We start from the raw sequence: 61,742 nt of genomic DNA, 5'->3' as shown, positions 1-61,742 counted from the left end.
TCTGTTATCACTAAAATTGATGTGTGGTATGGATACCATTGAAGTTACACTGGTCCTGTCCTGGTTGGAGCGATACCTGTCCTTGGTGTCTAGCACTGCTCTTTATTAGTAGATTATCAGAACTTCTCTATTATGCAAACAAATAAACAAACAACAATGTTATATTGCTTGGGTACTATTACATTAGCCACTATGTGAGGTATATTTGTGTGAATTAAAAGTACCTGGGACCGCAGGCAATAGCTGCATTAGAAGTTTGCATAGATGCATTGCCATCTATCTTGTTTTTAGCAAATATTAAAATATCACAAAGGTATTCATATGGTAGCTGATTTGGAGAGATATCAGTTCACTAGCCTTAGACTACAACCTGGCAGAAGTCCAGAAATTAGAAATAGTGGTTTGAGGAGTAAAATAAAGAATGGTTATCACTGCATGGAGGAAACAAGCACAACTTGGGTAAGTAAAGCATCATAAATTATGTTGGAATTTAGCCAGCACATAATTTTTTTTCTCACTGAAAAAGAGAAATGCTGTGATTGGGATTTCTGTGTCTCAGCAGAAAAGGAGAATTGCAGGAGTTCAGGGCACTGAGCAGCAGTGCTGTAACATGGCCTTGGCTCAGCAGCAGAGAAGCCTTTACCACCAGAGTTCCTATGGACTTCCTTGCTAGTCTGGATTTATTACTATTGCTGTGAGATGCCAAAGCCCCAACCATACTAGAGTTTGTATCTAAGCAATGAGCCATTCTGTTGATGAATTTGCTGTTGCCGTATAGCTAATTGCTTGGGTATGTTTTGGCTGTGACAGGTGGGTTTCTGTTAGTCAGTATCCATATAGCTCACACCACAGATCATGTAGGCTGCCATGTCATGTCAGATTTGCGTTGTGATCATGACAAGCAGACAGGTTGAGCATCAGAGAAAGGAAAGAAAAGAATTATATGCCCTATACAAATGGAAAATCTATTTTCTTTTGTGATTGAGAAAACATAGAGCAGATCTTTTATAGATGTGGGATGAAATAATTTTTAAAAATGATAACTTTGTTAAGAGGGACATGGTTTTCATCCTAGAGATTTTTACAGAATACATAAAAATTAATCACAAATTGTTAAAGTGTCTTTCTCTGTTTCTAATTAAGCCTGTGTTAGACACAGAATAATGTTTAGTGGATTGCAGGTCAGAAAATTTTTGTAGCTCAGACACATTGATCCAGATATGCTCTTTTAGTACTGCTTGAACAAGTGTATGTTGTATACTGCTGTACACTGCAAACAATGTACTGCCTTATAATTTTTCTACAGTTTGTGGGGGACCAAAAAAAAAAAAAAGAAAAAAGGGCTGTTAGTTAGGGTCCCGCTTAGCCTGGGCCTGAGCACCTGAGCAATAACGTGTATATGTGCAAGAAAGTCAGCAAGGTAAAGCACAGCAGTTCCTTAGTGATTTCACACTTCCACATCTACCTGTTGTGAGACTGTAGAACTCTTTTTTAGTCATGCTATTATGGCATCCTGTTTCAGGAGACCTGCATGACCTATATTGTCTTGTATGACAATGTCTGTCTTTTTTTTTTTTTTTTTTTTTTGGTCCCCTCAGTCCTCTTTGAAAACGTGATATATAGACCGAGGTGTCAGTCTACATAAAAATGATACCTGAATTCTAACTTGTATCTCCAACTATATAAGCTACTACAAGTGTAAAAGTGTCCTTCAGATTTGGTGATCTCTAATGTGAACTAAAGAGATGAGTTAAAACACAGGGAGAAGTGCTCAGTAATTGTGGAACAATGGTATAATTGGATTACCTGCCAGTTCCCAGCAAAGTCAATGGTTCAGGGCCAGGTGCCTGAACACTGGGATGGCCAATGACCTGCAAATGTGGTTTAAATGGATACTGGCAGTATTCCACTAAAGTAATATTAATAGTGGACTTCTGAGGCAAGGAAGGTAACTCAAATTAAAGATGTTCTGTTTGGAAGACCATCCCTAACAAGATTTCAGATTTGTAGTGGTTAAAGAGTTACTCCAGCAAGAGACAGACCTTGCTATTCTTTGGCTTATGATTAATCTTTCTTAATTTTTAAGTCTACGTTTTGAAAAATGAGGTACCTGTAAGTAGGGAGTTCAGATGATGGAAACATAACCTTATATGGTCATTTATGCCATTAGTTTTTAAAGCAGCTTTTAAAGCTTTTTTCGAAGTTAGCTCTGGTTGCTGTATTACTCATTTTTCTTTGAAGCCCACACTGTGGACAATTGAACTGAGATTACCAGATGCTCTAGTTCATAGCATTTCACAATAATTTTAAACACAAATTTGGGATTTAAAACATGCTTTTGGTCTCACTTGTACATCATGTGATTTGATTTACCTTTTTATGATTTTAGAAGTGAGCAAAATGTATTTGAACAGCTCTAAGTTATGCTTTTGATGAACAAAAGTGAAGTGTTAACAGCAAACATTTGGTTTTAAAGAGAAACAAAAGGAAGTATCTCTTCTTCCCACTTAATATCCTTAAGTAAAGCCTATGATGAAAATATATGAAGGACACAGGATCTCATTAGCAATTTTTTCCTTTGTCTATCAGGGTTTTTTTTTAAAGAATATATAAAAATCCTACCTAATACTTAGAGATGTAGGAGATAAGGGTTTAAAGGGGAACTGTAGATTACTATGAATACAGGTATAAGCACAGTGGGGACACCAAGAGCAGCTCTGATCAGGCCTGTGACAGTTACAGTCTCTGAGTGCCTAAAGTCTAAGGCCTCACATATTTTTAAAAGTTGCCATGTTACAAATTTAACTCAGACATCGGTGAGTTGCTCACAGGATAGAGGTGCCTTCTGCAGAAGCACTTTCCCTTTCAAAGGGCAGGGAAAAGAGCCTCAGAAACCATTTTGCATCTGTTTACGTTTGGTGGTCTTAGACATTTGAAGATTTTGTTTTCTGTTATTTCCCACCTTCCTTTCCAGAGAAGGTGAAACTTTCAAAATACGTGTACAATTAATTCAGGGCTATTTCTTAACCTTGCATTGCGTTTGGAAAGGTAAAGGAGGGAACCCACGTTACTGTTTAGATACCAGATCAGTCACCGAGTGAGCAGAAAGACTTGGGCTGTGTAAAAACTGCAGTTAAATCAATTACCTACAACAATGTCTTCATCATCTTATTGATAATTCAGACTTATTCATAATTCATAGTCTTCCAGGTAGAGAGGTTTTTCCTATTATGTAAATGTTATTAAAAATCAATATTAAAATTTAATATTCTTGGCCAATTCTAACTTGTAGGATGAAATGTCAAGGCATGTGGGAAACTACACTCTGTGGGTATAGGCAAGTGACTGGAAGATGTGTGAAAAAACAGGACTTCACTGTCTGCTAAAGACATCTGGGAGATTTACATATCTACAAAAGACCTTCTAGTAATTTATAATCACCATGTTACAGTGAGATTAAGAGTCTTTTGATGTAATGCAGGAGTGTGTTACACTAAGTATCTTAAAAAACTCATTCCTACTTTAGTTTTAAATTAATATTGAAGACTTTTCTCAAGTCATTTGTCCTTTTGCAGCTCTGTGGTGTATTCCCTACAGCCAGCTTGCATGGGGAAGAAGGTGCTGCACAGTACAAACATGGTACCTTCCTAAATCCACCCATTTCTGTCTCTGTAAAACTGCTCGGGGTTAGTTGAAAATGGTGTTAATAATATGGTATCTGAGCAATAAATGGTTTCTAAGTGCATATGGTGATTTAGGAAGTATTGCAATAAGCTGAACATAGTTGTTTAGGTTAGAGAAAAAGTGGGCTAATTGAAAATATACCATAGCAGTGGGGTTCTAAGTCAAACTTATCTTATTTCACATGCATTGCAGGGAGAGTGAACCATGTTTAAAAACCTCCACACAGTGGAAAGTCATCCAGAGAGAAGACATTATGTTTAGAAGAGCTTTTGTTCCTGGTGAGCTACACATGGTAATTTGCATCTGGTATACAATAGTATCAGCATACTGAATCGCAGGAAGAGCAGCTATTGGGGGGGTCAGGATCTGTTTTTAAGGTTTATTTGTGCTCAATATTTAGCAAAAAGAAAAGAAATATAATTAGAAGACCATGAACCAGGCTGAGTTGTTTCTTCCAAAGAGAAACAATGAGAGGAGGATGTCTGCTGAAATAGCACCTCGGTCCAGACAGCTGGGAGATGTCCACGGAAGGAAATCTGTTCAGCAGCCCATAATCGCCCCGAGTTCCAGGTAGATGTTAAGCTTTTGTTCTACCAATTTCCTTTTGGTAACTGTTTTCTGCTTTGCAATCAAGAGCCAGAATAAATTCGACTTATGCTTTTCCTTACATAGTGACAAAAGAGTCTAAGGCCAAGTGTTGGTGGACACTGGTTGCTCTTCAGGGAACAAAAACTGTTAGTGGAGCAGCATGCAGGTAGAGGCAGAATGCTTCACCTCCACAATGTTTCAGAGTTCAAAGGGCTTGGGATATGTTATTTCCTAGTTCAGTTTGATGCAAAGTAGTAGCTTGCAAAAGAAAGCCTACAGGGGCACCTACGAGCCAGTGCACCTTTGTCAGGTTCCAGTTGAAGAGAAAACTGTTTAATTCTGGGAGTAGCCATATATCTTGGAGATTCCTTTGCAATTACTGTGGCTGGACAGAATCCAGTTTCTAAGGAGCTTTTCTTTCACCAATATCTGACTGTCTATCAGTGGATGTAATAAAAAGGGATGCTGAGCAGTAATTCACAATGGCTGAAATGTATGGTCAGATGATTCCCCTACAAGAAAGCTACTTAAGAGTATTCAGATCATATGTTTGCAATTTAAAGATCTATGTTATTTAATGATCTATTTAATTGAGGGCTATTCTTCTCTAGCCTTTTCATAAGGCCTCTGGGTTCTTGCTAGTTGTCTTATTGACAGATAACTATAAGTAGCCCTTGACATTTGTAGCACTTTGACAAATCATGGAGGAAAATGAGACAACAGTCTACCAATGCCTTATGGCTTTTGTAATTTTGAATAGATGTCCAAGGTGTCAGAAATGCATTGAAGTAATTTGGTCTCTTTAAGAAAAATGTTCCATGTATTCAAGGGCATCAAAACCAGGCAGTGTTTCTAAAATTATTTATTTTATATATTGAGTACAATTTTGGGGTCAAAATGTTCACAGGTACCCTTTTATTCATCCTGGTTTGTACATCTGCAGGTTTTTTTCCCCAGTATCTTTGGGAATGTTTTAATACTTACAGACCACATTTTCAAAGCTGTGTGTGGAAAGTGGTAGCATTTATCTTACTTGCTGAATATGCTAAAATCCAGTGATATTTAACTACTTTGATAGTGTAAATTCTAGTCTATATCCTCTTAACTACCAACTTGTTTTCCTAGCAAAAAAAGAGAGAATAAAATAATAGGTGTGTTAATTGCCAGTTAAAATAGTACAGTAGGCTATGGTAAACCTCTCACTTCCTCCTGTTTGCTGTGCATGAAGTCTCTGTTTTAATAATACCATGTGATAGAGGATCTTTTCACTACAGCAAACCAACATACAACAGTAAGATTTCTGTAAAACATGAGATTTTGATATCACCTTGGTTTTCAGTTGAACAAAACAATGCCTGGAGAAATTAAAAAGGAAAAGAGACAGAAAAGAATCTGCCCAAGTCGAGCATTGGCATGGCCATAGATCCTTGAAAATTCCTGGAGAGATCTCTCAGAGTAAGTATTGAAGTCACTCAGTTCCTGACCTGCTATTCCACCCTGTCCCAGAGAAGTCCTTCCTCCAAAAGTCCTTGGAAGACAGTGCTGTGTTTTGAAGACGGATAGCCCAGAAAAGCAGGGGAAGGGTTCTGTGACTCTTCTACCAAAAATACAGTAAACATCCCCGGTTCCTGTCTCCTTTCCCCTAGGCAGCACTTTCCTTTTGCTGCTAACACGCACCATGAAGTGCAGCCCAGGTCACTGGGGCTTAGCCAGAGACAGACAAGCCTGTCACACAGTTACCCCTACTGAAAAGACATCTGCATCTGGGTTTTCCATGAAGTAATGTTTGAGTGCTAAAACAACACTGTGAAGGCGTACAGTGTCAAGGTTTGTGCAAAGTTTCAAAATCAAAGGGTTGAGTTTCCCTTACTCTTGTGCTACCTTACCAGTAGGTGCAGTATGTTACCAGAGACTTCACCAGGTTTTGAAGACTGGTGTTTGTAGAGAGCTGTTTGAGAAAGGGGACTATTAATTGCTACTGCACTGAGATCATAAATAGGGGATATGTATAATGTTTAAGTGCTAAGATTGTATTTTAGCATTGTTATTCACGAACAGGCTCACATACATCAAAGCAAAGCCTGGACTTATTTATGGTGCTGTTAGAAATCTTTCTCTGTATGACATATGTAGTAACATTAATAATGATACCATTATTAGTAGAAATAGCTTATATTATGGTAATGTCTAGGCACTGCAAGGACCGAGCCTCTCCATGAAAGATCTCTGTAAAATAGAGAAGCAAGGAGACAATCTTGACCCAGAGAATGACAATTTAGGCATTAGTCTACATGTGGATGGGTCAGCAAAAGGTGTGGGAGGAGATAACAGTAAAACAAACCTGGTCGGCACTGTAAGCTGCTGTTGTAGTTCACCATCCTAACTGTTACCATTTTGTACTGCCCATAGGCATCGTGGCAGCAGAGAACTAGGGAATCTTACACCACTTTACAATTCAGCAAGGAAAGGGTGAGGTTCCAGCAGTGAAGGACACAGAAGAAATCACTGCAGTTGGTGTACGACATACGGATTTTAAGTAGACTGTTCTAGGCCAAGTCTTTCCCTGAAGGGAACTCTTGAATGTTGCTGAAACTGTTTAAGCCTGCTAAGCAATCCTTTTGGGTGAGTAAAGTGCTATATTCAGGGCTTTAAAATGTGGCTGAACTGTGCAAACCTCTCTCATAGAGGAGTGAACGTTCAAGGTTTGTACTACAACTTCTGTATACTATTTATTTGTAAAGCATGAAACAGGAAGCATTTCTGAGCCTGGTAGGAGAGGCATAATAAGCTTCCAGCCTGTTTTCTTTGCACATACCGGATTTCACGGAAGGAAAATACAGGTGCGTGGGCTCAGAGGAGTGCAGGAGTCATCTGAGAAGTGTGCTTGAAAATACCTTGCAGTTTGTGTAACAAGTAAGTTGAACTGCAGAAGAGAGGCAGCAAAGAATTGATTAATCCTGAAATGTAAAATGCATGAAAAATCTGGGCTGCAGTTCTGATTTTCAGGAAATATATATTGCTGAGTCAGATTCTCTAGGATTTTACACATTGAAAGGTTTTACTCCTTCCCCACCTTTCTCCCAGGTTATGCATACAAATTTTTCTTCTTAGTTTTTCTTCAGCTTTTAGATGTAGATTTATAATACTGTGAAGTAAATGCATTTACATGCCATACCATAATATGATAATATTTGCCTGTACAGAGTTTCATAATGCAACCCTCTGTCGAAAAAAGTAACTGAGGAATTCCAGCAGTAACTTTTCCTTGTTCTGTCTTGGAAAGAAGAGAAAGATTTCTTTGTACTCTTGATTCTGTTTACTCCAGTGCTTTCCTGTCAGCTTGAAAGGATCAGAACAAGTCTGTCCTAATAGAACTGGTTTTGAAAGATTAGCATTTAAACACTGTAATCTTCCCTGTACCACAATGCTGAATGGATTCAGGAAAGCACTTAACCACACGCTTTAAATTGAAGTTTAAGTGAAGTTGCACAGAATGAAGCTTACATTTGTGTTTGTTTAAAATATGTTTGAGGACCATTAAGTGCATGCATCCTTTCAGGAAACCTTTATTAGACACCAGAGAAAATTGATTATGTCTAGATTTGATGTAACCTTAATATGCACAGGGATTGCTGTCCATTAGTTTTTGTTTTTAATGACCAGAATAGAAAATTAAAACCAAATGAAATATTTAGAAAACTATTATTATGACTCCATCAAGCTGATTATGCAACTAAAAGGATTTAATCATAGTGAAAAGAATATGCTCTGTAAATTTTAGAGTCTGTATATGTTTCAGTTTTCAGCTGTTGACTAACAAGTGTGGAAGCTGGTAGTTCTGTTCAATTTTGCTTCTCTGCTAACTTAAGTCTATAATCAGACAAACACTTAAAAAAAGGTAGATCTCCAGCTTCCTCTTACAGTTGGATTAAAGTTACAGTTGGACTGAAGGAGGGCAGCAAATTGAGCAGACTGATTTAATAAAAGACATCATCCTTTTCACATATCTCTAGTACTTTTTCAGTGAGGAAAGAGCTTATGTATCTATTAAATATACTTGCAAAGGAGGAGAGTAGATCCTTAGCAGGCAATGTAACACTGTTTTTCCTTCGTTTGCAAGAGACACAGTCAGTTTTACTGCTTCGAATTTTTCAAACTGTCTTTTGAGTAGTTGCTTTAAAATGTTAACCTTAGTGAAACTAAAACTTTTTTTAACTTGGCATGGTAGCAGAGGAATTTTTTTGAAGTATTGAGAGGGAGTCTGAATATCACCTCTTAAGTGCTTGAGTTCTTATACTCTGGTCCTTCTATAATTAATGGAGAGGCTCTTTCAGACAGTGATTTAAAACCTACCTCCAGAAATAAGAATTTTACAATATAACCTAAAAAAAAAAAAAAAAAGAAAAGAAAAAAGGAAAAGGTAATATTCAGGAAACTCTGCTAAAGAAACAGACAAAGCAAAATGCCAGTGCATGGATATCAAATTTATTGACATGGATTTTTCTGACACAAGGCATATATGAATGTGGGACGCTCATTTAGTATTTCCCAAATGAGATTAAAAAGGTAAAAATTAAAAGTGATTTTTCTAGTAGTGTGTGCATAGGAGAGCTGGTTAAAATTGTAAAAGGTTCTTCTTTAGTATTTTGAACTTCAAAGATGAATGTTTCCTGAAATGTCACACTTCCATTACATATGGCTTATAACCTTTAAATGTGGTTACAGTAAAAAAAAATGTATTTCAGATTCAACACATTAATCCGTGATGAGAGATGTGCAGAGCTGTCACTTTCACCAGGCATTTGTATATGGTCACTGGGGCTTCCACAGGTCTATTCTTCTGAGACACTTTGCCTTTTAGCAGGTAAACACAGCTTTTTTCATAGCAAAACTGAGAAAAATCTGTTCTCAAAGCAAAGCAGCTCTATGCAATCTGTAGTACTACCCTCTTGTTTCTGTAAAACTTTCAAGAGCTAAGAAACCCATTTTCACAATGCTTCCATAACACTGTGCTTTTATTTGCCTTTTTTTTTGTTTTTAAACACCTCTGGTAAATATTGTCAATGAAGCTGCATATTATCACCCAAGTGCCATCTGGAACAGTCTTTCAACCTGACTATTTAAAAATGAGGTGATTAATAATGCTGCATAATATATGGTTCCTGTATTTTCTATTTTGGTTTGCAGATTCATTCATAATATGTGCTAGCCTGCATACCTCCAACCTTATTCAGTATTTTGGAAGAGTGGCTTTTCTGATTAGTTTATTATTTATTTGCTAAACATTATAAGTGCAATGGGTCATTAAGTAACATGCCACTGAAGCTGTATTGTTTTGGGGAGATAGAAGCATTTCCAGAAATATTTTTTAAAAGAACAAAGGCAAATTGTTCAGAGGTGGAAAGTCAATGGCAGTTGGATCCCTCTGCCCCTATGACTCTTATTCCATAAATTATGACAGAGAGTCATTTCTGAGGGAGGAAGGAAGGCGAATGCAGAAACATCTGTGCTAAATGTCTAGTAACTTTGGCACCTGAGCAGTGAAGTCTCATAATATCAGATAGGCTTAGGCTAGTGGCTGGTGGGATGGGGGCGAGAATAGGAAGAGCAAAAGTGAGAGAACTCCTGGGTCGACATAAAGACATTTTAGTAAGTGAAGGAGTAACCTCAGTGATGCAAAGGCAATCACTCACCATCTCCCACCAGCAGAGCAATGGCCCACCAGTCTCTGAGCAGCAGCCACCTTGGCAAGACAACCCCCTGCTTCTTCCTCTGCTGCCAGTTTTACTGCTGAGCACGGCGCTAGGTGGTATGGGCTGTCCCTTTGGCCAGTCCTCACTGTGTCCCCTCTCAACCTCTTGCCTGCCCCCAGCCTGCTCCCAGGGGGACAGAGTGGGAAACGGAGAAGGCCTTGACAGGGCACAAGCAGTGTTCAGCAATAGCCAGAACACTGGTGCATTATCGAGCCTGTTTTAGTCACACATCCAAACCTCAGCACTACACAGGCTGCAATGAAAAGTCAACCCAGTCCCAGCCAAAGCCAGTACAAAAATGATCCAGGTGAAACTGTGAAAGAGAGACTCACAAAGGCTGCTATTACAAGGAAAAATACGTAAGGACAGTATTTCATTTCAACTGTTTATTTCAACAATTTATGCTTAGTTTAAGTCTCTTGGATTTTGGGGGTAATATTGTCTTGTTAGGAGAGATGATAACTGATCTCAAATGACTAGTGGTTTATTGAACGTGACCTAATTATAATGAGGTGAATGGGAAATATTTTCTGACAGGCTGAGAAAAGCTCTGTGGGAAAGAGCTATGCAACGTTGTCTTAACCGTGGCAGGAGGGGGTGAATGGAAGTTAACTCTTGAGAGACTGCTCCAGGCACTTAGATAATTGGATGATAGGAGCTATACTGGAACCCAGATAGAATAATTCGGACATGTTTGAAGTCATTAAAAGGACTAAATCCACTTCAGAGCAGCAGCATGATTCTGAGTATGGAGCCCTACAGTGAGTGAGCTTATGTCTCTCAAAGACAAACAGATAAATCAATGCCCACAGCACTCTTCTCAAATGGATTTGAGTTTTCAGCAGTTAAAATTCTCCCCATAGAAATTAATGGTTACCTAGTACCTCAGCAACTGCCCAAGACTATGCTGCTTTTTTGAACACAAGGTTCTGTGGGCTGCACAGTTTAGTATTTATTTCAAATTGCCTGAAATATGCCAGTAAACAGTGGTGGAGAATGTAATCTTGTACTTCAAGTCCCACAGATGATATACATTTCCTACTCATTGTATGATAATAAAAATGATGACAAATGGCCCCAAAGACCTGTAAACTGGACCAAGAGAACAGTGAAAAGCAGTGGCTGTGCTGGGTTGTGTTTGCTGCCAAGTCTGTGTGCTGTTTCAGGATATAACACAGTAGAAGAGCTGCAGGAACGGGGCATAAGTGAGTTTCAGTAAAAGTGTTGCTTGATTTTTCTGGCATCTATTGTTTATCAGTTAGAGTTGAAAAACTTATGATCACGCAAAGGAATTACAGTCTTAGTCTTAAGCTCTCAACAACTCTCATTTTAGAAGCTTTTCAATTGATTTGAAGAGTGTGGCCTGGGAGAAATAATACAATACATAAGACACAGCATCATTTTGGAGTCATTTAGGGGAGAGAATATAGAGAAATTGGTTGTAAATGCCCCCCCCCCCTTTTTTTAAAGAATACAGAGTTCAAAATACCTAGACTATTAACCTGTAAAATTGCTAGTACCATAAACATCACTAACATGGCAAACAAATTATTTTTTTTCTTTTTGTTCTGATTTTATAATAATGATATAGATACAAAGATAGAAGCCAATTGCACAGAATAACTGCAGATTCTGGAAAGAATTTTGATAAGTGTTAATACTTTGAAAAACAAGAGCTGAAATTGCTGGAAAAAATGAATATGCACTGTAATTTCTCAAAAAAGTGTGTTTAATTTATCAGTTATGGACAATTTAAAGCACCCATATGCCTATATGTGAATGCATTTCTAGAGCCTATGGTGTTACCATTATCATTATTATAATTTTATTGTGATGGTTTAATTTCAGTGTCACAAAACTTTGGTTTCAATTGTTACACATGTAAGGTCATATTAAATTAAATGGTAATTTGAAAATTGTTTCTGATAATTTCAATTATGGATACAGAAAAAGTAAGGCTGGAAGAAGTGCTTGCTAATACAGAATTTTGAAAGCATTCTTATTGTGACTTACAACATTTTCTCTTTTTCAATTTTTTTTATATGCTATTCACAGACTGGAAAAAATATTTTCTTTAGCTAAGGGAAACAGCTTGTTTCTTAAGGTATTAAGTGAATTAAACTTGTTTGCTATATCAACTTTGTTGTACCATAAGCCCCCAGAAGAAGTTGCTTTCCCCTGCTTTCCATCCCACTGCAGGACAAGGGCAGTGGTGCTATGGTTAGGAGAGAAGAGTCCTGCCCAGTCAAATGGTTGCTGATAAGCAAAAATCTTTAATGGTTGAATTCTGCTAATCTTCCCTCTTGGGATCTACTAATTTGGGTCTCTCTCCTCTACAAACACAAGTTGACAAGAAACCGTGAGGAGTACAATTAAGTTTGAGGACACAGCTCCTTTTTCATAATTACCCGAAATCTGCCAAAGGATTAAAACCTGTCCTGACAGGCAGTGTGGCTGTGTAAGCATTGCGTTTGTAGGAAAACAGGCTAACCCTAACCCCTCCACAGGTCTCCTTCCTTAACTGCCTACTGCCAATCAAAACCTTGTTTCCTCTGTGATTTTTTTTTTTTTTATTATTATTATCCCCCTCCCACCCCCAAGTCTTTAAGTCTTTGCCAGGTCTGAAGCCAGGTGCAATAGCTCACTCTTTTACAAAGTAAAAATAAAAATCACTGTTCTCCCACAAAGTGCTGATTGAAGATAAAATGGCTCAGTACTATATTTGGTTGATAGTTTACATTTTGTTTGAGTTTTAGATGGCTTGTGGCATGTACGGAATGAAATGTGATCCTATGTTATTTTAGTGAACTGACTTAAAATGTATCATTTTAGTCTCACGAAGAGATAGGAAGCTCAGTGTGTTTTATAAACTGGACATGATTTCTATTCAAACAGAATGAAAGCTCTAATATTTCAGTTAGCATTCAGAACAATATTTTTGTCTTTTCTTGCTTTACTTTGTGTTTTTTTCTTACCATAGATCTATAAATATTTTTCTGCTCGGAACAGAAAAGTTGTTTCTGGTAATGTGTTAGAATATATTTGCTTCCCCTAGTGTGTAAAATGAGTTCTTCCTTATCCTGTATTAGAAGTATTACAACCTCTGCTCTGCAAAACGCACATTCTGTGAGAAGTTAATAACAGTAGGAAATTAAGCTAAGAAGCAGGTGCCAAATAACCTAACTGTACTTTTCACAGTTATGAGTAATCTACACTTCTCTTTCCTAATGCCTTGACTAAAAAGGCTTATTTAGCATGTGTGCTTCAAACTGTAATATAGTGCTTCATTTCCCTCATAATTTCTGAAGCTGGGAGCTAAAATAATGTTTTTCTGGGCCTTAGCACATTGCTTGATCTTGCAAAGTCTATTTCATGGTCTGCTAGATCCTAATGGAGATTGTTGGTAATGAGATAACATTTATTTGTATAAAAGTAAATTTACTGCCAACTGCCTAAAACTTATGAGCAATTGAAGTAACAGGTTGTTTTAAGTTTTTAGTTTATTTTATCAGTATGTAAGAAAATATAAAGGGGTCACCATTTCAACTCCCTAAAAAAACCCGCAAATACTGTATGTTTATATGCCATGGTATCAAGACATATTGTCTTTGCAAACTTTTCGATGAAGCTGTATATTAATGTTTCTGTTGGAGATGTATTTATGTTTGGAGCTTCTGCTTCCCAAGCCATTAAAATCATTTGACAGTAAATGTTACACCTCATTCAGTAAAATCAGATCTTAGTGCATCTGTTAATGTAATCAACCTTAAAGCTTAACCATATGCAAAAAGATGGGGAACTTCTATAGATGCTCTTGACAGGCTTTGAGAATGACCTTGATATTAGCTAATAGCATTTCTAGCAGAGAATCTGCAGTAGGCTTTTTGCCTAGAGCCACATTGTAAATTATTGCTGCATTGCAGATTACAGTTTAATTGTTCAAGGGAAGTGGGGGAAAAACTACCATTCTGAATTCCCGAGTAGGATATACGGTACATCAGTGAAGGCCAAGCTGAAAAGTCTAGTATGACAGTACAGATGCTGTACAAACCAAAGAGAATCAAAAGATTGTTCTTCCCCCAAAGAGCTCATTGTGCAGTGTATACCATCTATGCTTTAACTTATGTGATGTGTCCTTCTAGTAAGCACATGGAGCTTTATTTTCAAATGGTGGTAATGTGGATGCCCCATTTCAGATGTTTTGAGGACATTTTGTTTAGACATTGCCAGTTTTTGGGTGGTGAGTGGTTTCTAATCAGATTTCTGATTTGGGATCATCAAAATCACATTCCTTTTGCAAACATGAAACAAGTTATAAACTAGACATTCAAAAATCTTTATATCAGCCTGTGTATGCATTTACAGTAGGGGAAAAAAGTATATTGGGAAAGATCTATCTGTTGTTCACAAGGTTAGTAATTGGATTATATATTGATTTTAGGTTCAATTCTGTATCTATAGAACAGAGTGATAATGTAATGAGTTCAAAGGTTTCATGAGTTCATTTGAAATAGTGAAGCCATGGCTTAATTTTGTAGGTCATATCAAATCTGTGCCAATAATTCTTTAGGTGATGGCACATTATGTGTGCACCTACTGCTTTTAAAGGCGTAGAGACTCTTAAAAATGTCTGTTAGCTCTGCTTTTTTAAAACCTTCATAACCAGAGTGCTGGACACACTGATGATTAAGATTTCAAGTGAAGTGGCCTGAGGCAAAAGGGAACATTGTATCTAACTTTCAGAAACCTTTCCAAGTTATCTAAAATAATAACTTCTTCACTTTTTATCTTTTTTTTAAAGATTCAGGATCTTAGGGCTTTCTGAGGCTATGAAGTTGGCAGTCTTTACAGCACAGGAAGGTTTACTTAGAGATTTAAGTTTTACAATCAAAGCATATTACATTGTTTAAAATATGTGCGTTACCTTTTCATGTGAATTTATACAATGCACAAGCAATGTGGAAAATAGTGTTTTTAAAAAGTTGCAAACAGTAAGATGATGGAGCAAAAAAATGGCAAGCTTTGCCAACATTATGGGAGGTGAGTTTTTAGGTTTTGCAGTTCTTTGTAAATGGTGTTAGGTTGAAGTTATACAATTTTTCTTTTTTTTTTTTCTCCCTGGAGAGAGCATTTGTTTGGGGTTGTTGTGTGGATTTTTTTCCCTGCTTGGTTATTTAAGTTAAGAGAGAGAAATTGTGCTTTCATTTATTCTGCTGTGAATCTGGAATAACTAAATTGCATTCATATACAGTTAGTCCAGAACTAGATGGGATAGCAAACCAGAACCTAGCTACAGTATTCATTGATGAACAGGATGGACATGAGACTTTAAAGAGGGAGATTTTAATTCATGTCCAAATACTTCTATTAAGTTCAGGTTTATGCTTTAGGAAAAGATTTAAAATACAGGTTCAGGAAATAAGTTTAAGGGAAAAAAATTCCCTTTGATCTATACATATGCTACTGGGGGACATACCTACCTTTTGCTCTTTCCCTGCCTTTGTAGCTGTGAAAAGCCAACTTAACACTCAAGAAAGTTTCCAGAGAGCAGCTGAGCCTGCAGGTTGAACTGTTCACTGTTGTACCCTCAGCTCTGTATTCCTGCTATCATCCTTGTTTAGGTACTGGCAAACCTGCAGTTGTTTGGTCAGCCAGTTCATGCAGCTAAACTGAAAACTCATGAGGAAAAACAAGCTTTTCAGCTCCAGGGTTTCTGAATCAGCTCCGTGAACCAGTTCACTTCGCAGTTGCATTCTAGTTTGCTCTTCATCACTGGGGAAAAAGATAGGGAGGGGTCAGATGGGACTGGGGTGAGACACAGTTCCCGCACTCCTGGAGTCAGCCTGAGTGAGCGCAGACGGTTAACTGGGAGTTATAATTAGGTCTCTGCTGGCCAGTTAGTTTAATGTTCTCTGTGATTGAGGAGATGCTAGTCATTCCTAAAATAAAAAGCAGTGTGTGCCTCTGTGCCCAGAATGGCTCTCTGCCTGTCCTGGGATGGCAGCGTGGGTCTTGAAACAAGAAGTGGTTGGCACTCTGCCTTTTCCCCAGAATGGCTTCTTCCACTGAGGCTAGGATTTTACCCTGCATTAGGAAAAGCACAATTAAAGCTGCAAACCAGCTAAGTAGTTCACTTTTCTTGACTGTAGGTTAATGCCAGAGCAGATTTATTTTGTGTTATTTTCTGTTTTTCTTCTGAATTTACAAAAGGACTGGAACCATTTGTTTTCCAGGCACTTCAGTCAACCAAATTAAAGCACAGAAAACTGGTGAATAAACACTATAATCAGTGTAGAAAGAAAACAACTAGTAATCACCAAATACCTAATTCAGTAACTATGCAGAGCCAATCATTAATAATAATACCACTGCACATGTGGTATGGTTGCCCTTCAGCACTTTTAAAACACAGTACCAAAAAGCCTCGCAGCTCATCCTAGGGGTCAGACAACTGGCTATTTCAAGTCAGTAAGGCAGGAGCATAGTAAAGGTGCTGAAGTAGCTGCTTATTTTTTCAGAGTAGGGCTGACCTTAGGGCATTAGCTGCCACATTGCATTTGGAGGCCAGAGGCAGTCTCTCAGCTAGGCAGGCAGCAGATCTGACAGGGCTTAGGTCAAAAATTGCACCTTGGAAAACTGCAGGTCACTCCTACCTGCTATGAAACATCCATTGAATGTGTTCATGGTCACTTGCTCTACTTAGACTTTATATAAATTCCCTCTGAGTTGCTGTCTTGTCCTGTTTCATTCTTAAGATGAATATATGCCCTGTCTTGAGGCTTGTAGCAAGCTGACCAAACATTGACTGAAGAAGATAATGTGGACAGAAGTTAATAAGTAATATGAAGAAGAGATGTCACTGTGCTTACCAAAAACATGCATGATAGAGTAAGCATATGGGATCATCACTGGAGGAAATACCACATGTACTGTCTAAGAGGTATAGCAGTACCACTGACATCATGAAATCATTTAGGCTGCATCATTTCCTGAGTTGAAACCCAGCCAAGCACTGTAACAGCCCACTCTCTCATCCATGCTTGTGGTTTTTGGAACAATAAATGACATTTCAGATTTTGAGTTTGTTTTTCACTAGAGCCATCATCACCATGCTAGCCAGCTCCAAATAGCAGCACAAACCTATCAATATCAGTAGAGACTGTACAGATGCAATTTGATATGCCTAAAGGTGAATGCTTCCCAGAGGTTAGTTGTGAGGTGCTCTCCACTCCAATATCAGCCAATGCCCTAGTGTGGATCTAGGGTACTACACTGAATATTATTGAATTTTGAACTTCAGCTGGATAAATTACTCTTTACTTTCTGTGGAAGGTTGCTATTTATTATTGAATGATTCCTGTATTCAACATCTGAAGCATTGCTTTGCAGAAGTACTGCTTTACAGTAACAGGCAAACTAACTTCTGTACAATCTATAAAACTATTCTTAATTTTCCTGGATGAAAGGTATTATAAAAATGTAACTGATTAATCATTTCTCAACTTATATCTGGATTTTTCTGTATTTTAAGCAAGTGGCTTAAATATTTAGAGTGTAAAATTAATAGGTCAGATCTTACTGAAAAGTTAGACTAACAGTTCTAGAAACAAAGAAGTTGCTGTTGTTTAAAGTGTTAGTATATATTATCTATCTGAAATAGGTGCTTTTCAAAGTCACAGAAGTTCATATTTTAATTGATATGGGAGAAAAAGAACTGTATCTGAAAAGAATATGTTCTAGGAAATGCAGTACTTTACTCTGACCATTATACCTTTTACTAAAATACTGCATAACTCAAGCTTCTTTAAAAAAATTACACAATTTTTAAAGTAATTTAGTCAGGTTAGGTTGATTTTTGAGCTCAAGGAAAACACATCAGTGCTGAGAGGCAGATGGAATTACAGAGCTGTACTGGAATAGAGCTAGTATGGTAAAATATTAATAAGAATGTTTTTAATCTACTGTGCATTGCAAGAACGCTTAGCTTGAGAGAAAGCTGTCACAAAGATGTGATGTAGTACAAGTGGTAGCTGGAATTGAGAACATTAAACAAAATTATATGCAAAACAGAACTGAAATGACAATTCTACGATGGTATCTATGTGTGAAACACACAGATCAAAACAACAGATCTGGGACTGCTGTAATTATTGTGCTGAGCTATAATTGTAGACTCTTCATTCAGCTGAGTGTTCCAGGGTACCACATATAATGAAGTTTAGATGCTCTTACTTAATTTAGAACTGCATGCTCATATAGGTCGATTCTTCTTGGCAATGCTGCCAAGTCTTGTTGAATCTTAAAAGGGAGCAGCAGGCTTTAGGAAGGTGAGGTGTTAGATGTGAGGAACTTCAGTGGCTCCTGATGGATTTAGAGGTTTTTTTGAAGTGTAGAAGGAAGGTAGAATGATACCGTGTCTCATGATTCATGGGGATATGAGTAGATGAGGTATGCACGACCCTCAGTGGTGTAGCGAAATATGAATTGTGTGCATCTGAGGACAGCATCTGACCGAGATGCAGCTAGACAAGATGTCCCTCCATTGCTACTCGGATTTAGTGCTTGGCTGTAATTCCCTATGGTACCTAGCATGGACTTGGAAGCATTTGATAAATTGGGAATATTTGGGTCTTTTTTGATTCTTGTACTATTAAACTTTGACAGGTTAAACTCTACTCTGTTCCATTCCACTGTCTCCACTACTACCTTATCCTTTTTTTTTTTTAATGATAATTCCTAGATTTGTCAACTGATTTTGAGGCCTTCCCACTCAGGAGACTGCACTTCTGTCCAGATACTCTATAGCTTGCAGAGTTGGGCTGTGTTTTAATGAAATAATAAATTCCAATTTAGTGCTCCTGGTACTGAAAAATTTCTATGGGCACATGGCAAAAATGCTGACCCTGTTTAAAACCCTTTGCAAGTTCTGGTAAGTTTTTCAATTATTGACAAGTTAACTTTGTACTAGTCCATTTATGCTGAGCAGGTACTATTTGTCTTTTGTAGCCAGAGTAATGTTCCGTAAAAGTGTAAGCCAGCCTGAATTTCAGAATTTCTGCTTTGGCTAACTTGAAAAATGCAACCGTCTGAATCCAGGTTCAGATCCACACACTTCTGCATAATGACAATGACTACAAGAGAACACTTCCAGCACTGTGTCTGTCAAGGACTGTAAACAATGCTGCAAACAACGGATACATTGGAAGCTGAAATTGCCATCTCATAATTTTATGACAATCATTTTGACATAAAATTATGACATAATTTTATAAGCAACTGTCACTTGCCCCTCAAGTAATATGGCAAGTGATAGAACTAAATTTAAAGTGTTTTGAAGCAGAAACGCCAAAGTAGTGATGGAGAGGAAAAAAAGGTGTTTAGGAATGGTTGCAAATGCACTTTGCAAAGGTCACCGGTACATCTTGGTTTAAAAGTAACTTGCTTTTGTTGAGCACAAGGAGGAGTGCAGTTGTGACTAGTGTTTAAGTGAGATCTCAGTTTACCTTTGAAAACTATAGCTGCAGCTGGCTGGGAATTGGCTCACTTTGTGTGTCCATGTGTTTTTAAATGATAGATAGGAAAACAATTTGGACTGTTCATTTTTAGGCCACTGTGAAATACTGATGCTTATGGCAGACAGTAATTTCCAGAGGCATTGTATTTTCCTTCAGTACTAATTGACTTATCCTATAAAAATTACACCTTGAAGAGCTGGTCCTGTTCTAGTTGCCCTTGTCACATTTTCTTCCCTTGGTATAATTTAGCTATGTAGCCTAGCTGCAGTAGTAGGGCTTCTATTTTTCTCCCATTTAAAGGAGAAGCGTGAATGTCCTCCAAAATGTGACCAAGTGGGACTCCCATGCAGAAAAGAGAAGAGGCCTGGTTACATCTGTTTTGTTTGGAGGAAGAAGTAGTCTTGGCAAATAAAATAAGTCTTCCTAAAGTAAGATTATGGAAAACAAGATACAGTGAGTTGTTAGACCTCGTGTTTGGCTGCAGTAATATAAGAGAACTCTACAGGGCAGAGGAATTTCAGATATTGCTGCCTTTGGCTCCTCCTAATTGCTAAATTTGCTTATGTTCATTAGAATTCACTAGTAGTGAGAGCTGCCAGTTTTGATAGAAATAACCAGAAACCTGAAGGGAAGGGTGAGAAGACTGTAACATGGAGTTGTTGTAATGACTAATGTAATCAGAATGAAGGCTGAATGACATTGATGCTTACATGATAAACACTAGTGGGTCAAAATCTAAGCACTACTGTACCCTAGGAAATTGCAGTTATATTTAGGAGGCAGAAAAAAAACCCCCAACCCTGAAACTTGCCTGTCAAGTTGCATTTGTCTTACTTATGTTTACTCTTTCACTGTTGTCTCTTCAGCTTTTCCTTTTCTATGTGTTTCCTTCAGAGCCTTGGCAAGATAGCCAATGTTGTTATGTTGAAGCATTGGGGTAGAATAAGAAATTTAGAAAAGTTTTACGTGAAAATGGTTGTCAGCACAACGTTTTTGGTGTTCTTCTAGACTTTTAGTTAAAATATTAGGTACTGGAAGCTCCTTTCTAGCTCTCACCTCTTCATTTAATCTACCAGTTTACCCCCTGGGCCACAGTGCCAGTATTCTGTAGCTGTTCCCTTTCTTGTTTCCTATGACTTCTCTTTCACACTTGGACTCTTTCATGAAAGAAAAATCAGCAGTGCTGTTCTGCTTATAAGGGGTTGTCCTGCACGTGTCTGTCTTTGGTGACACATGTCAGTCTTTTGGTTGTGGCAATCCCTATTGTTTCAGCAATCTGGTTCTAAATAAAATACTTGGATAAAATTCTTGGAAATAACAAGAAAAATGCTGATGCAACAGAGGATACAATATGGGGCTGCTGAATGAATAAGTGGATTTGTTAAAAGTTACTTCTTCATGCCACTGCCTGCTCATGTGCCCAGCTTAGTTTTAGGAAAATGCATCTATTCACAGTAACATTCAAACACATATTTCAGTGCTTTACTGAGTCAGAGTTTCAGTCATCTGTTTTTTAAATTATACTAAATTATATAAATTACTCACACATGGCTTTGGAGCATAAGTCACCATTTTGAGATGTTAGCCTTCTAAAATAAACAAGACTAAACCCCAGAGGGAAGAAAACCCACATTCCTTTTCTACATTTTAGGCACAGGATTCTACTGCAGCCAAGCCTCTTCCAATAAAAAACCCTGCAGTGAGTTCAAGTGTATATATATTTCATTTTTCTCTAATATGATCTTGGTGATTTGGAGAACTTGGAATTCACGCTCCTTATCCTATCGGAAAACTTTTATAGCTATTTCTTACTTGTGGTGGAACAGCACAGGCCTGCAGGCCAGGAGACCTAAACACATCTCTTTTGCCTCTTGAAGGCAAAAGAAATGTACTTTCCCATCAAACTTTTTGTCTAGGATGGAAGTGGATTTGAAATCAAAATTACATTCTTAGAGATTTCTTTCCTTGAAAGAGGCTCCTGAGGCTGTCTTTGCTTGTCTGAGTAATGAACCGTGAGTTGCACTGGAGTCATAAGCACAACCCTAAGTGTTTCACTGAAGAGGTTTGGGATTAATCACATGCTTTTACATTTGAACAGGTGTTTACTTGCTTTGCAGTATTGCCAATCAAGGATCATCCCATCCCAATACTTGCCTTTTATACTAAAAATTACTATAAAACAGTTCTACTTCTCTGACTGACTTTTCCCAGTTAGCCAAAATGAATACTTTAAAATCCTTATCAACATAATGAATCTCATTCTCATGTAATGCAGGCTTTTATTAGAAAACTGTAGTCATATGTCTTTTCTTACTCAAGGCTGATGATTCTGCAAGTATAGACAAGATGAATGTGCATCATTCTCTCTGGGATTCTGTGCATTCCTTATTTCTCACAGCTCCTTCACTTTTAGGATGGACATTCATTTAATCACAGCAGTCCTGCCAGTCATACTTAGTCATTCTTGGAGACATAACCTTGGCTAGTAATTAATTATGCTCTGAATTTGTTAATGAATTCAGGTTCAGGACATCTTAATATATATTTCTCTATCACATACTGTCCCTATATCCTAGTCAAACATAAATGATTGTCTTTTAGTAGGCTAATATTCATGGCATGCTTGAAAAGATGGTGGAATTCTATGAAGCTGTGATCCTATAAGGTTAGGTTCCCTATCAGCTCTTGGACTAATGGCAAATTATATCTGATAGAACTGCTCAGCAGCTTATAACATTGATGCTTTCTGTGCTTTTTATCATCAAATCCCTACATATTGCATAAGGTAAATATTCTTCTCATTTTTCAGAAGAGCAAACTGAAGAACAGCAGCAATGTCATTTGCAACAGAGCACAGGGACTGGAGTAGCACCTTTCTGGCTGTCTCAGGCCAGGAAGTCACACTTCAGTCCTTGTTCCCCCTTTATTTGGTGGAGGGATTCACTGTGCTAACTGGTGCATTGGTGCAGAAGCAGCAGCACTAAAATGGTCCTTGTTTTCTGCCCACCATCTAGTCAGGGAGCAAGCAGGCTGGCAGGAGCTGCTTTCATTCTAACTGCAAGCAGACTGCAGCCTTCACAGAAGAGTTAATGCCTTTTTATTCTTCTGTGGGTTTTTAACTCAGTTTCCAACCTATGAATATAAACATTAGTTGGGAAAATGAAAGATTTTGTTATTGATAAGAAATTAAATTCTCCTTTGATCTTTGTTGGAAACGATCATATAGATAGGTTTCTCTGTTCAGGGAAAATGAAGGATTAGTTGCATTAAACATCCAGAAAATAAAACAAAAGTCATGACCATTTTCCTAGGGAATAATGGTGTCATGTTATGATTTATCAGTATAATTTATCTATGCATTGTGTAGAAAATAAATCCTTTTAAAGGTTATTATGAGGAATAATTAAATAGATGAAAAGCGCCACTGTTAAAAGTAATCAACAGAGTTTTTTGTCAGTTGTGTTCAGATTCAAAATGTGTTGAAGTCAATGAAATGCCTTACACTGATTTAAGCTGGCTTTCATATATCTCCATATAATCATGAGTATGCTGCGTGAATGCTGTTGTATTGTTTTTCTTTACCATGTCATATAGTAGGTAAAATATTCAGAAGTTAGAGCAAGAATCAAAGGAGGATATGAACCAAGTCTCACTATCAGTTGATACTTCAAGCCAGAATTTGAATGCATTTAGATGCCTAAAGATCAGCTAAAGAACGTACTGGGCTTTTCAAAGTCATGCAAGTGCTTTCCTGCATGATCAAAAGGACTTCAGGTCTGTGCATCGAAAGCTGGCTGTACACTCAAAATCAGGCTCCTAGATAAGTGCCCATTTGATTTTAAAAAGGATATTTAGTCATTAAGTCACCGAGGTGCCTTTGCAAATGCTACCCAGAAAAACAACTTCTCATTCTAGAATATCTTTTAGATTGTCAGTAACTGCAATATGCAAACTTCAGTCAAACTAGGACCCCTGTGTCAGTTGTGAGTGGTCAGCAATGATCTGGAATATATGGCTATAAAGTAATATGACTTATAAATCATCCAAAGCAGAAATTGTTTGTTCTGTTCTGTTAAATACAATTATTATGCTGAATGAATTATGTTTTAAGAAAAAGATAAAACATTTTAAGAAGTCTTGGAAAAAGACTGCAAAAACATATTAACAAGAAAGAAGTTAGTGTCATGATGTAATAGAAAACTTGCTAGCTGATACATGAAGCAGAATAAATTGTTTTTCTTCACAATAGTTTTGACTCATGATACTGATGGTAACGGAGACATGTCTACAAAGTCAGTGCAACTTAGAAGTTATGTAAATCCAAATTTTAACTTGTCTCAGAAAATGTCCTTGGAAAAATCTGTATCAACTTTAAGAAGCAAACAAAAAAGATAATGTTGCTTGTACATCTGGGGTGGAATTTGAAGGTTTCTAGAAGTGCTTCATTGGGTGAGAGCTGAAAATTTGGAATCTGTGAAGCCAGAGTGTGTAATAGAATGCTACCATTTGTGGAAACTCTGTGTGTTATCAGATATTCCTAAAAGGCTCCTGGATATAAAGTTTAAAGTTAAATAGTGAGTCAATGTAAAGGCAATTTGATGTTTAAAACTATGGAATGAGGAACAAAAGTTGTCAAATAGCCAAGACAAATGAAGCTCCCTTTTGGTAGTCATTTTCACACATATTTCTAAGACTTCTGTATACTGTCTTCAACCCATCATTTATAAGATGCAGTTTAATTGTCTTTATCTTCCATTGTGGACCTATGCAACTAAAAGATCTTTGCTTCCAGGCAGTGTGTAGAATTTACTACAGTCAGATTAATAACTTAGGCAACATTAAAGACTCTATATCATTAAAATGCTTTGTATATCAAGAACACACTATTATTAGTCAGCACAGTTTGTATTTAAGCTTTCTGAGATTACTTTATTCTCAGGAGACACTGTTTTACAGTGGAAGTCTGATTTTTCAGTAACCAGGCATACCTGTGTACCTGGTAAACCTAGCATAATTAATGCAATGTAGTTTACAAAGATGATGCACACATACAATGTCAGGTGTATGGTGAAGGTATGAAATTATATACACTCATTTTATTGTACTCAGACATTTCTGAAAGTACAGTCATTCACTGCAAATCCTGATCAATGTAACAGAGGTTCTCTTGCCACCATCTCAAATGTATAATCTTAAAAATAAGCAAGCACTAGGAAGAGCACTGCAACCCCCAGCTACCCATAAATGGCAGCTTGTCTACTTGAAAGGCTAGTTAAAGAGTTGAATTCTGTACAGACTCTTGATGTAACCTGTTAGCATTCATCCCCAGTAACTGTGTATAAATACAGCATAGTTACTGGGAAAGTGAATACAAATCACCTCTGCGAGAGAAGACTAGTCATTAGACCTCAGAGGTAAGGAACAGAACTACTTTTATGCTGATTTCTCTTTTATCTTTTCTTTCCTTTGAGGACGGGAAAATGAGAGAAGGCTACATATGGTAAACGTGGTACTAAATATGCAGTGACTGTTAGCTGTAAAAAAGCAACTGGCTCTAGTCCCATGCTGTCAAAGGTGTGTAGTATGTTTTAGTGTTGTCAGTATAAACAACTACCTGGTCAAGTTCATTAAAAGTAGCTTTAAAGCCTCACATAAACCTTCTGTTCCTCACATGCAGAATCTTAAAGGATCCTGCTGAAATCTTGATCATTTATTTCTTAGCAGCTGAACAGCTGTTGGCTGCTGGCTGCTGGAAGCTCTGTGTTGAACAGTAAATGGCTTGGATTAAGAACTGGCTAAAAATTTACAAGGTATGAGGAAAAATAAACAGCCAAGTCTTTAACATCAAGGGAAACAATGCAGAGTGCCCAGAGATAACTGTGGAGGTTGCCAGAGTCCCATATAGCTACCAGGAACCTCTGTGGGCTTTTCCACTTCAGGGATGGTGAGGTGGTGAAAGTTACCCATAGTCTGAGAGCATTTTGGCTGGGAAAATCCAAAGGTTTTACTCCCACAGAATCTGAGCACCAAATCTGTAATTTAAATCTGTAATTTAATCTGAGATGTATCTGATTTTCATCCATAATCAAGCAACAGAAATGCAAGTGGCTTTTGTCTTTTCTGTATCCATTATCCATAAGGAAACTGAGAAGGGCCAATCTTACAGAAAATTATCTTGCAAACTATGGAGATGGACTTGTAATTATTACAGCATAGTAATCTCCATGGTCTCTTATTTGGCCCAGGCCAGAGGATATAGCTCCTCTAATGCACTGCTTTCTTACCTAGGGCACAAGAACAAACATAATGTTCACGTTTAGCAGTGGCTGGCAGTATTGCTGCTTGTGGCTGCGCTGCAGTTACCTGTAGACTTTGTAGCAGAAATGACCTACCTAATATCCCAGACATCCTTTTCTTAAGGGTAGGGTAGACCTGGATGTCTCTGAAATAAAATAATCACATGTATTGTCCAATTTTGAAGGCAGCTGAAGGGAGTAAATTTGTACCTCCCAAAACATTGTGTAGACTGAACTATGTTGACAGGAACCACTAAAAGCTACAATATGATGCATTTATTGCTTAGCTGTGTGAAGTAACATCACAAAATGCTTTAGAACAGCAAGTGAAATACTTAGTTAAAATTTTAGAGGAAATGCTTACTTCAAATATAATGTACTTAGAGACTTAGCTAAACTTTGATTTTTCATTGTAAAAAATGCTTTAAAATCTTTAATAACTTCAAAGGTTGAGGGCTTCAGTTTTACAGTAGCAAAATGCTGACAGAGCCTTTCCTCAGGACGAGTTCAAAAGCAAGAGCACAACTTGCTTTGATCAGAGACATCTTCTTAATTATATTATGATTCTAGTGAAGTCTGTATTGCCTTGATAACTGCAACTGGCAAATTTTACCCTTCCATTCCTCCATCATACTATACAAAATGATCACTTTCCACGTATGACTCATGAGTTAATAAATTATCTCCTACATTGCATGACCTTGCCTCTGATTTCCAATTAGAAGATCAAGGTTTTCAGTATACTGGTGGAAAGCCTTCCATTCCTACACATTCTGGCAGAAAACAGGAAAGGAAAACAGTCCTTCCTAGGTGTTGTGTACCTGGGTCAACCACTTCAAATTTCTGAAACTTATAAATTATAGATGTATTTTTGTTGCATTTAGTAACTAACAACTATGCTCAAGTCTAGCAGGTCATGGCCATATTCACAAACAGAAAATGAATTACATCTACGTGAGAAGGGAGAAACTGAAGCCTGCTGAGAACAAGAGAACAAAAGTCTTCTATTATGCAATTCAATACCCCTTACTGGGACTAAATATCTGCCAAGGGTCTACCTGCTTTTATAATACTTAAAAAACCGCTACAAAATACTCCACCCTTTGTGATTGTGGGTTAGGCAAAAGGAGATGCTGCTGAACTGTGGATATCTTCCTTATTACAGGTCTTCTGCAGGTGAGACTGAACACCATGAAAGGCTTTAGACCAATTGGATTGGGCCTAAATCCTGCCAGCTGTGCCAGAGGAGAAAGGATGCAAAGCATCACAGATCCTCACGTAAAGAGTGAAGGTCCAGTAATATGCATGTATTAGCACATGTCTGTCTAGGATGTCATCTGTTCTGATGACAATTGCCTGAACTGTCCACATGGGACCTTGTCACTACCTTCCCTGCCCTAGCCTGTTACTGTGTTTCTACCTACCCTGTCTCCAGTCCATTCCCCCCTTGTTTTCATTCCTTCCCTTCTAAATTCTATTCTGTTTTTCTATTTTCTTCAGTCTTTTGTTACTATACTTTTTTTTCCCCCTTCTCCCTATCACCATCAAGCCTTTCTAACTTGCTGTCTTTACCAACTCTTCCCAGCTCTTTTCTTCTGAATTACACAGCTCACTCTTTTCTTCAGTGCCAAAGCTACAGAAACATAGGAGGAGGAGTTTCTCTTTTCTTGTTTCTTGAACATGGTGTTAAATTACTCATGGCAATTGTGCAATTACAGAAAAGAAGTTTCTTTAGTTCAGGCTAGAAATTGCATATTCAAAGCATTTTACTGTCAGGCTGTACCAAAAGCCTCAACTGTTCACATGGGAACTGAAATTTTGGAAGCTTATATCTTAACCAAATTTGGGAGGATTTTCACGCTGTGACACTGCTGTGATACTTTCCCTCTGCCAAATTTCAATTTCTTACTCTCTAGCTTGAAGGTGTTAAAAATTTTAAATGAAATTTTCTTTATTTTTGAATGGTAAATCATTATTCACTTACATCTTTATTGAAATTGGCTCATGTAGTTAAGCTGATACTTTCCAAAATCTTTCAGCCTGAGGCACCCAGCAGCACAGGAAATTCCTAGGAATGGTCAACACTGGCAAAGTTATAAACAACTAAAAATCTTATCATGGAAGACTTTGAATATGCTAACTATAAGAGGTACTCTCAGCTCCATGAGTAAGAAACAGAACAGAGAGCCTGGCTTTCTTTAGAGGTACCTTGGCAAAGACCTGCTTATCTCCTGAGGCAGTTTACATACACACCATTTTTAGGCACCTTTCCAAAGAGTGGAGTAAATGCTATTCCACAAGCCAGGACAGGATTCAAAAACTTGCTCTGTAACTCCTATACTCTCAGAGCAATAAGCAAAAATGGTAGGGTGAGACTGGTTTATATCCTCCTTACAGATCCCAGAGATTACTGTCTCCAGCTGCTCATTGCCACCTCTTCTGGAGTTCATAATCTCTGTTGATTTGCCAATGGCAGATACAAGTGGGTTAGATCAGCTGGCTTACTGATATATCAAATATGAAGGTAAAAAAAAATAAATCAAAAAGCTGGAGAAAGTTAGTTTGTTGTTTGGGTTTTTTTGGTGTGGATTTTTTGTTGTTTTTTTTTTTTTTTTTTTTTTGTTGTTTTTCCTGGAGGGACACTAGCATAGTTACTATAGCTTGGTGTAAAGGCCAATTTACTACTAGTTTGCTTTACAGAATTTATTCTCATGGAAACGTTAATGTTACTCAGTTCATCTTCAAGTGCTGGTAGATTAAGCACTGCGGTGTTCTTAACGTCAGCTCTCCAGCACCAAATCGATATGAGCCAATGGTTTTCTGATTAGCCCTATATTGATTTACCTTAATCTAAGTGTAATGTTGCTCCCTAGTAGCAGTAATCCCTCAGGAATGCCATGGCTTCCTTGATGATAGATGACATAATAATCTTCATTACCTTCTTTTTGTTGTTTTTTTTTGTGGCATGGCTATAGTTCACAAGTAGTGTATGAGCTGTTCCTCCATGAACTTTGAACTTAGTGGCGTCATCATTAAGAAGATTAGTTAATTAACTTTTAAAACTTTTTATACAGATATCTGTAACTTTTACTGTTGTGGCATGAACAATTTTCAGGTTTTTAAATATTCTTGATCTGAATAAAAGTAGTTTCTAGAAAGAGATGATTATGTCATTATGGAGAGGGGATGACTGCACAAGAGTGTATTTTTGCCTTTTAGAAGTAGGTCTCTTGAGAAAAAATATTTCCAGCCTAATTGACACCTAGATATGCTATGTCAGTAAAGGTGTCAATGACTCAATAAGACATTTTATTTTGTCATGGAGTTTTATCAGGTGTGCTCTGCTTATGTATAAAAGACTTTCCCTGATCCCTGTTAGCCCTGTAAATATCACCTAAGGTTTGAAAGCCAAAGTGGATACTTTCCTTTTCAACCTTATTGCTGTTAGTAGGAGCACCACAGGCTAAATTACACCATCATTTAAATTTTTTGCCCCCATTTATTTCTTTCTTAAAAGACATCTTTGGATAAACTTGTCCAACTCTATTAGTTTTCAGTAGGATTTGCACAGGTGTAACTGAGGACAGTCTGGCCTGCAGCAGTTTATACTGCTGCATGTGACAGCACATGAAAACATGCATAATCAACACGACCTGAACATCTCTGTCTTTTGCCATTCTTTACTGAATAGAAGTTCATTTACATTATCACAAAATGATATGCTTGTCACTGCTTCAATACAATTGAATTGGTTTAATACAAATGGAATAAATATTCAGTCACTGTAGCCAGAAAGATTCTCTTCATCTTCTAGATCAATTCCCTGCCAGTCAAACATTGCTATATACTGACTTTAATGTTTTGGCTAGTCCAGTTTTAAATTCTCCAAGCAACAAGGCATCTATTGTTGCTATTTAAAGACTATTTCATTTTAATAGCTTCTACTAGGGGGAATTTGCAGCTTCCCTATTTTTTAACTTTACATTAGCTAAACCTGTTCATGTCACAGGGAGTAATGAACTAAAGAAACTTTATTCTCTGTTTGCAGCTCAAATTACTGTTAAAGCACAGCAGTTTGGCGTCCCTGGGTGCTTACAGGAATCACACTTCTGTAAGAGGTGTGGAACACCTACAAACTGTATTTGACTATGTTTTATTCTCTTTAATCCCATTTAGCGTATTCACTTAAAATATATCTTGCTGACAAAATGACTTTTGATCCAAGACTGGCTTAGCAACTTTTGGGACTGCCTAATCAGGCAGCTTGAGATGTGTTTGGAGTTAAACCCAAGTGATGCAATTATGCTATGGGTGCCTGAATTCATACCTAGGAAATAATGACAATTTAAATACCGTTACCATTCAGGGGCTGGTTTATGCCATGCAGATTGTGATGGGAGAAGAAGAAGGTGCTTGCAGAATCAGCTGTGCTAGAGGAGGGGTTAACACCTTTGTGACTGTGGTAACTGTGTAGCTGATTCCAGTGAGAGGGTTTTTTGGCAAGAGGAGGTTTAAATTCTGCTTGCCTACTTAAGTACTTTCAGTAGTGGCTGTCTGGAGGGAGGGTGCTTCTGTCTTGCCTTAGCTCTACTTCTCTTTAGTTGTTTGAGAATAATAAACTATATAAATCAGAATATAGTTGCAGGTAGGATTGAGAATAATTTTGCCTTTTGCTATTGTGAGAGGTGATATATATGTGTATGTATTTAATGTTTTGGGATTAAATCACTGGAGGTATTACCAACTGGCAGCATGTTGGCCTGGACTTCCCCAGCTCCGCTGGGGTTCACTAGTTGGTGTCTGCCTGGGCCCCTCTGCCACTCATCTGATGTTCACCGGAGGGGTAGACGAGTATGTTTGTCACTGTCTCCTCTACTTAGTTTTACCTAGCTGAGCAGTCCTGACAGAAGCTTAGAGATCCTGCCTGAACCTTGGCAGAGATAGATAATGGGTTTGCCCAAGGAACTAACTGGTTTTGTCTGGGCTGTGTGCTTCTTTTAGCTTTTGCTGGCCCTGGTACAGGGAAATGTGGGTGCGTTCTGCTGCTGCAGCTTTCTTGGTCTGTCTACAGTGAGGGTGAGCTAGAGCTTAACCCTAGAGTTGAGGTGAATCTTATTACTAAGGTCTATGCTAATCTCTTTGACCAGTGTGCTGTATACCTCAGTGGGTTTCTACTGGATCCGAATGAATTATTTTTCCTATAGACAGTAATCTGCTTTAAATATAGCAAGCACCTACACAGCACATGAAGAGACAAGCAGGAACTTATGCCAGCATGCTTCAGCTATATATTAGTGGGATAGTTCTTACAAAAAGCTAGCTCAGCGAATAGAAAAGAAATGATGTTTTGTCAATCCTGTTCCGGATCTGTCTACCCTTATTATATGTAGAAGGCTGGGTAAGTAATAAATCAGGAGCAAGTAAATTGTATGGTGGCAGAAAGCCAGTCAATCATTTCTAATCATCACATTATGCTTGACAATATCTTTAGAAACTGCTCCTGTTATGATAGGGATGAAGGGAAACTTCCTAGAACAGTATCTACCAGCTGCTGTGCTTTTAGAGGTCTGATAAGTTGATACTAGGTTTGAAAAATAAACATCTGATTTATGGTTTTTGTTTTGGTTTTTTTTTTAAAGGGAACAAGTAAATCTGACAAATGTGGTAGCTGGTTTGAGAGTGATTTGGGAACAAAGCATGTGGTAGAAAACCATTTGTTAGGCTTCACAGAAGCAGAAAATCAATTTGCCTCCTACAAGGGTGGTTGTTATCTCTGTTGTGCATATTACTGCCCATGTCAGTCCATCATTTCTGTGGCCTCTTGGTTAAAGATATTATCTTCTTTAATGAAATTTAGTTCATTTTCCCAAATGCTCTCAAAGTCAATTACTATTTAAAATACACACTAAACGCAGTTCTGCTTTATGTTAAAGAAGATTGATCTCATTCCACTAGTGTAAAGGGTCTACCAGTCAGCATATTTTATGGACTGTATAGAGGAACAAAGATCAGCATATCCAAAAGGCGTATGTTTCTTTTGCCTTTCCCCTCTACTCCCATCAGCTACTTTCTCGCAGTGACCCTCCCCTTTGGAATAATATCCTTTTTAACATACGCTAAGTCTCCTCTTTATTCTTCAAGAACAATCTGAAAACCCATCAGCACTGCAAATGTTTCCAGTCTTAATAGCAATATACCTTTTCTAAAATCATTGTTTCATTAGGCTTCTGGTTGTTTGCCTAAGGTTATGTGTGTAATTTTACCTTAGTAAAGCGCTGTAAAAAAATTTTTTTTTTTTTTTTACACAGTGTCAGAAAGGATAATTTCCCTTCCCACTGAAATGAGGTGACTTCAAGGAATAGACTACAACAGCTGTTTAATAGAGCCCAGCAGTACTGAAAGTCTGTAGATCAGATCAATGTTAAACTGGGAAAGAGGCTTAAATAGAGATAGTAAAATTTCAAAAGCTAGTATTTGACTAGCAAATGGGTGAACATTCCTATTATTAGGATAAATAGCATTGGATTTTAACCAAAGAAGCCTAAATGCAAAGATAGGTGAAATTCTAGTGTCTTTGAAGCTAATTGCTCTTTTCTTAATGGCTTTGCTATGGTCAGGGTCTCATCCAGCTCTTAAATAGAATTGAGCTTAGGAGTGGGGGAAAGGTGCTTCAAACTGACTGTTGATATGTGATTTACAGAAGCGAAATAGTGGGTTCAGTTGCAGGACTGGAGCCTTTATGACTTGACTTCTCCAGCAGGAAGTTCCTATCTGGTTTTCCTTCCTGAGATCTGATCTCAGCTGCTTACTGTTCTGCCTGTGATGCTGGCGCCTTGCTTGTATGTTGGTTGTTCAACTGGGTGGAGACATTGGGTATGGAACTATTTGGAAGTTAAACTATGAAACATAAGGAAAACTCGGTCTGTACAAAGACCTTTTCTTCATTGGTATTGCAGGGATTGTGTACTATTGTACGAGACTGAGGTCAAATCGTAGTGCCACATGAATATATAAGTTTTAATATGAAAGGAGAAAGAAACAAATTCATTGTGACAATTTTACTGGAATATTTATCAATATTAAGTTGGAGAAAGAGATAACTACATTCTGCCTTGCTTTTGCCTATTGATCTTACTGAAATGAGCTGCACATATTCCCATTAGTTCACCTCCTGTTCAAGAATATGCCTAATGAAGCTTACAGGAATCCCATGGGATGGTTTATTGGAGAACACAATACTCCTGTTTTGTTTCAGGCTTCAGGTTTGTTTTGTATCAGACACTAAGTTTCTGGCTTATTTTAGGTAAACACAGAATTGAAGCAGGAAATGAGGAAATGGCCCTCCTGCATACCAAACTGACTTAAAAAAAAATACAACAGAGTAAATATGTATTTAAATACATTGGTGATTAATGCTCTTTATAATCTGTGACAGCTTATTCTCACAAGCTAATTGTGCAATGACTTTAGTAGTTTCTAGATTGGCAAATTTACCCTGAAGACATATCACTTAAAATTTGCAGAAAGAGCTGAGTCAGCAGCTGCCCAGCTTGAAAGGCAGAGTGAACAGTTCAGCATATTTTTATCAACGCAAACAAACTGTTTGAAGAAACATCACGATCTTCTCAGAATTATTTATTTGTCCAAATCAATTAGCCCTTTTTGCCTTGCTCTTTCCTCTGTCACACCTCTTGGCATAGATTAGCAGTTGTGGAGACAGGCACCACACGCCAGCTCTGTGTTTGTGCTGCACTGGCATGGCTCCATACCAGTGAGGGATGCTCCTTGACTTCATTCCAATTAAAAAAAAATAAATGCTGGTAGTTATATAAACAGTCAGATTCTGGAGATTGCTGATGAGTTTTCCAGTACTAATTTTGACTTCTCAGAATTTGATAACTCACTGGCTGAGAAAGAATAATGAATATTGCAATAAATCCTTGGTTAAGAACATGTTTGTGTAAAACTGTGTGGTTCACAAATCCTGTTGATTGTCAGTCACCTCTAGGAACAACTGTTTCTAAACCAAGGTGGCTAACTATTTATACAGTTTTGTTTATCTTCAGCTTTTTGGCCTGTCCCTAAAGAATATCACTTGTTTTCTCTATACCACTACTTGCACTACACTGTGGCCAACACTTACTAAGAGAGTGCTTCTAAAAAACACAGCATAGGCACGCTTTCTCACTCTATCTGTTAAAACCTTGCTTTTTCACACCATTCTACTTCATTTATCTTTGTTCCTGGTTTTGTTGCTGCTGTCTGTTCCTCCTTGGGCTCCTGCTGTGACACCTCTCTCCTCACCCTGCTGAGTGAGGCCCCAAGCTGTGGTGGTGCCATGTTGCTCTTCCCCTAGAAAAGTCTAGTTCCAGGCACAGATCCACACAGATATTATGGTGAAGAGCCTTGCGTGAAAGCACAGAAAGCTGCTAAAGCCAATGGTGTGAGACGATTGCTGACAAAGATAACAGGAGTGTTGAGGGTTGTCTCCGTGGCCTGGTTAGGCCTAGCAGCAGCAGGGCCGCCTCCAACCTGAGGCGGTTGCAGGGGACGTGCAGAGGGAAGGAGCGGAGGGGGGGATGGCCTGGAGAAGGTGGGAAGGGAGAGTCAGAGAAGTGTCCCCGCTGGCGTTTGGCAGCCCTTTCACACTTGTCTGTCTCATCCGGAGAGCTGTGCGCCCCAGGGATGGGGGTCATACGCTGCCTTCCCTTATGCTGTTGTTTAAGATGGCCGTTGCTGTGGAAACTGCCTGCCAGCCCGCGAGTTACATGCTGCCTAAACCGGCTGCCTGTGACATGTCTCACGGTGAGCAGAGTGTGATCTGGCAGCACGAATCCCTGGGGGACATGTGCTGCGAGTAGGTGTGAGGCCTGGGATGGAGGGCTCGTCTCCTGAGCAGGGTCCAACTTGTCACCACTGTGACAGCCTCAACAGCACGCCGTGGCTGACGAAGAAAGCTGAGGAGGCCCCGGGGAGGACAGTGGGCTGAACTCCTTTGAGAGCTCTGATGGGGGAAGCTGGCAGTGTAAGTTTATCTTGGCTCTCCTTTTGGAGATGTCCTTTAAATAGATATATTTTTTTTTTTTTTTTTAAGTGTACAGTATACACACATCATGTAGGTGAAAGCAGCACTGAAATCTGTACCTCACTACCCAGGCTCCTGAAGGCCTGCAAGACCTGCAGGCATGCCTGGGGCCTGCAGCCTGAGCATGGCCATGGGGGTCCTGGGGGCTAGGCACAAACCACCTTAGTAGCTCACTTGTGTGGCTATCCTTTCCTTAAAAATTCTAAGGTTTTTTTTGTTGATTTTTTTTGCCAGCATCTTGCTAAAAAAAAAAATAAATATCCTAAAGCACCATACCAAAAGCTATGCAAAAGTACATGGTGAAGTGGTGCTTTAGTTAAAGCTCATGAATGCTTCATCATCTGTGCATTCAGTGTACAGCTTGGTTACTTAAGCAGCTGTCAGAAAACAAAAATACTCTGGAGAGCAATATATTCTTCAGGCATAATTTCAGATTATATAGGTAATTTAAGCTTAACCCCTCAATTTAATAAGCTTCACTTTTTTTTACATATTGTCACAATGTGAATGTACCTTTCTGAATGAAAACAAGATGTCTTTTATTGTTAGTTTCAAGTGAGAGCAGTAGTTTGTTTTGATATCATGTCAAAATGTTAGTATCTCTAACTGTTTTGTTCCCTGGTCATGTAAATATGTGGTGTTTCTAGTCTGGATTTTGTTTCCAAACTTGTGTCTCTAATTTTTTTTTTCCAAATCAAATCATATATGTTGAATTGGGTTACATTAAATTACTGTTTGTACCAGGTAAAACTCTTTGAGGCATAGTTTGGATGTAACCGCATGACCTGAGAAGTTAGGACTGCTATTGAATAAAACCATATGATTCCACCAGGTAAAATAAAGATACTTAATTATTTTCTACCTGAATGATACTCCTGGGATCACCAGAGAGATAATAAATTTTATTATTTCATGTTAACTCCAGCCACCTTGTGGTCATTCTATTTTGATTGTGGGTGCTGGTTTGCAAACAAGTTACCTTTTGTACTTCATATCCTGTGCAAGACTTGTTAGTAATCTATCCAGACTCTAGTCTTAGATTTTCATTGCTTTTTCCTTAAGGCAATCTTGGACAGAATTTGTCCAAAGAATATTGACAATAGCAACAAAACTCTCTCTCCTTCTGTTGAAAAATGTCATAGAGTTCTGAGCAGCCGAAACACACATGGCAGTCTTCTCCCTTGGAAATTTGTAAAACAATGCTGGCATAATTGAAGCTCTCTTTATTATTATAGGCTGATAATCTATACATTTTAGGAGGAATCTTACTGCCTGACCTCATATATCGTGGGAGGATTTCACAGATACCTCCAGCATCATGCCTGCTAGCTAAAACGGTTGCTGATCTCTAATCTTCATTTTTTTATTTGAAGACATGGTGAGTGTTGGAAGCCTGCCACCTATCTTGATAAGCTGTTATAAAGGTTAATTACAAATTATTTTACTTTCTTGAAAATCTGTTTCATTTTCTGGTCTGAAATTCCCAGCTGCTGTGGGAAGGGGGCAGATTCCTGTACAAAACATTGTCCAGTGGGAACATTCTTGGGGCCAGAGTTCATTATATTAATGCATTTCCTCCGGGGTGAAGTCAGGCAGGAGACCTGTGAGAGGCTTGCAGTAGGTAATGCGAATCTGATGAGAAAGGCCACAAGAAGCTGAGAGACGAAGACTGGAGGCGAGTGGGGACAGCAAGAGGCTAGATTCAGGATGAGCCCTTTTTAGGCTATTTCTCTGTTTTAATTTGATTTCAATTTGTACTGTGCACTTCTGCAGAAACCCAGTTGATCAAGAAACCTAACGCAGTTTAAGACCGGAGCTCTGTGAACTCTGCTGTTCAGACTAGCAGTGCAGAACTGAACAGCTTGAATACGGCATGAGCTAGAACATGGTTTGAACTGACAGTTGTGATAATCTCTTAGCAACTTCTACCGTGTGGTAGGACATAATCTCCTCTGCCAAATGACATGTTACTCTGTTCACAAATAGACTGGAAAAGGAGTTCCTAGTGAACAGAAATAAGAAACTACAGCTAAAAAAGCAAATGTATTGTATTCAGTCCAGTAACTTGAAAATTACTGTGCAACTGCAACTCTCATTTGAGATGGTGATGGAGTTACAGTAGCTGAGTAATGCTACCCAAACACTTTGCCTGTGCAGGCCAGACATAGGCTGAATGCCCTAGGGACAGCTGAGGGGGGGCATCACCTTCAACAAGTTAACATGTAGTGTCTTTCCTGCTATGGTTGGTCTGCCCAGAGCCTTTGCTGCTTGCTGTGCAGGGCAGTATCAGCTCACCCAGGAGCAGCTCTTCAGCTTAGTAGCCAGAGCCTGTCTTGTGCTGAAGAGGAGCCTGCAGTAGCAGCCTGCTCATGGAGTTGTCTGACAAATGTTGCTTTTATCTACATGGCTAGTGTTACAGAGGTTCCCTCACTTGCACTCCCCATCCTCTATGAATGCAACTGCAGTATATACAAGTACTTCCATATTTTTTTCTACATTTTTGTATAGGTGAGATAGTGAGCATAGTGCTGTATCGGTGTAAGTCTGACAATGGTTCTGATGATATGACTCTTGATGAGAAAATTCTGAACTAATGTCATTGCTGAGTTGCAGACTTTCAAATGTAGACCAGACCTAAACATTGTACTCATAAAGGGCAGTAGATTTAAAGGCTCTGGTCTGATTCATTCAAAATGGCTTTAAAATATCTTTTGGGTCTTGCACAAAGACTGTTTTATTGTTTTCAATACTGAAATATGGATGCTGTGCAAAAGAAAGCATGGGTTTTGGAAAAAGTTAATTTGTTGTTATGTACTATTTGGTTTGAAACTTAACTAGGAATGTGGTCAAGAGTGTGAAGATCTTCCGTGGAGACTGCAAGCCTGCTGAAGTATATCCCATGTTTGATAGGCACCCAGAAGTTATTTACTCAATAGCTAGAAAAAGTCAGTCTTTTGGAAAATATTGACATTTGAGAAAACAATGCTGCTTCTTGGAGCATGCACCATCTCATTATTGCCCTACACCCTGTGATCAGGTATCTTCCACTTTGCTTGTGTTAATGTAAAACAGTTCCCCCTCTGAAGCGGTAGTTACTTTGTAGTGGTTTAAAAGACTGTGCAAAATGCAGTGCAATGGTTGTTAAGGCCTTGTGCATCCAAATGTAGAAACACTTTCTGACAGTGGGTTTCAAAGTCTACAATTATTTTTTGCTTTAAAAAGAAATTACTAAATCCTGTGAAAACAACCTGCCAAGGCGTGGAAAATTTGAGGCAAACTTTAAAATAGAAAGCAAAATGCCTTCTGGCGTTTTACTGTATAATAGCTCCTATTCAGTTTGTATGCAGTTGCAACTCTTGTTGACTCTAACAGGAGCTGGATTTATTTATGTCACGACATCTGTAGTTCAATAGTTTCAAAGATATCAAAGCCTATGAAACAATCATATGTGTTTTGAACTTAGGTGAGGTTTGAAAACTTATTTTCTTCATAGTGCTGCATTTGCATCCAGAAGATCTAAACTTTCAAAAAATGAAATTTACAGTCTAGAGATAACAGATAGGAAAACAGAAGCTTAAATAAAGATTCTCATTCTCTTGTGACTATATAGTTTGGGTTTCTATAAAAGAAAAATGTCTAGCCTCACTGGGTGGATACTGATGTTGATGATAGCATTTTGAAACTTAAGTCTGAACAAGTACAAGCATATAGTTACAAGGTACAGACACTTGTGCCATTGCATTTTTTGATATGTAAGGTTTCTGAATCTTAAGGTCATATACTAAAATTTTCCCACGGTCCAATGGAAAACCCATTTCTTCCACATATCATAGAATAGTTTGGGTTGGAAGCAACCTTTAAAGGTCATCTAGTCCAATCCCCTGGCAATGAGCAGAGACATCTGCAACTCGATCAGGTTGCTCAGAGCCCTGTCCAACCTGACCCTGAATGTTTCCAAGGATGAGGCATTTGCCACCTCTCTTTGGGCAAGCTCTTCCAGTGTTTCACCACCCTTATCATAAAAAAATTCTTCCTTATACCTAGTCTGAATCTACCCTCTTTTAGTTTAAAACCATTACCCCTTGTCCAATCGCAACAGGCCCTACTAAATCATGTCTTCTGCACAGCTTGACAGATACTGGGCCAGACATTTATCGGTGTAAGCAATGTTACATTCCAAAATTTAGTAGAGCTATTTTGATTTTAACCCAGAAAGGAATTGGCTTTTAGTTTCAGGGGCTTATCTCTCATTTGATTTTCAAATCTTTATGCAAAGAATTCAAAACCAAAACCCAGAAGTCTACAACTTTCTCCAGCTTTTCAGAATACAAGTGAAATGACAGAATTTTTTTCCAAGTGCTAAAGTTGAAAGTAAAGGTGTATGCCTCGTTTTGAATGTGCTTGAAGTCATGTGCTTATCCAATGTACTGGATGAAAGTATAGACAGACTTTAAGCAAATGACTATGTTTTGTGGAAACTAGTGTGGAGATGGATGCAATCCACCTTTAAATTTAAATACAGAATGTATACTACTTTTGAAACATCTGTTGTTAAGATATAGAAGCAATGCTGGTCTCCTTTGTTTCAAAGACTAGAAGAGGTTAACTGTTGTAAAGAGTGCTATAGTGTAATGTACTTCAACCTGTGATCTCTAATCTGACTGAACTGCAAGTGATCACAGAGGCATCAAAATACTATCCATGAAATGTTTGCCAAAAGCTGAAGTGCTGACAGGCTTAGCTGGAATCTGACTCCTGGTGATTGTTAGCACTTGCTGGCAACAACAGCTACAAATTGCTAGAAATTGCCAGCAAGCAATTTTAATGCTAAAATTACAATTCTGTGAACCAAATATGTTCTGTTTAGCTCAGTGATAAGTATGGTACTGGTCATGTTTCCAATGAAGATTGGGAACCACAACTCTTCTACGGCAAGTCAAAGCAACTACACTTGTTCCTCCCTCCCCTGCTCTCTCCGTCTCTTCCTTCTCCAATTTTGAGGTTGCAGCTTAAGTGTCCTGAATAGAAAACTCTTTACTTGCCCATGCTATTTGAGAAAGCCTTTAGTTTCCCATTTGCTTGTTTTGGAATATTGTTGGTACAGGAACGGGTAATGGCAATTTTAAATATGCTCAGGTGTTTTAACGGAAAGAGGTATCATGGTGTAACTCTACCGCCTTTTCAAACTAATGAAAAACTAGCAATGAGTGAGGGGCAAAAAAACCTAGGAATATGTATCAGATGAACTGTCTTAGATACTTACGTGTAGCTTTAGACATTACATTCTATCTCTGGAAATAAATACAGTGTCTTTCTGATATCAGTCAGAATCTGATATCAAGGTTGTGGCAGAATACAGTATTTTTTGCAGAATCTTATTAGTCACATATGAAGATTAATTTTTCTCTGTTATATAGTTCTCTAGATACTGCAGGTAACACAGCCCTTAAAGCGGTCCTTGTCTTTACTGTGTTCCTTCTTCACTCTTAATTGTTCTTGAATTCTGTAGCTTTACAGTGTCCTGGTTTTGGCTGGGATAGAGTTAATTTTCTTCTTAGTAGCTGGTACAGTGTGTTTTGGATTTAGTGCGAGAATGATGTTGATAACACACCGATGTTTTAGTTGTCACTGAGTAGTGCTTATCCTACCTAAGTTACGGACTTTTCAGTTTCCCATGCTCTGCCAACAAGCAGGTGTACAAGAAGCTGGGAGGGACCATAGCCAGGACAGCTGACCTGAACTAGCCAAATGGATATTCCATACCATAGAACATCATGCTCAATATATAAACTCGGGGGGGTTGGCTGGGAGGGCCAGATCACTGCTGGGGCATTGGTGAGCAGGTGGTGAGCAATTGCATTGTGCATTACTTGTCTTGAGTGTTTGTTTTTTTTTGTTATATTCCTTTTCATTGCTATTATTATTATAGATAATATTTTATTTTAATTTAATTATTAAGTAATTCTTATCTCAACCTATGAGTTTTACTTTTTTTTCAATTTTTATTTTCCAATTTTTCTCCCCATCCCACTGGAAGCAGGGAGGAGTGAGTGAGCAGATGCATGGTGCTGGCTGGTGTTAAATCACAACAACAGACAGTTCTACCTTCAGTGATTTGTAGCTGCTATAAGGAAAAAGTACTTCTTCCTTTGTTCAGCACAACTGTAACACATTTTTGTCTGTGTACAGTTCCTTGATATCTTAACTGCATTGTGCCTGGACTTTCAAGAATTTTGTGAAAATACAGAACATGTAGTCATTTTTATAAAGTAGATTTCTTTATATCCATATTATTCTTCCCCTTTGCCCTACTGGTTACCCATCCCCTGACATGATCCTCTTTCCATCTGCTTCTCCTGTTTCTTTCAATTTTCCCCCTCTCACAAATCCTTATTGTAGTAGCAGTGCCTCTGGCAATATTTCTCCTGTTGTCTTGCTTTAATAAACATCACAACTTCCCTGGAGCGCAGTCTTGCAATGCTGACTTGTGACTAGCTCAGCGTATCAAGGTCACTCAGTCACCCTGCCTACACCCTTTCCTCCTTGGGGAGATGCAGCATTGTCAAGGACTGGAAATCTGCCACTCACTCTGATTGTGATTTCTGACCCAAACAGACGGGCTTTCGGATTAGTGTGTTCTATACGTCACCTACACTGATATATTTTGCAGGCATCATTTAGGGCTGACTCCCAAAATCCTACAGTACTCTTGAAAGCAGACTGTATTAGAGTGCTGAATGGTTTAGTAATTGGAATTGTCCTTCACTGCAAAAGTTCTTCACAGGTCATGAGAACCATCAATAATACAAATTTGCTTCATTTAGGCACTGTTTTATCAGTGATTTTAGGCCTACATGGGCTGCTTTTGTAACAGGATTGAGAGTTCTACTTCTTTTAGGAAGGTATTTGATTTCTGGGAGACTGAGATTCTGTTACATAATGCCACCTCTTTTTTTTGAATGGGTGTTAAATGGACAAAGATGTATAATGTTAAATCAATGCTTGTGTGTTTACGTGTGTGAAAGATTTTTATACTGTATGCTTTTTCCTTTTCATGCAGAAACTAGTGCTGTAGCTTGATCCAGCAAACAATGCCTGATTTTAAAAATGCATATAGCTAGTTCAGATCAGCAAGGACTCCCTCAAGTTGAAATGCTCTTCTGAATTTGGTCCAGAGGGGCAGACTGTGGGATGTGTTTAACTCCTGATGTATTCCTAAGAAGTAAAAATGCCTCAGTTACCCTGATGTAATTACCCCCCCCCCCCGCCCCGTCAAGCCTTGTCATCTGTAAATGTAGCATATGGCATTGTAATTGCATGCTCCTTGCAATTCTTTAACTGTAGATGGGAGGATATTTTTTAAAAATGCTAAAGGGTTTTCATTGCAGATCTTCCATTGGAAGCCAGTTATTCAAAACTGCAGATACTCTTATGAAGTTGACAAAATCATTTGACCGCGCTGATGATTAATTTATCAAGGGCTTAAAGGCATTAAACCAGTGACCTGGTAAAAATCATTGGTGTCAGATAAAGGGATGCCTATATTAACAGAGCTGAGGCCTTTTAACAGCTTTTAGATTGAATGTATGTGTTAAAAGAATGGTAAAAATGACAGTGTTCAGAGAACAGGGTAGCCAAAGTCATTTGCAAAGAGAAATAGTGTGATATTTTTGCATACAGATTTTGATTGTTACACATACTAATCTAGGGCCACAGCAGCAATGAGAGATGAAAGCTGGAGAAAAATAAATTCCCAACCTCTTTTTTTCTTAAAGAAAAACTAAAATTCTTCCTATATTATTAAATGCTTGGGTAATAGGAAACACATTTTGTCTTGCAGTTTTGGATCCTTGCATCCATCTGAAGCCTCATTTAAGCTATTTGCAGCCAAAGTGTCTGTCTGAGAACTGTATATTTTAGTAAAGGGGCCTCATTCTGGAATCTATGCATATTCACTAAGACTAATTGGTGCTTTGATATTGCCAGTTGTCTCCTGGCTCATATCTGTTTGTAATGTATTCATGTAAAGAATTTCTAGAAACTTCACCATTTAGTCTAGATAGTAGTTAATACTTATGTCCTTCTGATTCTTGGGCTTTTGTATGTTAAATTCTGCAATTCAGAAGACATTATGGAAAGGTAGACTTTTATTTTTTTGAACGTATAAGCTAATCTCTTTTGCTAAACAGTCCAAGAAACTCATAATTGTGAAACATATCTGCCTCAATACTTCAGCATGACTTTGGAATGCAGTATTCTGAACTGGCTTTTTCAGGAAAGAAAGTAGTCAACTTGCATTTATTTACAGATTGACTGTGTCATGGACTGTACTGGATAAGGTCTGTCAGGGTTATTTGCTCACAGGCAGCACTTGTATCAATGTGACAGTACTGCTTCAAATGTTGAGGCTAATATTATCAAGCTTTGCAGACCTGTGCATTGCAGGAAGAACCATCTCTCAATTCCTCAACGCCGCTACCTATTCAGAATGATTTGCATGGGATTTTGCTCCTCTCCAATGATCATATCTTGTAACTTTCTGTATATTTTAAGATTGTGACTGTCATAACACTACTTCTTCCTTTGCATTTAAAATAGCCTGGGATAATATAAGGTTTAAGTAGTAATTACTACTATATTAGACATCTTGTCTGCTCCAAGGAAAGTTCACACCAATTAGATTTTAATGATTATATGTAAAATTAAAACCACTAGTCTCCATCTAGAAAATTCCTACTGTGGTTAAGTCTATTATTGCAAGCAGGTAAGAAATAGCAATTTACATTTGTGGTGGTTAAATGATGACATCCTTTGCCTGAACCTTTGTCCAATTTCTGCTATTCAACAATGCTGTAATAGAATACCAAGTCTTGGGCAACCCATGCAATAAACAACAGAGGCAATTATTGTGATGCTGCAGTTAATGAATGAACTTGCTGACAGAAACAGTCGTTGCAATTAAACATAGTGAGGTTGTTCTGTTTGTTTTTTAAACTGGTCCCCCCTCCAAAAAAAAAAAAAAAGTGCTTTTGGTTTAAGGAAGGAAACAATCATCAGATTGCAGCTGGATTGTCAATGAAATAGCACAACTCCTTTACCTTCAAACGTCACTGCTGGTTTATGTTTATTAGCAGACAATGTGCATCTGCTGATGTCTTCTCTAAAGTATTTTTAGCTGGTACTTAGCCAGCAAATCTGGAGTTTATTTACTAACACAATCTTTCTTGGGGCACTGACACTGTAAGATACAGATCCAGGAGTTATTTCTGAATGGTGATATAGGCTTAGTCAGTTCTCTCAGTCCTTACCATTTTTTGAGCAGAGCAGCTTGGTGAACAAGAGTGAAGAACTCGTTTGAGCTAAAACCAACCACTTACTTCCTTGCTAGGAGAAGCATTGTGCTAGTCCAAAAGGCTCTGTAATGAAAGGATACTTTTGCTTAAATATGTGTGTATTGCAGTAGATAATTTTGCATTGTCTTCCTATGGACAGGAAACTGAGTCAGGAAGTCTGGTGACATTGCCTAGATTGAAACACAGGGTAGATTTAGCTCCTTTTTTATTTGTTCACTTACTTAAACCATCCTGTCCCCAAAACACTGTAGAAGTGCAAAGCAGAACTCCAAAGAAATATTAATAGTGTGGAGTATAGAAAAATAATTGAATAACTTTTTCAGATGCCAGTATTGCAGTGTTGTGTTTAGTTCACTGGATCCAAGTCAGATAAAAGAGTAGCAGAATTGGGAATTTTTGAGGAAAACATCTTATTTTCATTGTGCTTGAGTGAAACTGCCTTTTCTAAACTTTTCATTATGTACTCTTGTATATAATATGTGCCTTTAATATTTCAAAATGAGTTTATTTAGACATGTAAATTTATAAAATCTAGAAGTTTATATTGAATAGGGATACTGTAGCTGGCACAGATAAGAGAGGTTTTGTGAGACAGTTTTTGCCCATGGAACATTGAAACTGACTTTCCTCATTCAAAATATGCCTTTTTTTTCTTGTGTAGCTCTGCTTACTGCTAAAGTTATTTTTGTTGCTGAGCAAAGTAAAAGTATAACCAGATGCATTAATTAATGAAAAGTGGAAAAATATTTTAAAATTATACCTTTATTATTAACATAAAAGTGACTTTTTTAAACCCAGGAGTCCTTTAATATAAAATACCCATTGTGTAAGTTCTCTCCTAGACTATCCTGGTAAAAGATTGTCCTGCTTATTATGTGACAGGCTCTCTTACTAGTCAATAACCTGCCATCTGTGTGTTGCCTCTACATGAGGTTTTGTGTGACATGTTCTTTCAGAGAACATTGCAATTGGAGCTTGGGTTACAGTTTACCATGGTGATCCTTCAGAGGAACCTGCTGTCAAGATGATATGTGGTTTGTGTTTGTGGGTTTGGTTTTTTTTTAAAAAAAAACTGAATATTTTGAAATGTTCGCATTTGTCACTGACATGCTGAACAAGCAGTCTTCTAGGCTTAGTTTTAGAGGGAAAAATTGTCAACCATATTCCTCCTTTAATCTTACAACAAAAGTGAGAGAATGAAAATTCATTCAGAATCTCTTCCAAACACCTGGTTAAATTTGACTCTCTTCTTTCCTTTTTTTTTTTTTTCTTCCTGGATGTTTCAAGGTGAGCTTTAAAAACTTCTGTCCACCTGTATCTAAAGTAGAATCTGAAGAGTTAGAGACAGTATACTAGAGCCTTTGTAGGCCCTAAAAAAAAGAAGCAAACCAGAAGGGGAATCAACCACATAAGACAGTTTAGCTTTTTGTAAAAATTGCTGTGTAAATGTTTTTCTAAGGTCCTAAATTAGCCAAGTACTGATTGTTCTTTAACATACTGTGTAGTAAAATAATTTTGTTCCCTTGAACCATCTTTTTATATTGTATCCTTTGAAGAGAAATGCGTTGTCTGGTTTTGCTTGGTTGTTCCCCTCTAGCCATCTGCCACAAATGGTTTAAAGTTCAATTCAAAGAATTTCATCCCCATATTCTTAAATTACTATCTTCAGTGTATATTTTAGTTTCTTACAGTTTTGTAAGTTCCACCAGTCTTCCCTTGTTACCTTATTTCTGTGGTTCTGCACAATTTATTGCACAGAAGTGCACACTGGTGTCAGGACTTATGACTTACAGCTCCAGAGTTTGAGAGCTCCTTGAATGAGGCACCAGATGCACAAGTAAGATAGCCCTGTTACCCAGAGAGAACCCAGGATTCTTCCTCCACCTTCTACATACCACCTTCTCCGCGTTAATGGTTTAGACTCAATTTGTCCAGGTTGAAGCTGAGCACACAGTCAATTTTATTTGTCTTGAGGGTTTTGTTAAAAATGTGGCAGAAATTATTTAACAATTAGGGCAAACTGAATTAAGCTTGCAAAATTTATTTCATTTAAAAAAAAAGTTCCAGTAGTATTAGACAAGGAATGTCAATAAAACATTGAGTCACTTGTGCAAATACCATAGCTGCTCTTAACTATGCAGATAAAATTACAATAACCCAAAGGACAATTTTAATATATTATGGTATATATTAATTGTATTCAAGCATACTTAAGACAGTAGTTCAGCAGTAAGGTACCTTCTACAATACTACTTTCATTTACTCCACCTCACGCAGGATGCACGCTTCTGTAAAATCACCTACATTACTGTGGCAGGGCTGGTTTTGTGGTAAGTCTGTCCATTGTGGTGATAGGAACCAGTTTTTTGGTCAGAGGACTGGACAGGATCATGGGATACAGGGATTCACTTGCCAGCTTGGCTTCCTTATTTCAATGTGGGCATGCACAGAAGACACTGTTATGGGCTGCTGAAAACAGAGCAATTCTGCAAAGGTGGATCCTTAGCTTACATGATTAAGTGGGAGCTGAGCTCTTCAGAATTTGACTTTTGGGATTTGCTGCCTTCCTAGTTCTTCAGATGAGGAACATTTTCAGCATTTTTCTCTGGGTCTCTTCTCTATGTTGGTGGTTACCTCCTCCAAGGCAGGCCTGTCTCTTGCTACTTTTGTACTAATATGCTCTGAATATGGCAGTATCTTTGATCTCAGATGGGCCCCTTAGTCAGTCTCAGTGCAAATAATAAATGGTAAAGCTCACTGGCAGCAGAATGCTGGGCTCAAAATAATTCCAGTCCAGTGTCACTGAAGTGCATTTTTAAATTATTCCATTTGCCTTGGAAGTAGAGCTTTGTTACTTCAAGAATATGTGCTTCATATACTTTTTAATGGGAAAATGACTGAGATGCAGGAGACTGCTGGATGTAGCATTTCCAGTTTCTGCTTTCACTGTGCACCGTTGTCTAAGCTTAACAATTACTTTAAACAGCAGTTCTTTGCAATCTCTTCCTCGTTTTTCTTTCTGTCTGTCTTTCTAAGATAATAAAAACATATTCATGTACTTGGCTTCTTTGGAGAGCTGAATGATTTGTGAAAAATTATTGCAATTTATGACAGCCACCTGCTCTCTTGCTCATAGATTAATAACACCTGACCAAGCATGAAAACACGCTGAGGCCATCTGCCTCCCCCTATATGGGGGGCGGGGGAGCATTGCAGTGTTGTCTTGTTAACTCCACAGCACAGCATCCCATTCAGAACCATATTATCAGTTCTGCACAACCCAGCTCATTTGAGAGTGTGGGATCTGTTCACACAGGACCTTGGCAGACAATGTTTTTATCTGGACTTCTTTTGTCATAGCGCTGCAAAGTCCTCTGTGCGTTTTTTAAGGAGAGGGTTTATTGTTAGTTAATATTCCATAGAGATTCTTATTGAACCCCTTTGAATGAGCCGCAGGGATGCTGCCTGTGTTTGTCTGACCATGTCTCATAGGACTGCCTCTGGATTATATGTTTTTGCTTGATTCTGCAAAGTGCTAAAATTTGTTTTCAACTTTAAGCACAAAAATAGTCCTATTGAAATAAGTACCATGATGGAACAAAAATGATCACTAAATTAAATTTTTATTGTTATTTCAAAATAATAATAATAAAAAAATCTTTCTTGGAGCCCAAATTCCACTAAGATACCCGTAACAAGCAAACTGTATGAACAAGTAGTGGCTTATATCCACACAGAAGGTATTGCTTAAAATAGTAATCATAATTAGTACCTTCAGGAGCCATCAGCCTGTACTGTACTTATATAATACCCAGCTATATAATTAAGTGATCTTATTTTCAGTTTGGTCCTTTGTTTTTCCACAATTATCTGTTCAGATCTTGCAATTCAGTCTGTGAAGCTTGACACTTGCGTTCTCATTGCAGTCAACCAAGGCTTGAGCCTTTATCCTACAGGTAGATTGGCATGTGCAGAACAGCTTATAGCATTAGTCCAAAAGTTTATGCTCCTTGGGCCAAAGGCCCCTACCAAAGTACCTTGTTTCTAGACCAGATCTTGTCTGTGATCTTATGTGCTGTAACAAAGCTAATGAAAGATAGAAGCTCTGTGTTCTATAAAGCTATTCCAAGTCTGAGTAGAAAACAAGCAGATAAATTAGTTTGCAGTATCAAAACTTCATAAATAATGAAGGATGTAAGTAAAAGTCAGATTCCACGCACATTAAAATTGAACTATAATGTTGAAAGCACACATCTACTATTTTGAAATGAAATAGATGCCTGCCCTTTTTCAGAAGACTGTAGCCCCCCTTTTTTCCCCCTCACATCAATACTGAAATTCCTTTTTGATGAAAGGAAGTATATAACTTCTTTTAAACGAAAACACAAATTACAGTAATTCAGTGGGATTTAGAAAGACACATGCTGAAGCTTCCTTATCTATCCAGTATAGTTTGTAGATACTAGAGGGACTGTGAAGGGATTTGCTAGTTTTTCCCACTGCGCACCTCAGCTTTTCAAATTGTTGCTGTTTGGAACTTAATGGCCAAACTTGTAGACAAATGAGTGTCTGGACACAAGCACTGTATGTGGCTGTATCCCATGTTGACTACTTATGTCCAAAGATTTTGCTGCTGTTTAAATGCTAGGAAGGGAAAAAAATATTTTGGGGGGAGAAAATGAAATATGTTGCTTGACTTAAAATGATTGCTTGACTTTTTTATTTGTGGAAACAAAATTAGAAAACACTCATATTCCTCTGCAACAAACCTTTTGTTTTGCTTCACTTCTGACCAGAAAAGAAAACTTACTCATTCTACTGGTTTTGTCTGGGATAGACTCCAAATGAATAATATTATGATAGTAAAGTAGCTGAAGTGCCTATATAACAGGAAAAGTTAGTAAAGAAATGTTGGCGGCATATTCATGTGTCTACTGTTATTTACATTTGCTACACAGCTTGTTTTATAGTCAGTGGAGAAAAGAGATGATTCACTTCTAGGGAACTTCATTTGGGGGAAAAGAAGGTGACGGAAAGAAAAAAAGTACAATTACAAGTAATATGAGTTTACGTCCATTTTTAGACATGTGCCATTGTTCAACTCGGAATGCAATATAAAAAAATTATTTTCACCCCATTTTCACCACATCCTAAGCAAGCATTTTGTACTGAAAATTTGCCATATGTAATTCTTTTGATGATGGATTTCATTTAATTGTAAAAAATTAAACTGGTTGCTTATAAGGTTTATATTATGCAGTGTATTTTTATGCTTTGATAAATACTCTTGTGATATTTAATCCCATTTATGTGATAGCTTTTCAAAGCACGAGTCGTTCTGAAATGTATATGTTCTAGAAAGATAGGAATTGCTCTCTCTTTGGAAAAGAGAATCAAAAGAGAACATTGATCAGTTTGTGAAGGTAAGAATGATCTTAGTATATCCTGCCAAAATAGTTTTCAAATCCAGGGCATTCATTCTTATTCAAGAACGGAAATGAAAAATGTGTGGAAATGATTTTGCAGTCACCCGTTTTCTGCTGGCTCCTCCTCATGAGTGTCCCCCTCACCTCCCCAAGCTGGGCTCTCATTTCACAACCAAGGAAAGGCAGCAACTTGGTTCAGACTGATCCCAGTTTTGATATTCTTGTGTATCTTATTGTTTCTTTCTTAACTTTGATAACAAAAACCAATCGTACAGGTCAACGAAAACAGGTTAAATGCATGACAGAACTCGCTGAAGGTTGGTCTGATGAAATAGATTTCTGCTGGGAATAGGACCCTAATGAATTTTTAGTCTCTTAAAATTAAAAAAGGTAATTAACTAACAAATTTGACTTCACTTTTACATTCTAAGAAAAATTAAAATGTTCTTTTTTTCCTCAAAATGGAGCATTGAAATTACAGTGGAAATAGTATAACCTTAATGAAACAAGTGATTGGCTTAAAAATAATAAAGAATCAGTATTGGATAATTTGGGATTAAACTGTATTTCAAAGTCTCAGAAATTTTTCACTGGATGAAAATTATTGGTGGCTTTTTTTTTTTCTTTTATGAACACAGCCAATGCAGATAAAAGGCTAGGTAGCTAGAAAAAATATTACTGTAGTATGTGCACTGTTCCTGTATATTAAGCTACATTTCTCCCTTCCATCCTAATACACTCTCTAGTCTCTTTCTAAGTGAAAAACTTAAAAGGATATATAATTCATATGCTTAATCAAACAGTGTTGCAGAGTAGAGAGGATACGGGACTGAGAGTTTTGTTCACTCTGACTCCTGTGTTGGCCCTGCCACTAACCAAGAATTACAGAGGAATAGTTCTGTTGCCTCCGACAGACACAGCAGTTCCTTTTCTCTCCTAACTCTGACTTCTGCTCCTCTCTTTTTCCTTCTGCTTTATGGACTACTCCTTCTTCATCTTAAACAGGTGACAGCTGTATCTGACAGCAAAATGCCTTCTTAGCAGTCCATGAGACCATGTAGGTTTTGGGGTTGCTTTTAGACTTGTTACCTTTGAGGCTCTGGGGCTAGTAAAACTAACTGTAAGTAGAAATTAGATTTAGTTTTGAGTAATTTTTAGCTGCCTTGCAACACTTAAAGATTATTTTATATGCCCCCCCCCCCCCCCCCCGAACTAAAATATTCTCATTTGAAATAATTTTCACTACTTGGAAGGTCACAGGGGAAGCTACTTGTTCAATCTCAAACTGCTTTCATTCTCTGGCTGAGAGGAACTATTTACCACACCTCCTTCAAGGTGGGAATTGGGTTTACAGCCTCAGTCTTCCTAGTATCTCTACAAACATACACTGGATGGCCAGCTTTTGTTGTCATGATTGTCAAACACCATGAACATTTCTTTTTATAGACTTGCAGGATGCAGATACTCTTATTATTCATTTCAGAGGGTCTTTGGGACGGCCTTTATTTGGAGAATATTCTACAACTTTGTCTTGCTAACTATATAGATCGTCTGTTATGCCTGGTTTGTAATTATTATGGTTTACTGAAATCAAGGCTTTTAAATTAGAAAACCGTACTTGATGAAAGTAGTTATGCAAAGGAACCTGTGAAAATGTCAAGTTTTCTCTGCTTAGAGGCTTGTATTTCACAAATGGGCTCTAGTGTGTTGACATTTCAGTATAGGATCTCATTGGCTACCCTTGGGTGAGTCTGCAGGTATCTGCAAGCTTTCTGACTATCCCCCAAATACATAGTCTGTCAGATCCATCAGACTTCAGTTCTTGGTCTATCTTCTTGGCGCACATGTTTTTTTATCAGTGCGAACTCACTACAAATCTTTAGCCTCTAGTCTATTTACTTCTGAACCAATACTGCTTTGCAGTCTTTTCTCTGTGTATAGGAGCCTGTTTTTCAACTAGGTGAAGACCTTGTATTTTTTGACTTTAAAATTAATGCTCTTCCAGTCTAATTTCATATGCTTTCTTGTTGCTGAACTGTAGTGAGTTGACAATTCCCTGTACAGTTTCCCATTGCAAGGTTTTTCTACTAGGCTCTCTGCTTTGTTTTGCAGCAGTATTTTCCACAGAGATCTATCATCGCCTAAAACTATCTCAGTGTTGACCAATGTTATGACACATATATTGTTATTTTTGTTTTGCTCTCGCTACCCATGGCTTTTTCAAGAATGTTCTTGTTTGTATAACGAGAACTTAACCTTAACCATCAATTTGGCACTGTTTACCTGTTGGTGCTCCTACATGCAATATGTTAAGGTGACACGAAAATAGATGTGCATAATAATAAAGGGGTAGTTCATCTAGAGTTTGATTTAAAGAATGCTTTAATTACTGTAGTTGGTGTAGAATTACTGTAAGAATTAAATGTTTGAAAGAATGAAAGATATGTGCTTACTCTAGAAAGTATATGGTGTTGAATTAATACTTGAATCAATTAACAAGTATTATATAATCTCAGCCTCAGGGTCAGAATCTGGTATTCCTAATAACACTGATTATGAGCTGCCTTTAGGGAAACTGTGGAATGAAGTACTATTCAGTGTAAGGAAGAATTGCAGAGCATTTCCCTAAGGTAGTAAATGTAAGCTAGGATTGCACATCTTTAATCTGACATACAGTTATATTGTTTTAGGGAAATCTGTCTATCTTGCAGTTTATGGATGGACAAGAAGGCCAGGAAAGCACTCAGTAGACTTATCTGCTATTTTCTGAATGGTTGCCAATAATTATGTCTCTTTTGAAATGATCTACGAGTAATTAAAATTGATGAGAATGTGAGATGTGCCAAATGATTTGGCAAAGTATCAGGTATCTCTGAACATGGCAGTTCCTGCTGACCTGCTATATAAAATGACATAATGTGGTGTGACTGACACTGCATAACATTAAGCAGCATGTAGGAAATTGGAAAACACAGTGTTTTCAAGGCCAAGGTAGTGAGGAAAAATACATTTTTGATGGATGTCTACTTAAAAAGAAATCTTGCTGTTTGTGAAATGTCTTTTTGGTCTAGTATTGGAGGACTGAGAATGGATTTTATGTCTGGATATTAGCCTTGGCTCTGATCAGCTAAAAGATGCTGTTGAAGATATTGGGAAAAGTGGTAAATTATGGAGAAACAGTTTGATCTACTTAAGGTCTGTTTTCTTCTGCATAGAGGGGGAGAAGGAAGGGAAATTTCCCTTAACAGACTGAATCAAAAGCTTAAAGAAAAACATAATGACATTAGCTATTATCAGAGACTGAGATTCTCTCCTAGATTCAGAGTATTGTGCTTTAAATTTAAACAATAAGTTCCAAGCAATGAGATTTAAATATCCTTTCTCTCATTTGTTAGTACCTTGCCCCATGCACTGATCTCACTGACATGAACCAAGCTGCTGTCAGAGCAAGTGGACAAAGGATGACAGTCTAGTCTACACAGAGATGCATGTGCTGGCTCTAAACTGAAGAGGATTTACGACTTATGAATAGGCAAAGGCTCACCTGTGAAAATAGGCTGATGGAGATGCTTTACCAATTTGCCAAAATGCCCTAAGAAATGGTTAATTGTCTCTGTAAAATAAATGGTGAATCTTTTTCATGTTTGCATTCTTATTGTGGTTAGAGTAAAGAAAAGGGATGAGTAGAAGCTGCAAAACTAATAGGATTTTTACAGACTTAAGTTCAGACTAAGAGCCTGTGGAAATGGATGGAAATCTTTGACCTAAAGCTTATGAAATGGGATTAAACTTTTAAGACTGATAGCCTTGTCATACAAGGAACTAAAATGATTAAGAGTAGTATTCCTATACTACTGCTAATGTAATTTGTACTTCTAATGACTTTGATTTTTCAGTAGTGCAAAGAAACATTTTTTTTTTGGTGTGGTGGGTTATTTTTGTATTTTTTGTTGGAGCAAAACCCTGAGCAAGTTGCAAGCACTACAGGAGGAATTCAGGAAGCATGAGTTCAGAAAGTCACAATTGTTGTCTTTTCTACACTTGTTTGAGGGTTATAGTAATTTACAAGCCAGTGGTATTTCACTTTGACTTCAGTGCCGATTCAGCTGCCCTTCTTGAGAAGCAAAACTGGAGCCAAGCCTCATTCCAGTGCTTACCTGGCTCTTTCAGTACTTACATAGGTATCCTGCTGAATTTTGTGTGTTACAACTTGAGGTCTGAGTAGAGCACCAAATGAAAGGGAAATTGTACCTTGTTCTTATTCTCTAGGAAGGGAGTATAGTCTACATTTCAGTTCAGCTCAGTGAGATTAGGCTGTTGCACAAGAGATTCCTGAGGGGAATGGGAGCAGTTGAAAGAGTATAAATGAGGCGGGAAGGGATACTGTCATCTACATCAAAAAAATGCCCTACATTGACAGCAAGAACAGAAGTGAACTATGTGATACCAGTTCACTGGTATTATCCACCTCTTATTTCTCTTATTGGATACCCTAGCTAGAAACACTGCAGTAACTGTAACACCATCTGAACTGTGTCATACACCTACTTAGACTAACACAGACCTATACCTGAGCATAGGCTTTGTCATCACTCCCCCTTGTGTAGCATAAATTTTTCCACTCTCATTTTTTGCTAATAGTTGCAGCTCTGGGAATCTTTTTGCTGATATATAGCATGTATAGATTGTTATTATTAGCTTAGTAAAATGAAGCTGCTATGGATATTAAATCTTTGATTTGAAAACACGATGAGGTGGCAGGAAGCTAGGATGACTGCACTGTTTTACCAGAAATATATATTCTAATAAGGCCTCTCATGCATTCACCATGTGTGTGCACAGGCTGATGAGGATTAAACCATAGGTAGCATAGTATTCATGCTATAGAAAATTATAGCTCCCCACTTCAAGGGGAGAGACAGACCTATCAGTCAAGATCTCCTCTCCACTGAAGAGGACAACAGTGACCAGTTGTTTTGGGGTAACCTCGGGAGGCAGCTAAGCCTCACACAGCCACTTGCTCATGCCTCCCCAGTGGGATGGGGGAGAGAATCAGAAGGGTAAAAGTGAGAAAATTTGGGGGTTGAGATAAAGATAGCTTACTAGGTAAAGCAAAAGCCATGCACGCAAGCAAAGCAAAATAAGGAATTAATCCACTGCTTCCTATGGGAAGGCAGATGTTTAGCCATTTCCAGAAAAGCAGAGCTTCACCATGTGTAATGGTTACTTGGGAGTACCAAGGCTGTAACTCTGAATGTCCCTCTCTTCTTCCTTCTTTCTACCACCTTTAATTGCTGAGCATGACATCATATGGTATGGGATATCCCTTTGGTCAGTTGGGGTCAGCTGTCCCAATGTGTCCCCTCCCAACTTCTTGTGCTGTCCCAACCTACTTGTTTGCAGGGCAGTGTGAGAAACAGAAAGGCCCTTTATGCTGTGTGAACGCTGACCAGCAACATCTAAAATATCCCTGTCTTATCAACACTGTTTTGGTCACAAATCCAAAACATAGCCCCATACTAGCTACTATGAAGACAATTAACTCTATCCCAGCCAAAACTAGTACACCAGTGATTTGCTAAACTTGTGTCTCTCAGCAAGTGACCAATGAATCACCAATGCAATTAGAGCTTATTATGTTTTGCTCTACTTTGTATATAATAGCAAAGATTTCTAGTGTCCTTGCCACTGTCTTCCATGACTGCCTTGATCCCATAGAACGATAGCTCTTGTAGTAACACCTCCATTTCTATAAACTGAAACTTTCAAACCATTTTACAAAAATCTGGTGCTGTCAAAGATGGTAAGATCAAAGTCCCACTGAACCTTCTTTTTGCATATTTTGTGAGTTATTTTGATGCACAGAAGCATGTCTGTAGCGGAGAATATGAAGCCAAATAAAAAGGGAAAAGGAATCATATATTTTATTATAAGCAGTCTTCTGAAATAGAATACTAATATTTGATGAAAGTTAATTAGTATTGACATGATTTATGTCTTTGTCTGCTCTCCACCATTACTTTCACTCTTTTCCTCTGCAATTTGGTTTTAAACTCGCTAATTTCCACAACCATTCCCATCTTTCAACATTGCCCCAAATCTAGCCAAGTAGTTGCTTATAATTCTGCTGTTTTATTAGCATGTCACGTTTAATGAATTATGATTCCCTATTTTCTAACCATACTTTTCTCTTACTGGTTCCAGAACTATGTTTCTGTGTAGATATCATAACTTCTAGAACTTTAAATATAGATTATTTTTTTCCTGTGACTTTTTTTGCACAATATGTATGCCTCTAAGCCAATGCGAGTTGCTCTGTGTTTGTAGAATCTCCTCAGGTGTATGTAAGGTGCATACAGGTGAAACGTGGTATGTTAAGTCAACTCTGCATGTATTGAAGTCAATGGGGATAACTCTTGGATGCAGAATTATTCATCCACTTAATTTTTTGCAAGATTGAAACCTAAGATTACAGCAATTATTTTAAGTTTTTGGTTTTGTATCAGTTAATGTTGAGTGGGCTGATGCTGTTTATTTTTTAGGATTGTCGGGGGATGCAACGAGCCTACGGAATTCCTGACAGTTCGAGAACAGCGTGACCTTGAGCAGCTTGTAGTGTATCCTTGAGAGTCTGGAAAGATCCGAGAAGACCAGTACAAAAACAAGATAGTGATAAGAAGAACCGTCCTAACGAACTCACCAATCATGAATTGTTAGTTACTAACCAAACCAATCATATACTAACACATACTCAAAAGAAGGGTATAAAAAGGTGTGTTAGAACAATAAAGTAGACATTTTGCATGATCTATTACTTGTCGTGTCCATCTCTACCGTGACAAATGGTGACCCCGATGCGTCTGAGCCAACAGATCATTTAAAGGCAATAAATCCAGCACTAGCAAGAAGTATACCGGCGGCAACGAGAGCTGCGAAAGAGTATACGGGCAGCGAGACAAGCTGCGGAGACGGAGCCCGGTGAAGCTGAGAGCAGTGGAATCTGCCTGGTCCGGACCTGAGCCTAGACACCTAATAAGGTGAGCCACCGGGGACAAAACTGTTAGAATGGGGCAGCAATTAACAAAAGAAAAGGAGACGATTTTGTCTACCTGGAGAGCCCTATTAAAAAGAAAAGGGGTTAAGACCCCAGAACAAAGCTTGAAAAGGATTTTACTATGGTGTAGGATGCAAGGCTTTCAAGCCACAACAGTTACTGCATTTAGTGTGGGTGCATGGCAATCTGTGGCCTTGAAAATGTTTGATGAGATCTCTAAAGGACAGAAAGAGCTGTGCGAGTTGGCGGTCGGATGGCATTTACTAACTGAGACTCTGAAAGAATGGAAAGCAGAATGTGATGCGAATGATCGGCAAAAGAAAGCTGAGAAATCTGACAATGTTAGCAATGAAAAAATTTCTGCTCAAGTAACAGCTGCAGCCACTGCTGCAATCTCAGCAGTTGCGGGCAGAAAACCCCTCACGGGCAAAATCAGATCATACCCTTATTCACCTCCTCCTCCTCCTACGCCATTAATTACTTTACCGGGCGATGAGGGGCCCTCCTCACCTACTGGTGCGGCGGCAGAAGGGGTGACTCCATCAGCCCCCCCCGAGGAGAATGATGTGGCGATTAACACCGAGCCAGACAGTGTGGGCCGTACTGAAATTGAGGGCCGAAAGGACGGTGAGAGTCACACTGAATGTGAGGGCCGAACGGAAGGTGAGAACCGAAATGAAACTGAGGCAGAAAAATCTCTAATTGACACTATGCGATCTCTGCAGCTCACAGATAAAACCATACCGAAAGAACCCCTGCTGTGGACTCTCCCTCCATCCACAATAACTGTGGTCCCGAGATCCCTTGATCAGTTCTGGGAGGGAGTTAGAAAATATGCTGCCGACTCTGGCAACTGGGATCTAGTAGAACGCCTCAGCCCGTGCTCTCTAACACCGGCGTTTCTCAAGCCTCTAGGTAAAGCAGCAGAGGCTCCTGTTACATTTCCTGTTTTCAAAGCTGCTCCAGGCACAAACCGGCACGATGAGCACAATCCAATCGGCTGGAGAGTAGTGCAGGCTTTGCAGAATAGAGTACAAAAATACGGAATCAATTCTCCTGAGGTGATGCAACTTATTCGCGTAATCAGCACAGATCTGCTGTGTCCATATGACATTACGCATCTAGCACAGGTGCTGTTTCAGCCCGTACAATTGCACGTATTTCAATCTACTTGGAGGCAGATGGCACGCACAGCAGCACAGCATAATTTACGACTGCTACAGGGTGACCTGAGATTAGGCCTTGGAGAGGATGCTTTGCTTGGTGAAGGGCAGTATGGTAGCCCTCAGCTGCAGGCTACATGGCCTCCGATGGCTCTCAAACAAGCACAAAATATAGGCCTTATGGCAATAAAGCGAACCATGGACATGGCAGCTCCGAAGCAAAAATATGCCACTATCTGCCAAGGCCCCACAGAACCCTTTTTACAATTTGTAGAAAAAATATCTGCCGCCCTGGAAAAACAGGTAGAAGATGAGGTCTTAAAGTAAATTCTATGCAAACGGTTGGCAAGAGATAATGCTGATGAGGACTGTCAAAAGATCATACAGGCTTTACCAGGAGATCCTTCTGTCCCTGACATGGTAGCTGCATGTTCTGAAGCTGGGACACTGGAACACACAGTGACCACCATAGCCAATGCTATGAGAAATTCTGGAAAGTGCTGTGGGTGTGGCAGTGAAGGGTACATCAATGTAACTTCTCCACACAAAACATCACCAGGTCAAATTTGCACGATGGTTTCGACCCCCTACCCACCAGTATTAATCCCTAAAGGTACTCATATTGCTCAACTTGTTCCTTTTTCGAGTTCTATTTCAAGAGCAGGACAGCAACTGCGATGCGACGGAGGCTTCGGCTCTACGGGACCCCCTCAGTTCTGCTGGTCTCAGACTGTCTTGTCATCCCGACCACATGTGACGTGCACGCTGTTGAATCACGGAAGATCGCCGACTACAGTAAGGCTTGCAGGCCTCCTGGACACCGGAGCCGATGTGACTATTATAGCTGACTATCTGTGGCCATCCACCTGGTCCACAGAGGAGGCTGGTATGGGAGTAGTGGGGCTGGGAGGCTCTGCGCGAGCAAAGACGGTGGACACACCAGTTCTGATTACCAATCCTGGGGGCAACAAGCAGTTATTAAACCATATGTGACGGCAGCTCCCCTCAATTTATGGGGGAGGGATTGCTTGTCACAGTGGGGGGTGAGGATTACCACGGATTTTTAACGGGGGCCACTGTGCTGCAGGGTGTTAGACAACCCACGCTTGTTTTAACCTGGTTAACATATATCCCTGTGTGGGTGGATCAGTGGCGCCTACCAATTGAAAAATTAAAGGCCCTGCAAGCATTGGTAGCAGAACAACTAGCTGCCGGACACATTGAACCATCTCACAGTCCATGGGATACTCCAGTGTTTGTGATAAAAAAAATCAGGACAATAGCGATTTTTGCATGACCTGCGGCAAGTCAATGCTGTCATGGCCACGATGGGGGCTCTGCAACCAGGCATGCCTTCACCTGCCATGATCCCTCAAGATTGGGAAATCATTGTCATGACCCTTAAGGATTGTTTTTTTACAATTCCATTAGCTTCCCGAGACAAAGAAATATTTGCATTTTCTGTGCCTTCTATCAATCATGCGGAACAGGCAAAAAGATATCAATGGAGAGTTCTGCCACAGGGCATGAAAAATTCACCAACCATTTGTTAATGTTTTTTTGCACAAACTCTGTCACCTGTAAGGGAAAAATTGCCCACTAGTTATTGTTATCACTATATGGATGACATTCTGTTAGCATCAGACAACAAGGAGCAGTTGAATGACATGAAAAATTTGGCCACGAATTCGCTACGACAATATGGGTTGGTTATTGCCCCTGGAAAAGTGCAAGAAATAGCACCCTGGAAATATTTGGGAATGGCAATTACAAACATGCAGGTTGTGCCCCAACCTGTGAAACTTAATCTTGCGGTTAAGACACTCAATGATGTACAGAAATTAATGGGATCCTTGACCTGGATCAGGCCCTATCTTGGACTGACCAATTCGCAGTTACAACCTCTCTTGGACTTATTAAAACATTCCAATGATCCAACAGAACCCAGAATATTGAATAAGGAAGCCTTAAATGTAATTCACATGGTGGAACAATGTATATACTAGAAATTTGTTTCTCGAATTGATCTGTCTTGATTGGTACAATTCTTTGTGCTAATTGCCAAAACTGTGCCATTTGGTGCTTTGGTGCAGTGGAATTCTGAGTGGGATGACCCATTACATAATTTAGAATGGATGTTTTTGTCATTCCAGCCATGAAATACTGCTCCTGGCTTGTTTGAACTTATTGCTGATGTAATCATAAAAGCCAGAAAACGCTGTGTAGAACTAATAGGACGTGATCCAGCTACGATTGTTTTACCTGTTCAAAATTGGTACTTTGAATGGTGTCTGGCAAAAAATTATGGGCTGCAAGCAGCTATGGCGGGTTTTCAAGGACAGATTTCGTATCATCTACCGTTGCACCCGCTCCTGAAATTTGCTCGAGAAATACCATTTGGTCAGAAAAACTTAAGCCAGCCGGAACCTGTGAAAGGCCCTACTGTCTTCACAGATGGTTCTGGAATAATGGGTAAAGCAGCAGTAGTATGGTATGAAAACAACAACTGGAACGGCAAAGTAGTACATAAAAATGGTTTTCCACAAGTGGTAGAGCTGCGTGCAATGGCTGTTGCTTTTTCTATTTTTTCTACTCCTGTGAATATTGTAACTGACTCAGCGTATGTAGCTAATTTAGTTTCTCGACTAGACAAAGTGGCTTTGACCATGTCAGACAATCAATTATTATTTGAAGTGCTTTTAGAACTCTGGAAAAGTATTCAACTACGAACAGAACCTTATTTAATCATGCATATCCGGAGTCATACCACTTTACCAGGTTTTTATATGGAAGGTAATGCAAGAATAAAAAAAAAACAAACCACAAAATAACAAAACGAAACAAACAAAAGCAACAACAACAACAACAACAACAAAAACAAAAAACAAGCAAAAAGGGGGAATGGTTGGGGAACCACCATAGGCATGCTTAGATAAAGCAGTTTATGTTCTTAACTTTCTCCATTATGGGGATAATTCTTCCCTACCTCCTCTTTCTCAACACTTCTCTCTTTTCAATACAGAATTTACAAAAGGGTATCAAAGTACATGTTAAAGATTTAGTTACTGGTCAGTGGAATTGACCATGTGAGCTATTAACCTGGGGGCGAGGTTATGCTTGTGTTTCCACAGATGCAGGCCCACAATGGACTCCCACTCGATTTGTGTGACCGTCATCATCTGGAACATCCCAGAGGGTGCGGCAATATAAATACCACCTCAACCAAAAAACTAAGTGTAGGTCACCTTGGCCAATATAACAGGTCAAGATTCTCTGTGCATTGCAACCGCACCACAAAGCCCATGAACCAATAGACAGGATGGCTATGACTCGTGCAGCGCACCTGGCCAGCGAGTGCATGCGTCATAGGTTGCAACTGAGGCGGATTTTGGCACCCGCTGGCCACGTGTGTTGAAATCCGTTCCTCTGCAAATGTATAAATACCGGGATTTTCCAAAGAGCATCGGGCTGGTGTACAGCAAGGCCGTCGTTGCCTCCGTGGGGACGCCCACACAAAGCTGGCACCTACCGATTGCTGGGCTGAGTTCGCGGAGCAAGACAGCACAAGAATGTACAGATGGTTCATCTACCTCACAGTCCTCAGATGGACGTAGTCATGGATACCGCCGCAAACCAAAGAAAACATCTGGATGACCCTGGCTGATGTGACTGGACAAGATTGCTTATACCTTAGTACAGTAACACCAAGCAATCCTTTTTTTGCAGGTTTAATAAGGGGTTACACTGACATCAACAGAGTTTAAGAACTTATTGATGGAGACCCCTGTGCAGCAGGTCATGGACTCAATGGATGGGAATGCCTGG

General features: G+C 38.6%; 1 protein-coding gene across 1 annotated transcript; it reads left to right on the top strand.

Annotated features, from left to right (window-relative positions):
* Window positions 1-7,102: 7,102 nt before the first annotated feature.
* On the top strand, window positions 7,103-58,910 carry LOC142033275 (uncharacterized). Its single transcript, XM_075033157.1, has 4 exons — window positions 7,103-7,185; window positions 9,018-9,136; window positions 56,243-58,135; window positions 58,565-58,910. The coding sequence occupies exons 3-4, from the start codon at window positions 56,766-56,768 to the stop codon at window positions 58,908-58,910; spliced, it is 1,716 nt and encodes a 571-aa protein (XP_074889258.1). The 5' UTR covers window positions 7,103-7,185; window positions 9,018-9,136; window positions 56,243-56,765.
* The last annotated feature ends 2,832 nt before the right edge of the window (window positions 58,911-61,742 follow it).

This window comes from Buteo buteo, chromosome 7 (assembly GCF_964188355.1).
Source record: "Buteo buteo chromosome 7, bButBut1.hap1.1, whole genome shotgun sequence".
In the NCBI taxonomy this organism is placed as follows: domain Eukaryota; kingdom Metazoa; phylum Chordata; class Aves; order Accipitriformes; family Accipitridae; genus Buteo; species Buteo buteo.
This window is presented reverse-complemented; position numbering and strand designations above follow the sequence as displayed.

What these genes read in the sequence shown, in the direction of transcription:
- LOC142033275 (XM_075033157.1), top strand. Translation starts at nt 56,766, where the DNA reads ATGGGGCAGCAATTAACAAAAGAAAAGGAGACGATTTTGTCTACCTGG. An exon ending in ATGGACATGGCAGCTCCGAA is followed by an intron (nt 58,136 to 58,564) that starts GCAAAAATATGC and finishes TCCTTTTTCGAG; the next exon opens with TTCTATTTCAAGAGCAGGAC.